At 34.2% G+C, this 72,089-nt stretch overlaps 4 protein-coding genes across 6 annotated transcripts in view; 2 read left to right on the top strand and 2 right to left on the bottom strand.

Moving 5' to 3' along the window:
* Positions 1-1,028, top strand: part of LOC127812925 (J protein JJJ2) — an 8,163-nt gene extending 7,135 nt beyond the window's left edge. For both annotated transcript variants that reach the window (XM_052353517.1, XM_052353518.1), the window contains exon 2: positions 643-1,028. The gene's annotated coding sequence lies outside the window, so the exon portion shown is untranslated. The remainder of the gene's footprint in view (positions 1-642) is intronic.
* Positions 1,029-2,482: 1,454 nt separating this feature from the next.
* On the top strand, positions 2,483-12,469 carry LOC127812926 (protein IWS1 homolog 1-like). Its single transcript, XM_052353519.1, has 11 exons — positions 2,483-2,767; positions 2,850-3,336; positions 4,079-4,198; positions 4,312-4,520; positions 4,610-4,739; positions 4,867-4,929; positions 5,017-5,094; positions 5,643-5,734; positions 5,909-5,974; positions 6,103-6,256; positions 11,881-12,469. The coding sequence occupies exons 1-11, from the start codon at positions 2,748-2,750 to the stop codon at positions 11,977-11,979; spliced, it is 1,518 nt and encodes a 505-aa protein (XP_052209479.1). The 5' UTR covers positions 2,483-2,747; the 3' UTR covers positions 11,980-12,469.
* Positions 12,470-20,943: 8,474 nt separating this feature from the next.
* LOC127812791 (uncharacterized) lies at positions 20,944-22,312 on the bottom strand. The gene is made up of 4 exons (XM_052353320.1): positions 21,911-22,312; positions 21,440-21,733; positions 21,144-21,285; positions 20,944-21,056 (listed from the first exon to the last, which is right to left on the bottom strand). Exons 1-4 carry the CDS (start codon positions 22,310-22,312, stop codon positions 20,944-20,946), a joined length of 951 nt encoding a protein of 316 aa, XP_052209280.1.
* Positions 22,313-33,024: 10,712 nt separating this feature from the next.
* On the bottom strand, positions 33,025-40,387 carry LOC127813696 (disease resistance protein Roq1-like). 2 transcript variants are annotated; one of them, XM_052354810.1, is made up of 5 exons: positions 39,503-40,387; positions 35,515-35,674; positions 35,020-35,418; positions 33,989-34,906; positions 33,071-33,860 (listed from the first exon to the last, which is right to left on the bottom strand). In XM_052354810.1, the coding sequence occupies exons 1-5, from the start codon at positions 40,030-40,032 to the stop codon at positions 33,192-33,194; spliced, it is 2,676 nt and encodes an 891-aa protein (XP_052210770.1). In that variant the 5' UTR covers positions 40,033-40,387; the 3' UTR covers positions 33,071-33,191. The 2 variants fall into 2 exon arrangements, with proteins under 2 accessions (XP_052210769.1, XP_052210770.1); XM_052354809.1 differs by lacking the exon at positions 39,503-40,387 and having other exon boundaries at positions 33,025-33,860; positions 35,515-39,494.
* Between the last annotated feature and the right edge of the window lie 31,702 nt (positions 40,388-72,089).

Below are 72,089 nucleotides of genomic sequence, written 5' to 3' on the forward strand. Positions count from 1 at the left end.
AATAATGTCAATGTATAAAAGCTCTGTTCTTAGGTTGGCGGGCTCATCACTCTTATTTTGGAGATGTTTTTTGGGGTTCTTTTTGCCTTGTAATTTATTTACTGTATTAAAAAAAAAGGAAAAGGAGAGAAAAATATTGAAATTCTGATACATAATAAGTCCAACTGTTGCATGACAAAAGCTTAGTTGCATTATCTGAAATGGCCATCTGCTGCAACTTGGTTCTGTTCTCCTTATCTCGTGTCAATTTTTAGCCGGTTTGATAAAGCATCTGTTCTCTCTCCCCCTCATCCCCTCTCTGTGTGTGTGTGACTTGATAATTATGTGAGCATCATAACACTTCCATCTTGTTACCCTTTTTCTCTCTCTTTTTTCTTCTATTAACTTGACCAGTGCTTTGTTGCTTGGCTTATCCTATAAGCAAGCTCACAAAAGAAAGGTTGTAGCCCTGGTTCTCTCTGCTAGCGTTCTATTTGTGATTGCCTACTTATTGATATGACCCCTATGCAACATAAAATGGGATTTCAGGAAAATTGGCCCCTATTTACCATATGCTATTAAGAATTCATCAAAGAGCTGAATCTGAAAATGTACCTTATATTTTGTGATTCATTATCTGATGACATATGCTATCACATGCAGGTGTTGATAATTCTAGGGATGCTAGCTGCCCCTTTGTTGCATTGATGGGAGGGTTCTAACTCATCAAAACAGATGTTTTTTGGAGGGCTCTTGTATATATTCGCATCCATTGTGCAAGTTGGATGTTCGTTCATTGTACTTCTGCCCAGCATGTTCATGTTTGCTTTTGGAGCGTAGATAAATATGTTTCCAGGTTGTCAATGGAGGAGTGATTTAGATGGTCGACACTTGACATGCAATAGAACTCTTTTCCACCTGCAGCAGGTACCTTTATGTACCTTGGCTTTTTGCTGATAAGGAATTGTAATTTAGAACAAGAAATTAGAAGGATTCAACTATGGGGTGTTTGGCTTACTACGTTTATAAATTATTGAATTAGATTATAAGTTAGGAAGTTTATTTTTTTACGTGTTTAATAATATTTAAGAGCTTAAATACTATTCAATTTTTAAACTATTTTAACAACATTTGAGATAACCCCCCTCCTTCCCCCTCCAACTTTTCTAAATAAGTTCTCACGAGTTTTTTGAGTTAATCAAGTAAATTATTGATTTATTTTTAAATAAAATATATTTTTTATCCTTTATCATTTTTCATCTCTTTGCTTTCTCTGATCTTGTTGCTACTAAACCTATTTATGGTCACTGCTAGTAACCTTTATCATCATCGCCTTCATGTCCGTTGCTGTCGTTTGCCTCCTCTATGTTTGTAACCGTCGTCCATCACTATCGTCATCGTCGTTTGTCATCCAACGCTATCCTCCATTTGCCTCCATCGTTATCTCTCTGCCTCTTGCTGTTATTGTTGCTTTCATCTTTTTTATTGACTATATATATAAATATATTTAATATATATTTTAATATATATTAAATTAATATATTTAATATTTGAAGTATTTAATAACATGTCTATCATCCGTCAAATTTTAATAGATTATTAGTTTGATTATTAATTTTTTTTAAAATAAACACATAATTATATAACTCATATATTTATTTAAACACATTATCGATTTAAGTATTATTTAATTTTTAATCTTTATATAATTTAAAAGTTATATAACTTAAAAATTGCTTTTAAAAAGGGTAACCAAACACTCTTTGAATATGGAGAATAGCAATCTAATTCTTTTACTATTGTCGAAAGTTTTAATAATAGTATATAACATGACAATAGATTTTAAAAATTTTGGATCTTTTTTTGTTATTTATGCTCATGATTTAGATCTTTCACTTTTAGTCACAGAAGAACCAAGTAAGAGCAAGCAGTTACATAAGCTATCTTAGTTGAAAAATAAAAATTAATTAATTTGATAATACTATTATTTTGTAAATTGATAATATTATCTTTTAAACATGTGAGAGCAAGACGATTATTTTTTTAAATAATAATTTTATTATTTATTTAAATTGGTGGTGGGTTGAGATCTCACAATTCACTAAACACTTAATTCTTCTTTATTTATTTACCCCCCCAAAAAAAGAGATGGCCACCTATTTTCTTTTTTAATTCCATCAACAAAGCTTAATTGAGTTAGCCAACCACCTAAATATTATATGTGAGCCTAATTAAAATTGGCCTTTTTTTTCTTTTACTAATTTATTATTAAATATATATTCTATTGCTATTAAATGAATGATTGTTAGTCACATATATAAAAAGAAATACATTTGACACTATTAAAAACAAATATTATTTCTTTTTTAAAATCTTTTTTATCGATATATCTAATTTTCCTTGCTTCTGGTTGTTATTTTTTATTTTCTGTAATGTTAAAAAATGCATCTTTTTGTTGGCCCTTTAATACGTTGGAAAGGCGGGTGTCAGGTGTGCGTCGAGCTAGCTAAGCGAGTAACGCCATCTCATAAACTGTTTGATCGAAACTGGAAACTAGAAACCACATTGCTAGCAGAATCCGCTGCGGAGAAGAAGAGAATCCAAAAACCATTTCTCCTCTCTCTCTCTCTCTCTCCCCCTTTCTCTCCCTCTCGCTGCATATACATTCAATCCTGCAATCACATTCACGTTCCCATTCACGTAGATACAACCTTTTCTCTCGCTCTATATATATTGCTGCGTGAATTCTATTGCAGATTCTAGCAACAATGGGCTACGAAAACGATCCGTAAGTTTATTCTTTCTCTCTTTGTACAAGTCTGGGGTTAGGGTAAGGTTTCTGATATTCGGTCGGTTTTGGCGATCTTCAGGTACCGCGATGAAGAAGGAGAGCCGCTGATGGACTTCGACGAGGATTTCCAGTCCGATCCCGAACCCGGAGGAGTCTCCGATCACAATCACCACCTCCTCGATGACGACGAAGACGACAATTGGCGCCGCCGGCAGCGTTCTCCGACGCCTGTCTACAATGATCTCGGCTCCAAATCGAAGCCGCGGAAGCGGCTAATCAAGAAGAGCGGGGTGGCGGAGGAGACTCCGGATTTCGGCATTGGGGATCGGGTCCAGGACGATAGGATGTCGTCGGGTGGTGGGAAGAGGAAAATGGTTTCGAAGGATGGTAGCAGTGGTATGAAGAGGGAGAAGCAGTCAAAGTTAGAGAGGAGGGATAGGCATGGGAGTGATAAGGGTGGGAAGACAAGGAAGGGGGGTGGGCACTCGGGAGGGCGGTTGAGAGGTCACAACGGTGATGAGGAGGTCAAGGAGATGTGGGAAACCATTGCTGGTGGTGACTCTGAGGTATTATTGCTTTCAGTTCCCAATTTTATGTTATGGATTGATGTTCAGTTTGTAATTTCCTTATCTTGGTCGTCTTTTTCGGGCTTGCTTGTTTAACTAGCTCCATCCTTTGTGTTTCTGTAGATACCAGGTGCATAATGGCTTTGACTGGATAGTCTTTTTGATGACTAATCTCTGACTTTAGTGACAGGGAGCTATTGTTTCTGTCAGTGATTTAGATTAATAGTCTAATCGCATATATGTATATTGTTTTTTGACAAGTGACTACTATAATTTTATCAGTAAGGGTTTTGTTGTCACCATGCTGCTGAGAATTTGTTGATGTAGTGGTTATGCTGCTGATTGTTCACTTTCTGTTGTTTCCATTTCTGGCTATATATGCAAATTCGTGTGTATTACTTTGATTATATCTTTTAAAATTGGGGCTTGGTAGGCATAAATATTGCCTGTTGGTTCTATGGGGATTCCTGGCGCTCCAGCGACATTCTCCCAATAGAAAGACTCTACTTTGAGTCTCATTAATACATCTGATTATGATTAATGCCATATTGATGCTTTTTGCCCATGTGGCTTAGATAGTTTAATTGCTAAGATTATCATGCTGCTTTTTTTTTTTAATCTTATGATTGAAGACAAAGGGCACCCAGACCCATTTATGATTTCTGAAGGTTTTCTTCTGCAATGATATATATATATATATATATTGTCATTTTGCTCTTTATAAGTTCTTTAAATGGTATAGGAGGATCAAGAAGGTGCTAGAACCATTGATGATGATAACTTCATAGATGATAGCGGTGTAGATCCTGCTGATCGGTATGGAAATGACAATGAACCAAGGTCTCCTAGTGATGCGCCACAGGTTAGACTATCACCCTTCTTCAAAATTTCAATGTTACCTTATCCAATTGTATTAGTTTGTTTCACGTTGAAAGTTTTTGTAAGACTTGAAAGATTTGGCTACAATATTTCTAGGCTGAAGAGGATGAAGAAATCAAACAACTCTTTAAGGGAAAGAAAAAGAAGAAAGGCGAGAAAAGTGCTGCAGAGATAGCATTACTAGTTGAAAATGTAATGGCTGAGCTTGAAGTTGTGGCTGAAGAAGATGCAGAACTCAACAGACAGTCAAAACCTGCTATAAACAAACTCAAAAAGTTGCCTCTTCTTACTGAAGTTCTCTCAAAGTGAGATAGTTTTTTAATTTGTTTCACATGGTCATTTTTCCATTTCAAAATTATGCGTCGTTTCCAATTTTGCCTGTTAACTGGTACAGGAAACAGCTTCAACTAGAATTTTTGGATCATGGAGTGTTAACTCTTCTGAAAAATTGGCTTGAACCCCTTCCAGATGGAAGCTTACCAAACATAAACATCCGTGAAGCAATATTGAAGATCTTAACTGATGTATAGACACACTGTTCTTCCATTTCCTTCATATAAGTAGCAATGCTCTTGTCTGTCTCTCTCTCTCTGAGCTTTTCTTTTTCATATGAAATTATGTTGATACCAATCTGCTGTTCCTTTCATGCAGTTTCCAATTGATCTTGATCAGTACGATAGAAGGGAACAACTGAAGAAGAGTGGCCTTGGCAAGGTTGGGGTCTAATGTAATGGTCAATATAAATAATGTTTACTGTTTGGTCATAGGAGCAACTCCTACTGATTTTTTTATGCAAAGCAGGTTATCATGTTTTTGTCAAAGTCTGATGAGGAGACGATAGCCAACAGAAAGCTTGCAAAAGATTTGGTTGATAAATGGGTAATATGATGTATTTTTTCTTGTCAGCATCCATACATGTTTAGGTCAGTCTTTATGGTTCCAAATTAGATGGGATTTCTGTCCCAGATCATGCAGTATACTAGTGGCAGATGTAGAGAGATCTTTTCCCTCCTTAGAAATAAAATGAACGTCCATTCTCTGATATATTCAGCAAATTTTATGGGTTAAAAAAAGAAAAAGAAAAAGAAAAAAAGATGTTTATCAACATTTGTCTTTGAATAGGCAGACTCTTCCATTTCTTTTTATTCTGCATTTAGCTATCTGCACAAGATTTGATCATGTGGGATTCTTCTCGAATAGCCAAAACTGTTCCCATTTCATTTTATCATTAACTCAGCTATCTTCACTGATGCTTGATCTTATGTATCTATTTTAAATTTTTAATTGAGAAAACTTCTAACTTCTGTAGATGTGATGCCAAACTTTCCTGTTTATATTTTTATCCCCAAGAATGTTTAATTTTGTGCATGGACCTTCTCTTTTGGAAACTTCTATGACTTTTTCTAATCATTTGAGAAAAAATGCAGAGTCGTCCAATATTCAATAAGAGCACCAGGTTTGAGGACATGAGAAACTTTGATGATGAGAGGCTCCCATTTCGGAGGCCACCTGGGAAAAGGTGCACATTATATTACTCCAAATTTTACACATGAATCTTTTGTGACTTAGCCATCTTCATTTTGTTTTTTCATTAAGACCCTCCCTCGACCCTCGCAAACTGTGGAGTCTTGTGTATTGGGGACACCCTTTATCTAGTCTTACTTGTGTGGAACTTGTTGGTGTTTCTGAATAGGCCCATGAATAAAGCTCCAGGAATGGAATCTAGAGATGATGATCTGGACTTGGCTGGATTTTCAAAGTAAGACTTGATCATAATTGTCTGATGGTTCCTAGTGGGGCAGTCAAATTCAATTTGTTACTCGTATGCTCTGTTCTATGCTTTGAATAATTATTTTCAGACCCCTAAAAGGTATAAGGGACCTGCAGGGAATCAAAGTCTGGCCTGTCATCTTCCAGGCAACAAACATCCAGGCCTGAGGCAATGCCGCTGGATTTTGTGGTCCGTCCTCAATCTAAGATTGACCCAGATGAAGTTAGGGCCCGTGCTAAGCAGATTGTACAAGATCAGCGCCGTTTGAAGGTTGGCCCACTTAACTTGAATGATTTGTTTTTATGTTGAAATAGTATTGGGATGCCACTCAATATACCATGTGAACAAGGGTTCTGGTGTGGGAATAAACGCTCCTGCCAAAAGCGTTTATGCCTCTAAATTGTAAAGGCTCTTGGTAAGAGAGTTTATACGGTAAAGCAAAAAATGCTCTTTGTTTATAAGTTGAGCTGTAGGATTCTTGTAATCACTCTTGGCAAGAGTGTTTATGGACCTGCTCTATGTTTGTTGCTCATCACAACTGGTGCCATTTTTTGTTGGTGTTAGAGGTCTCATTATTGTATGAAAAAAAGAAGTGAATAGGTGGTAGTGGGTATGTATTGCTTTAGTTTTGTATATGGTTGTATTGGTATGAAAAGGCTGCCATTTTTGAAGAGATTTGGAATTTGAACAAAAGAAAAGTGGAAGGATGGTGGAGAGGTGGAAAGAGTTTGCTAGTCAGGTTACTTTAAGATAGTGCAAGAGGTTGGTTTAGATAAATAATGAGAGAGAAAGAGAGTTGTTGAAATCTTAAGTTTCTTTCACATTTGGCTAGAGGTGTCAATCTTCATTACCTTTCTATTCCAAGACGAAAGTTGCACCACCTTCTTACTGAGCGGCCTCTACAAATCCATTGATAATGTCCTCTGTTGATTGAGATTCAGACGAAAAAGATGGAGATATAAGAACTTGTTGTCGTTCCCAACTAACCAAGATGCACAACTCAAGGGCTTACAGACTATTAGAGGGAGGGAGGCTAATCAATTTGTGGGGAGTGGATGATACGATACTAGTGTATGAACAATGGCAAGTGAATCCCTTGCTTTGGGTCCTTTGCTTTGTAAACACTCTTGGCAAGAGTGTTCATAGAGCGAAATCTTGAAACGCTCTAACGAAGAGCGTTTATGCTTCACCACATGCCTCGCTCCCAACCCTGCTCTTGTGGCAGTTCACATGGAATAGCCAATACTAATCCGGTAATAAGTTTGAAATTGGTAGTTGGTACTATTATGGGAGATTTTATTAAAATAATATTGTTTTGATAAAAAAAACTCTCTATATTTCTATGGAAAGGTGTATCATCGAGCAATTATCACAAACTATTTCCTTTTTGGTATGTCCCGATATTTTCTATTTTCATGTCCATCTATTTTCATTTTAATCGTTTTACCTTTCCGGAGATATATCTAAATGGGCTAAAGCAAGAGAAAGAATATCAATGGATTTAAGCCAAGTGAAGTGCTTAAAAAGCTGAAAATCAAAATACAAGGGGCGATCAAAGAGAGGTGGAAGGAATATTTCTTGAATTTATTCAATGAAGGCAAGGTTTTATGTTTGGGCATCTTAGTTATTTTGAAGAAGATAGAAATTACATGTTTCAAATACACATTTATTCAAATGAAATAAAAAAAAGCATTGAAAAACATAAAGGTAAAGCAATTAGACCAAACAATATCCTAGTGGAAGCATGAAAATGCATGGGGGAGAATAGGGAACTTTTTGGTTAAGAAAATCATTAATGTGAGCCTTAAATAAAAAAGGACATTGAATGAGTGAAGAAAAAATGCATAGTTCCTGTTCGTGAGAATAAAGATGTACAAAATTGTAAAAATTTATAGAGGGATTAGGGTAATGAGCCACGCTATGAAACTTGAGATGGGGTAATTGAAAATGAAGGTTTTTGAAAATCAATTGGATTTTATGCTTGGGAGGTCAATAGTGGAAGAAGCTATTTTCTTGTTGACACACTTTATGGAAAGGTTCAAAGTTGAAAAGAAGATTTTCATATATGGTATACATAGACTTGAAAAATGCCTATGATAGAGTCCATAGAGAAAGTCTTGTGGGAGGGTGTTGAAGAAGAAAGGAGTTTGGATTGTTACTATTGAAACACGTGTCATGAAGCTGAAAAAATGTGTTATGACGCTTGGAGGATATGGTAAGGCTTTTCCAATTACAATTGGATTGTGCTAAGGATTTGCATTGAGCCATTATATTTGTGGATGAACTCACAAGGATATTCAAGAAGTGCCTTGATGCATGTCATTTGCAAACTACATTGTCTTGATAGATGAGATGAAAGAAGGCGTGAATAATAAACTTGAATTATGGAGACACACATGAGAATCTAAAGGTTTTAAATTAAGTGGGTCAAACACTAAGTATGTGGAGTGTGAGTTCAGTAAAAATAGAAGTGTGCATGATGTTGTGAAACTTGGGGATCAAGTTAATTATAAAAAAAGGGTCAGTTTCAATATCTTGGATTAATTGTTCAAAAGCAAAGGGAGATTATGGAGGATGTTATTTATAGGACTAAGGTTGGATGGATAATGAAGTGGGGAAGTACATCTAGTCTTTTATGCTATTGTAAAATTTATTCAAAGGTGAAAGAAAAAGTTTTACTGGATGGTTATGAGACCCTCTTTGGTGTCAAAATGTTGGACAATTGAGTGCTAACATGTGCAAAGTATGAGTATAGTTGAGACGAGAATCTTACGATGAATGTGCGGATATACGAGGAAAAACAAAATAAGAAATGAGATCATACGTAATAAGTTGGAGTGACTCCTATTGAAAATAAGATGTGGGAGGACAATTAATGATTTGGACATGCAAGAAGAAGCTCTTGTGAGGTGAGTGGATAATGGAAAAAATTTGTAGCAAAAGAGGGAGGGGAAGACCAAAGAGAACTTGGTGGGATGCCCTTAGACATGGCATATGATATAGTGTCCTTAAAGAGAACATGGCCATAGATAGAGATGCATGGCTAGAATTCATGTAGCCAAGCTCACCTAGTAGGATTTAGGATTGGGATTGTGCTTTTTGCTTTACCTTTCTCTAAAAATGGTAGTCTAGCACAATTATAATAACACACTGAAGTCATACTTCTATCAACAAGTTTACCTCAGTTGTGTGTTTTTCTCTTTTTCTTCCTTCTCAATTTTTGGGGATTGAGTAGATATGCCCACATGTTTAACATATTTTAGAAGTGTTCTTTTGCTATGTTGTGTTGGTACTTAAAAGATTTTGGAATGTCTTTGCATTTTCTGTTCTTATAAGCTCCTCCAATCTATCTAGGCACCCATTTTTGACTGAGTTACAAAAATGAGTTGAGTTGAGGCGGGGTGAAGAGAGTTGGATTAGATAAAACTGTTTGGTAAATTTATCAAGTAGAGTTTCAGTTATTAATAAAATATTATTATATCATATTACAATATATTTCTATAATAATATTATTATTAATATAATGAAATTCGAAGGCTTCAACTCACCTCAACTTGAGTTGAAAAAGTTTGATCTGCACGAAACACCTTGACAACTGAGTTTGGCTTCAAACACAACCTAAATTGGTCTTAAACTCAAACACACACGGGGTGTATCATCTCCTCAGGATGTGTTGCTATCACCACCTTGCAGCATACTATGTTTCTAAGAATTTCTAGTGTGTTCACAAAAACTACATTCTTTCTGCCCTCCTTCCTCCTCCTCCTCCTCCTTAAGGAGAGGGCAGTATATTTATACTAGCATCCTATCTAGAAGTAAACATGTGTCGGCTTTAAATGATAAATTGAATTTTATCACTTGATTCCACGTATAAACCATTGGTATTAAATTTGATTAAGCAAACAAGTACTTTTTGCTAAAGAACTGTTTAGTAACACCCACAAATGAGGACGTGGATATTATGCCATCACTAAGTCATTTATGCTCAGTATTTTCTTGTGCACGAGTCAATTTTGGCATGAGCATTGGGGACCTCTCACGCCTACATATTACTGTATATAGCATAGGTGGATATGCTTCCAAAGGTGACTTGATTGTTTTAGCTATTAAAGGCCTGAACTTTTCTTGCTGCTACAAACAGGTAAACAATGTTAGATTTGGATTGGGTAAAATCTGAGCAATATGATTTGAAGCCATTCACCAAATAGAGCTAGCTTATGAATGGGGCTGCCTTATTATTGAATGGGTAAGTGCCTGACTGAGGAAGACGGACACTTCTAAAAGGGTGCAGCATTTCAAACACCAAAACTTTTTGGATGCTTTTGGACAAGTATACCTGTACAATTTGTCCTGTTGTTTGTTATTTATTTATTTTTTTAAACACAACAAAATGAATTCTAGACAAATGAACAATGATATGTGAGTTATAATATATATAGCTGACCCCAAATAGTGGGATTAAGGTTTGATATGCCGTCATCATCTGTTTCTAGAAGCAAACACTCGCCGAAGATTTAGGGGACACTTCTTATAGTGGATCATGCGTTTGTCTAACTAAAACAAGTTAGAATCACATTAAAAGTTTTAAAAAAGTAAGTTTAAAATAAAACAAATTGCAGCTCGGTGCATGATGCCCTTGTTATTGGAATGATCTAGTAATAGTCCTAAACCTGTTGGGAAGATGGTGTTTGTTTGGTTTGACTTTGAACTCATCAACCTTGGGTTGAGAAATTTACTCAATATGTGGAATGTGAATAAGAGTTTCTTGCTATTTTGTGTTAGGGAATGAATCAAGCCATAAAAAAACTTGGAACAAATCGCATACACATAAGACAAAATTTATGTGGTTCGGCAAAGATTGCCTACATTCACGGCCGCACTAGTGTTTTTCACTATTTAGAAGGGTTACAATTACAAGAATTATGCCCACATATTTATAGACGAAAACTAGGGAAAATAAACTCCTAATTTGAATAGGATTCCTAATCTATTTAGGTTTTGGAAGCAATTTCCTATTTAGGGTCTGGGGGCTGGTGTAGGTGTCATAAATTGAATCAGGCTTCACATCTCCAACATGTTGCATTATCAAAGTACAAATATATTTGTAATGGGAAACAATAAAGGATATTTATTGTTTTCATACATGTCCTCAAAATATACATCATTGATTGATGTGTCCTGATTGTATTATTTTAAAGTTGATGAGTCAGGTTGGCTAACTGTATCAAAACAATTGAAGTCATCCAGGGAAAAATTGTTTGCTTTGGGACAGGTACCTTATGTGTGGTTTCTGCAAGTTCTACTGCTCATGAGGAAGTTTTGAAAATTGGGTTGAAGTTGTGCTGGGTTCCTGGTTTGATATGAATCAACTTAACCTGCTAAAGAATATGTTTTTGCATAATGGATGTTACTACTATCATCTAGGTTACAACTAGGGATATAAATGGGGCCCCAATTAACCCCATTTACACGTTTGTTTTTGATAAATTTCTAAATGAGCGATGTACTTATATACCCCATTTTTGTATTTGTTTGTACTTTAAATGGGGTTAATTGGGACCCACTAGGAACCTCTTTACACCCCTAGTTACAACAATGAAGCAACGGGCAGTGGTACATACTTGAATTATGAGTACAAAGAGATGCAATAATAACTAAATAATAGGTATTCTCATGCTTGTTTAATAGTTTTAGCAAATAACTTGGGGGAATCTGTTTTGCACATACTTGGGGCAAAATAGTTTCTAACGAGTGGTAGATGTGGTGGCACTGGCTTGCTTTTCTTGGCTTGTCACTTGTCGTGCTTTCTTAATTTAGGCCATGTGTGACCTGTGTTTTGTATATCAGGATGATGTGCTCTTTCTGAAGTGCCTGTGTCCATTGTTTATTGGCAGATGCAGAAGAAGCTGCAACAGTTGAAAGCACCAAAGAAGAAGCAGCTTCAAGCTACAAAACTTAGTGTTGAGGGTCGCAGCATGGTCAAATACTTGTAGTCAGCTTGTTTGTTGAGTTAACAAGCAGAAGAATGCGTTGCATGTATTCAATAATCTGAAGGGCTCCGGTAATTTCTCTCTGGGATCTGAGGCTTTGTGCCATAAATGAGCTGGAATTGCATATTTTCCTGGCTTCTTGATGGATTGCAAAATTGTCAGAAGCTGACTCCTTGATTGGTGGAGACTTTTTCATGGTTTAAGAACTCTCCTCGGGTTCTTTTGATATCGCTCTATATATTATCCCCCCTCCCCCCTCTGATGGTAATATTGCGGAATATCATTAAGCTGCTGTCAGTGATGGTTATGGTGGAACAAAAAGGTTTCTTTTCCAATAAAGTGTGATACTTTTTTTTTAAATATATAGTGTATTTTGAGGCCTTTTATGGCATGTTGACTGGCAGATGGGCCTTCTTAGGTACTGTAAAAGGAAAACAATTATGGGCTTGCTGATGAAAATAAGGAAGTTTATTTATTGTATCTAATTGCTAAATATTGGTGCAGCTGCAGCTTCCATTCTGATTACTTTTATCTTTTCTAGATGATTGGATAATTCCAATTCTCTTTCTTTTCTTCTATAGTATACTGTAGCCTCAGATCTTTCACGGACTGACTTTGTGGAGGTTAAGATCTATTTTTTTTGGTCTGAACAGGGGGTTGAGATGATGTGTATTCCTAGCATCACCGACCATTAGTCAAATGAAACTGTGAGGACTTTGTTTAGCTTTATCTTGTGGGCTATGGTCAGGAATTGAAGCCAGAATTCAAACAAATTTAATACACAGATTTGCTCAATTTTTTTTTTTAATTTTTTGGCACCATCTAAGACCTGTGATTGTTGTTATTATATTTCTCTATTTGTTTGTCATCAAGATTTACTTGTTTCTATAGCTCACAACATAGGTGCACCCTGTTATGTGGCATTTGACAAAAGACAGCTCTGGACTAGGATTAGAAACTGATTCTATATACACAGATGCGCATTGAGATGGTGAAGCCGAAAATGAAAAAGTTCAGTCCGAAATTAAAAAAAAAGGGGGTAAAATTCTAAATTTGCCACCTACTATTAAAATTCAAAATATATGTAGGAACCTATGTAGATGACTAAATTATATATGCCAGAAGATTAGTGGTCTTGAGAAATTGCATTTCCTAATACAATTTAGACTAATAATTTTAGTTTTTTTTATCATAATTAAGTACAATATACATCTCAAAAGTACAATAAAATTTAATAGTAAAATATTAAAATACAACTATTGAAATATAATAATACAAATCAACTACCAATAAAAAGTTGGAGAGAAAATTCTAAAGAAAACTTGTCCACAAAAACATTGTGATTTATTTAGTTAGTGGCACCATCACCGTATATCAACTGCCTCAAAATCTTTTACTGTACGGTGATGTCTTCATCCTCCCCCACCTCCACTCCACCCCCACTGGTGCATCTCATGGTGCCATACCCTATAGCCGCTAGGACAATATGTGCAAGGTGTAGCGTGAAAGCCAAGGTGAATGATTCTTACCGAGTTTGCATGCACCGACCCATAGAAATCCTCAATCCCACAATTACCTAAAATTGCCTCCCAGAGCATATAGTTCTGGCAATTATCCTTACTTGGATGACAAGGAGGAGGAGTTGCCTTTATCCCATTACAGAACTCGCATTCCCCACTGGAACAAGGAAGAACTGCCATTCCATTACACTTATCGCAATCCAAACTGCAATAAGTAGGAATTTCGTTTCCATATTCATTGGGATGGATTTGTTGGGATTGACCGTTGCCCTTCTTTTCTTCTTCCTCCTCCTTGTATACAAGGCGAGCGCCAACGTCGTCATTCACTTGAAAAGCTTGACTTGTAATGTAACAACTCGAATGTTCAGCTCATCGCCACATTCCAACTGATGGCGCTCAAACTTCCAATAAATTAACCACATCAAGTACTCATCAGCTCCTGGAATGCCTCAAACTTGTGGGCAGTAGCTCTGTTTCAAATGCTTTGTTGTATTACTAAAAATTGTGCGTAGTCCCCCATCATATGTGTGATTAATGAGATTAAAATCCTCTCTATGTATATATGTATGTATGTATGTATGTATGCATACATGTGTATGTATCAACAAAAAGAAGAATAAAAATACGATAAAACCCATAACTCCACCAATACCAAAATGCTCTCGAAGGGCAAACTAAGTGTTTATCACACCAATCAAGTCCAAGGAATGTTCGAACGTGCTGCAAGGAAAAAGACTTGGTCAACATGTTAGTTGGGTTATCTTTAGTACAAATTTTTTTCACAATGATGTTTGCTTGAGCAATAACATCTCTTACAAAATGATACTAAATCTTGATGTGCTTTATCTTTCCATGGAACATCTGATCCTTAATCAAGTGAATAGCACTTTGATTATCAAACATGCACCTTTTGATCCCAATTGAGCTCACCACACAAGCTTCTAAGCTAAATAGCTTCTTTGATAGTCTCAGTTATTGCTATATATTTTGCTTTTGTAGTGGACAAAGTAACTATGGATTGCAAAGTTGACTTCCAACTGATAGGCAAACAAAACACATAACTTGTGAGTAACCTTTTTTTTTTTATTAAGATTACCAGCAAAGTCTAAGTCAACATAGCCAACCAAATTGCTATCATAAGTCCCAAACACCAAACAAGTATCAATAGCTTCAAGTATTTTAAAACCCATTTTACTACTTGCTAGTAAACTTTCTAAGGGTTTTCCATGTACTTACTAACAAGATTGACCGCATTTGAAAATTCAAGACTGAAACATGAACCATGTAATTTCTATCTCCATCAGTCAATGATGATAGAGATGTTGAAAGTCGAAAATAAGTAGCAAGGGCATACTGACAAGTTTGGGGCATCTTCATGCCAAAACGATTTAATCCTCTCAACATATTTCAGTTGCGTCAATAACAACTTACTTGCTTTCTTGTCCTCATGAATCTCCATCCTAAGTATTTTCTTAGTTGCTCCTAAATCTTTAATTTCAAATTCGAGATTCAACTGTGCTTTGAGCTTCTAAACTTTAGACATATCTTTAGCAGCAATTAGTATATCATCCACATATAGTAGCAAGTATATAGATGATCTAATTGTACCCCTTAGCAATAAGCCTTGCCTTGAATATGAAATTTTCAACACCAAGAGTTCCTTCTTTCCTCTTAAAGACCCATTTGCAACCAACTATCATTTTTGTAATACCCCATGTTTAGATACGGGTACCACGTAATTTTAATAAGTTAGAATACCGAAAAATTGGCTTGATAGCAATTATAAGTACCGAATCAACTGTAGGGAATGCCTCGGAGTGAAAATGTCTAAGAAAAATGATATGGTCTCGATGTGCGTTCCGAGTTAGGATTTATGGTATCAAAAGAAATAGGATCGGGAACAGTTTTCGGTACAACTAAAATACAGTTGCCATTTAGGCTGTAAAACCGAATTGTCGTAAGGGACTCTCGAAAAATCAACGGAACCCTAGGGGGGCTTCGGTTTTGCGTGATGAGCAACCCTTCAGTAGTTTCGAGACGAAACAAAGGTCCTGAGAAGACGCAAAGGCAAAATCGTCTATATCGAGTAAAATTTAAGTTATTAATTGTGAATTTTTGGTATTGTAATGCAAATTAAATTGAGGTTTAAGAGTATAGTTGCAATAAAGAAATTTCCTAAGTGATATTAATAAAATTGAGGATTAATGTGTAATTTTCTATATCTATTAATGTAATATATAATATATATTAGTATATATATATATATATATAGGCGTGCAGTGTGTGCGTGTGCAATGGCCGCCCACCCCTCTGCAAATCTAAACCCATTCCCTGCAAAAAAAAAAATCTAAATCTCCATGCCTCTGCAAGATTTTTGCAACGCCGCTCTGCAAAATTTGGAAAGCTTCGCACGCAATAGGTGATGGCGAGATGATACTGACAGTGAGATGGGGGAGCATTCGGTTGCCTATAAATAGACAGTGAGCTTGATCGAAGAAAGGCAGCAAAGTGAATGAGGGTCGAGAGCAATGCGAAAGGGAGATCGAGAGAGAGGGAGAGAGCGAGAGCTGAAGCCAAATGGTGGCTGAAGGAAGCAACAGCAAACGGCCATGGCCGTGAACAGCAAGCCACAGCCATGGCAACTCGGTTGAAGGCGAGCAGGGGGGCACGACAGCATCCAGCAAGGTCGGTAGGGTCATTGGAGGCTCGGGAAGCGGCCGGAAGCTGCAAGCCGCGGCCATGGCAGCGAGCTCCAGCTGCAGCAGGGCCGCACCAACGGTGGCCAACAGCGGTCGCGAATGACTGCCAGCGGCGGCGCAGCAGCAGGGGAAGTCGGCGGAGGCCAGTGAGGGCGATTGCGACGGCCGGCGGAGCTCGGCCATGCGCCTATGGCAGCAACCGCGTGCAGGAAGGAGAAGAAGAAGAAGAAGAAGAAGAAGAAGAAGAAGAGAAGGAAGAAGAAAAAGAGAAGAAGAAGAAAGAAAGAAAAGAATGAGGAAGAAAAGAAGAAGCTACAGGCGCATGGCAGGGGCGGGAGGAGGAAGAAGATGGTGGAGAAGAAGAGAAGAAATAAAAGAAAAAGAAGAAAGAAAAAGAAAAGAAAGAAAAGAAAAGAAAAGAAAGAAAAAGAAAAAAAAGAGAGGAAAAATTCTCGGAAAAATACCAAAAAATAGGATTTGGTGATTTACTAATATTCTGGAGATTTTGGGAGAAAGAATGGTTCGAGCACGTATTTCAAGGATATGACACGCATACAGAGGAAGCCGAAGAAGCTAAGTTAAGGTAAGTAAAATGTTTTAGAAAATTTAAAAAATTCAAGAATATTATTTTATGAATTTTCGTAGTGAAATATTTGAGAAAATATTTTAGAAATATTTAGTTTGGATTTATTGAGGAAAATTAGGAAGAAATAGAAAAAAAATTAAAGAAAATGCTAGAAATTATGAAAAAATAGGTTTTAATATTTATTTAAATAATTATGATGATTAGGATGCTTTGAGGAATAAGTTGAAGTGACATGTGCAAATTTTGATGTTGGCACGCAAATCGAGGCGATGCACGAGGTAAGGCACGGATATCGAGATAGTCCGATAAGCTTGAGAAGGTAAGTGGTACTCCCCAATTAAAGTTAGTTTTATGGAAAATGGTTGGGTTGTAAGTGATTTATGTTCCTCGAAAATATTTTCATCATATTGACATGCCCTGATATGTATCCATCACGTAGACTGCATCCATAACATGATTATGAAATGCATAAATACACGTTAATATCATTGATCACACGCATTAGAGGCCGTAGGGAGTACGAACTGGGACCGCTGCTTTACCAAGGGTGCACCCATACACCCTGGCTTCGAAAGAGGTGGCCATAAAAATGGTAGGTAGCATGAGGGGTGCAGTTGACACCTACGAGGTAAGACATTGCATACACACATGATATAGCATTATGTACCCTTACTTAGATGATTCATCATCTAACTTGGGCTTTGCCCCTTGAATATTCAATCGTTCCAGGTGGAGATTGTAGCAGATATGAGGATGAATGAGGCATGAAATGGCACTTAGTAGAGTGCATGAAGAATGAAATGTATGTTATGTAGCCCCTGTATTTAAGTTCTGCTACTTTAGATTTTGAACGTTTTGAGGAATGTTGAAGATATAAGAATTTATTTATGATTAATGTTAAGATATCAGGTTTCGATATTTGCTTCCGCATTTGATGTGTATAGTGATTCTCTTTCGAGAAAAATGATTGAGAATTCTGGGACGGATTCGAGGTATGATGTGATTTAGAATTAAGTTTGAAGAGAAAAATTTTATTGTCCCGGAATTGTCCCAATTTATAACGCGCCCGGGAAAGCGGGGCGTTACAATTTTCCCTTCAAGCCGTGGAATTAACTCCCAAATGCCATTCTTGGGCAGAGATTCCATTTCTTTATCCATAGCTACTAGGCACTTCCTTGAACTACAAGATTTGTGAAGTGTGAAAATCTTAAAGGGGGAAAATATAGTGTTTAGTTTGCCCAAAGCTAATCTACCTAGCAAGATTTGTTAAGTGTATATCATGGGAAAATAACAAAGAAAGTCTTTCTCGAGTAAAGGTTCAAGGAGAGAATTTAGTTGCCGAAAGCTAGTATACTCAAATGTTTGTAGACCTATCAATCTCACTATAGTAGAAGGTAACAAATACATGTTCACATTTACTGATGATTTGAGTAGCAAAACTTGAGCTTATTTGTTGTTGAAAAACAGAGTAGCAGTAATTGAAACAAGGAGGACGCAAAGTGATTAAAAAACTAACATACTTTTTTCATTGATTGCAGTCTTTATATACAAGGAAAATAACCAACTTTCCTAAAGACTTGCCACTAAACATAGTGGGTAAAACTGATGAGAAAATGCTGCCATTATCTGAGTCATACGCAGCCACTAACTTCAAAAAAATAGCAACTAAACTTTGACAAAGTCAAAAAGAGAAAATGAAGGGAACATAAATTGAAAAAATTGATAAAAAACAATAAAGCAATATGCTGAAATTAAAATGCCAACTTTCTAACACTCCTCCTTGGCATTTTGATGACAAACTCCAATTCTTTTTCTTAAAGCTTCAAACCTTTCTTTAGGCAGTGGCTTGGTAAAAATGTCTGCAAGCTGTTTTTTAGATGAACAGTGAACAAGCACCACTTCATTTGATTGTTGGGCTTCTCTAATAAAGTGAAACTTAATCTTGATATGCTTGGTTCGTCCATGAAAAACTGGATTCTTTGAAATTGAGACTGTAGAAATGTTATCACACATAATCCTGGTTGCTTTAGCTTGCTCATGTTCCAAATCCTTCAACATCTTCTTCAACCAGATAGCTTGGTTGACAGTCGAGGCAACAACAATGTACTCAACTTTTGTAGTAGACTGAGCTGTTGTCTCCTGCTTCTTTGAGCTCCAAGTGAAAAAACTAGAACTTAGAGAAAATAAGTACCCTAATGTGCTTCTTGAATCATCAACACAGCCTCCCCAATCACTGTTAGTGTAGCTAATCAATTTCAAAGCTTCTCCTAGTGTTTTTGGAAAGAAAATACCAAGAGCAATGGGACCTTTGATGTACCTAAGTACATGTTTTGCAGCTGCGAAGTGAGTCTCCTTTGGTAAATGCATGAATCTTGAAAGAACACTCACAACAAATAGTATATCAGGTCTGCTTGCTATGAGATATTGAAGGCTGCCAATTAAGCTTCTATAGATGCTTTCATCCACATTCTCAGAGTCATCATCCTTGCTCAGCTTGATACTTATTGTCATAGGTGTTCCCACTGGTTTACAATCCTCCATCTTAAATCTCTTTAGGATATTAGAAGCGTATTTTTGTTGACATGTGAAAATGCCATGACTGGATTGCAACACTTCCATTCCAAGTGATATGCCCTGCCAAAAGACCCGTGGAAGCAAGCTGCAACCTATTAATTCCAAGCCACCATTGAGAGATCATTTAGCCAATGAGTAAATTAAGATGATATGAAGCCTTACAGTTGGAGCATTTAATCAATTAAACTATTGTTGGAGTCTAAAACTTAACAATTGAAGTTGAAGCCCAAGCTGCCCTACACGTGATGACCCACTTGGTTCCTTTGAACCGAGTGGGTCTTGGTTATTATTAAGAGGAACCGAGACCCACTTGGTTCCTTTGAACCAAGTGGCTCTCAGTTATTATTAAGGGGCCTCTCGGCCTCCCTCTCTCGATTCATGGTGGTCATTCTTTAGTGGCCAAAATGGCCACAACCGAGACCCACTCGGTTCTTTTAAACCGTGTGCATCTCGGTTCTATTGAACCAAGTGGGTCCAACTCGGTTCTTAGCCTATGTTTCTTCAAAATCTCGAGGCTGAATACATTGAGAATATGCCATTCAGGAAGCTCCCAATGGTTGCCACTTGTCCCTCACTCTCTCCTCTATAAATAGGAGACCTGCCTCTTCATTAGGGGGACTCATCTTTCGGAGAAGACAAAGACTTTATTTTGCTCTCAAGCATTCAAAGGGTCAGTCGGTTCTTAGGCCACTCGGTTCTTATGAAGACTCAATCGTTACTCAAGGCCACTCGGTTCTAATGAAGACCTAGTTGGTTCTTATGAAGACCCAATCATTACTCAAGGCCACTCGGTTCTAATGAAGACCCAGTCGGTTCTTATGAAGATCCAATCGTTACTCAAGGCCAATCGGTTCTAAGGAAGACCCAGTTGGTTCTTATGAAGATCCAACCGTTGCTCAAGGCCAGTTGGTTATAATCAGTTGCCAATTGGTTCTTCAGCCAATTGGTTATAATCAACACTCAATTTAGTCAGTCGGTTATAATTAGCAGCCAGCTGGTTATAATCAGCAGCCAGTCGGTTCTTCAGCCAATTGGTTATAATCAGCACTCAATTCAGTGAGTAATCAGCAGCCAGTCGGTTCTTCAACCAATCGGCTATAATCAACACCCAATCGATTATTTGAACAATACTATTCATGAAAGAGCAATTATTCACCCGCAATTATTCATTAGCATAAACATGAACATTTATGCTCATATCAATAATGTCATGCATAATATCTGCGACATGCATTGGACATATTTCGCAGAATATTGTCTGACTTGGCCGTCGGAGGGCCCGCGTGGGGAATTCCCCTTCATGGCCTTCTAACTGTTGTTGTGCCTGCAGGCTAAATTCTGGACGACTTTACCCTAGTCTTGGAAAACCAATCTATTAAAGGCCCTATCAGGGTCCCATATCACTTGTCACACGAAAACCCCTTCGGGTACCTCGCGTAGAAGATTCTAAAGACTATTCCAGGCCCAAGCCTTGTTGAATTCTAGCTTCGACCCCATCTAGACCAGTTGAAGCCTCGCGAATGACACCCTAGACTCTTACATTGACGGATACTTTTGCTCGGGTTGATCCCTAGATAAATAAATATTATTATTGTAAGTTGGCCACAACACCAAGAAAATAATTCATAATTCCAAGGTCAGTCATCTCAACCACTTTTTGCATTTCTTCCTTGAACTCTTGGATCAGTCCAAGTAAACTTCCTGTGATAAGCATATCATCAACATAAATAGAGACAATTAAGAGATGATTACCATAGGATTTCACATACAAGGTTGCTTCATTTTTACTTCTGTTGAATCCAAGCTGCATAAGGTGGCTGTCCATCTTGTCGTACCAAGCCCGAGGGGCTTGCTTTAAACCATATAAGGCCTTCTTAAGAAGATACACACGATCCTCTTTCCCTTGAACAACATAACTTCTGTTCTTCATCTTCACACAAAATAATTGTTCTCCAAAAGGATCAAAGATAGTACATTTATGATCCTTGAAGTGAAGAGAGTAATTTTTCTCTAGCATTTGACCAACACTCAATAGATTTTGACTGATTTCAGGTATAAGCAAACATCAGGTATAGTTTTGATACCTGAACTTGTTTGAACATTACTGGACCTCTGCCTTTGACTTCCAGAAATTCTCCATTGCCTACTTTCACTTTGGACTTGTAAGTCTCATTAAGATTTTTGAACATCTCAGGATCATTGCACAAATGATGTGTGCACCCACTGTCAATGAGCCAAGCATCAGATGAATCATTTGTTGAGAAGCAAGAAATTGCGAATAGTTGCTCCTCCTGTGCATTAGCTGCATCTGCTAAACGAGTTTGTTGAGATTTTGAGTCTTTAGTTTTGAATTTACAGACCTTTGTAATATGCCCTAACTGCTTGCAATTCCCACAAGTTGCATCAGGCCTCTACCAGCAGTATTTCTTAGCATGTGTGGTCTTCTTACAGTGTGTGCAGGGGGGAAAATTTTTCTGTTTTGAACCTTCATTGCTGCTACCACCTTCATTTCTGCGTTTGTTCTTCTAGTTGAATTGCTTCTTGCCTTTACTAACTTGTTGTTTTTGCACATGGAAAGCACCTTCAGCGAATTTTTCCTGCCTAATAGTCCTTCTTTGCTCTTGTGCTTGAAGAGCACTCATTAGTTCACCTAATGAGATCTTGCTTAAGTCCTTGGATTCTTCAAAGGAGGAGATCTTTGATTCAAACCTCTCAAGAAGGGTTACAAGCACTTTCTCCACAATCATTTTTTCTACAAATTCCTCACCAAGTAATCTAATATTATTAACAATGAAAGAGATTCGATCAGCATACTTACCGATTGTTTCATCCTCTTGCATATTCAGAGACTCAAATTCTCTTTTCAGATTCAACACTTGCATTTGCTTTGTTCTATCACTACCTTGGTATTCTTCTTTCAACCTATCCCAAGCCACTTTAGCAGAATCACACACCATAATCCTATAGAAAACACAATCTGCCACTGAGTTCTGAATGAGTGATTAGCCTTGGATTTCTTTGCCTTTTCTTCACTATTGAATTTGATTTGAGCCATGGTAGGATTTGTTGGTAGAGGAGCAATTGGTTTATCTTCAGTCACAGTTTCCTAGAGGTCATACGCTTTAAGATAAGCTTGCATCTTCACTGACTAAATGTGGTAGTTTCCACCAGTGAGGATGATATGAGGGTTTAAAGTTAATTAGGCTGCTGGATGCCATCTGTATTTTGGGTTGAAATTGGTGTTCTGGTCCTATAAGATCAACTTGGCTCTAATACCACTGTTGAAAAACAGAGTAGCAGTAATTGAAACAAGGAGGACACAAAGTGATTAAAAAACCATCATACTTCTTTCATTGATTGCAGTCTTTATATACAAGGAAAATAACCAACTTTCCTAAAGACTTTCCACTAAACATAGTGGGTAAAATTGATGAGAAAATCCTGCCACTATCTGAGCCATATGCAGCCACTAACTTTAGAAAAATAGCAACTAACTTTGACAAAGTCAAAAGAGAAAATGAAGGGAACATAAACTGGAAAAACTGATAAAAAACAATAAAGCAATATGCTAAAATTAAAATGCCAACTGTCTAACATTTGTCAAATAAGAAAATGGAGAAATCTTTGTTAAGTTTAAGGAGTTCAAGAACTTGGTCAAAAAACATAGTGGCTACTATCTGAAATACTTGAGGATTGACAATGGAGGGAAATATACCTTACTTGAGTTTGAAGGTTTTTGCAAACAAAATAACATAGTTCATCAGTGGACTATGCCCTATACCCCTCAACAAAATGGAGTCTTCGTTAGGAAAAATAGAACTATACTCAAAATAGTGTGATGCATGTTAAAGAAGAGTAGGATGACAAAATAATTTCATGGAGATGTAGTAGTGTGTGAAACATACCTACTGAATAGATTTCCCACAAGAGGATTGGAAATGTTACACCCGAGGAGGCATGGAGTTTAAGGAAACTAAGAGTTGATCATCTCAAAATCCTTAGCAACATTACTTATGGCAAAGTACCTAAAGAGAAAAGGATAAAGCTAGAAGACAAGAGCCAAAAATGCATATTCTTAGGTTATGGTGAGTACTCAAGTGGCTACAAGCTTTAAAACTCAATCACTAAGAAAGTTGTATGGTCTAGAGATATTGAGTTTAATGAAAAACAGTTTTGGGATTGGAAAGATGACAAACAAAATCAAGTTATTATAGAAGAAAAGAAAGAGGAAAAGTCACTATCCCAAGTCTGATCATCTTGAAGTTGGAGAATCCAATAGCCCAACCACAAAAAGAACGAGAAGTATTCAAGATATATACAACACTCAAAGAATCGAGTTGGATGATGAACTTTCCATATTCTGCTTATGTGTAGACTATGATTCGTTAACCTTTGAAGACACTTGTTAAAAAATAAAAAAGAAAAGAAAAGCTATGGAGGAAGAAATGCATGCTATGAACAAGAACAAACCTAGGAAATTGTCACCCTTCCTAGTGATCATAAGGTCATTGAAGTCAATGGAAAAGAGTTTGAGATGATTGATTTTGGGTTTATGGCTTAATTATTGGGAATTAAAGTGAAGCAAGATGCCAATGGGATATTTGTTTTATAGTCCAAATATGTCCAAGAGATTATGAAAAAGTTCTCAATGAAAAATTGTTATCTGGTTGATATTTCAGTTGAATGCATTGTCAAAACTAACCAAGGAAGGTGAAGAAAAGTTCAAAAAGGTCACATTTGATGGTTGTAGAGAGGATTTTGCTTTACATTAAAGGAACGGCCTAGTATGGGTTATACTTGTTATTTTGCTCTTGTTTTTGGTTTGATTATGAAATTTGGTTTTGATGATGAAAAAGGTTATTTTTTTGTTTATTTTTTATCTCTATGCCCTAAATCATTTTATAAGATGATTTGGCTTCAAAATGAAAATCAATTTCAAATTGTCAATCCTATGTCAAACATCTTGAGGGCACTTGAAAAATTAAGTTTTTATATCAAAAGATTCATTTGAAATTGTTTTATCAAATTGAGTTTTAAAGTGTTGGGAAAATGAAGCAAAAATATTTTAAAAGTAAAGGACAAATTGTTGACCAGATCCAAGGAAGAGTCGACCGTTTTTCCTTCTGTCGACGAGTCTTCATAGGCTGTCCAGCAGTCAAATGTTAGCTTTCAGCCAAGTGTGGTCGACAGTTACTGCATAAAAATTGGTCGACCATTTTTAAGCATGTCGACCAATTTTGATCCTCATGTTGACCTTTTTTCAAATTTATACACTAACTTGTCAACCATTTTTCTCGCAGACTTTCTAACGGCTAGTTTGGTAGTTCATTAAATGCTTCCAACAACCATATTTTCGGAAGTACTCGTTAAGCACTATAAATAGAGAGTTAGTGGATCATTTAAGAAGGTTAGAGAATTTATTACAAACATTTATTATTTCATCTACTCTAAAATGCTCAAAAGTGTTCAATTTTTTTTTCTCTTTTAAGGTTTTGATCTTCCATTGTATTTATTGTTTTCAAGCCTTGTAATTTTGAGAGAATTTGTAATTGAGAGATTCATCTCTCGCATCCTCTATTATTGTATTCATATTGTATTTTTTCCTAACAGGTGTGCTAGAGGGGCTACTTTGATAGCAGGAGATTGTATTTCCTAGTCTTGGGAACTAGAGGGCCTATTTCTTGGGAATTAGAGAGTCTAGTTTTGATCAAGTAGGAGGATTTAGTGAAATGTTTGAAATTATTAGTGAGGAGCTAAGGGAATGGATTAAACCATTTGGCTGAACCACTATAAATCTTGCTTGTGTCTCCATTGCTTTTATTTTGTTAAGAAATCCTATCAATCACCATCTTTTGCACAAAATCGTCAATTTTTAGTAAAAAGATTTTAAGTTCAATCAAAAGTTTAAATATCCCAATTCACTCCCCCTTCTTGGGTTGTGGTACTATTGCTATACAATTATATCAATACTATTTCGCGTAGAACCTTAAACTTATTGAATACAATGATAGTGATTGGGTTGGAAGACCTAACGATAGAAAAAGCACTATGGAATACATGTATTTTAAAGGAACTTCTTTCACATGGTCTTCAAAGAAGTAGTCTATAGTTGTTTTATCTACATGTAAAGTTGAATACATTGCAGTCGACTCATGTGCATATCATGTAGCTTGACTACAAAGGTTGTTAAAGAAGTTGAAATTGGAGCATGAAAATAAAGGAATCTACGGATCATAAGCACAGTGAAAAAATAAAAAAATCTAACCATAAATTCTTTTAGGATCTCTCCAAGTGAATAGATTACAGAGGAATGGTAAATGATTGCCTCTTAATGTGCATATCCAAACCCCAAAGGCAGTAATCACCAAGCCGATCAAGTGCCTGGCCTCTAATAGTATTCATGCGAGCGTGCAATTTAAGAACCTGGAAGGACGACTTTCTTAAGGAAAAAAGAGTGCTAGCACAATAGGGTGGGGTGAAAGCTTTCTCACATGCACATCACACGACATCAATGGCTTAGAGGCACACAAAAAAGAACCACATAGGGGCTATTTATAACCCTTAGGCGCAAACTCTAATTAATGAAGTTTGGGCCGCATGGTATTTTAAGCCCATGGTTTAAACACTTTAAAACATAGTATTGAACCTTTCTTTTCATTTTCCTTTTGGGATTTATGTTTTAAACATTTTAAAATAACCCATTTGGTCCTTAATTTTAAACGCTTTAAAACAACCCATTAAGCTCCTTAACTCATCTAATGTACTTAGGTAGGGTTGTGCAAATAGTTGGTTCAGTAACACTAACTGAAGTAATTAAACCACATGTAATAATCGAATTAAACTGATTGACTAACCCCAACTAATCAAACTAACTGAAATCAAACTAATCAAAACCTAAATTGTGGTAACGAACCAAACTCCACAAAATAATCGAAGAGACCGAACATTAGTTCGACCTTATTGTTGCCGCCATTTGGTGATTCATATATCCAAAAATGAGTTTGATCCAATGGTTGATTTTTTGATCTAAAAATTAATTTTATGGTCAAAAAACTCAAAACACATTTATGAAAAGACGTCACCGTCATCATCCACGATGGATTTCGACAATCGGAATCGACATCAGATTTTCTTTGGCTCAGTGACCCATGTACCCAAAAATAAAAATCCTCTAATAATTGGATTTTAATAGATCTAGGTTTCAATATAAAATAAAAGTTTCCATAAAACTTACTAAAAGGGTTATCGACGTCGAGGGGTGAGCATGATGGTTTAAATAAAAAGAAAAGAGAGATGATGGGTCGGCGTCAGCATCGGAAGGAGACGAAGGGCCGAGTGAATTGAAGATGAAGACAAAAGGGCCAGCCCTTTGACTTTGGCCCTTTGTCTTTGTCTCTAGTCGATAAGCTAGCTTGGAGACAAGGGATAGTGGTGGGGGGTGGTTGGGTTGAACGTCAGAGAAAAAAAGATAAAAGGGCAGGCAGAACTCAGGAGGGACCGAATAGGTGAATCGGTTCGATCCTTCCCTGTCTGTTGTTTTCCTTTTATAATGCACTCAAAATGATATCATTTTGCATATCAGTCAATTTGGTTAGTTTGGTTAAACAGACAGTGAAAATCAATTCGCTAACCAAAATTTCTACAAAAACTATCTGAATTGCTAACCGACTACTAAAAAACTAAACTGAAACCCTTAGTTTAATGAATAAGCCCATAGCTTAATTAAGTAACAATCCATCAAGGCTAAAACCCTTAATTTGGGTAGCCTAGTCCAATTAGGATTTCAGGTGAATTATGACAAACTTAATTAAAAGACTAATTTATTTTAAGTTCTAAAATATTAACTATTAATATTTAAGAACTCTAGCTCATCATTAAGATTCCTTAATCCTAATCTAGCCCGCCATTCCCTTGTATTTGCAAACTCCTATTGTGTGTGATCGATAGGCTTTTACATATGTTGGCCATGACTTTATCGAATAAAATCATAGACCATATTGAATAAAACCATAGACCATGAGTGACGTCTAGCAACCCATCATGGCCTTTAATTGATAGAATGATCAATTTATGATCACTGTCTTTCAGTGATAGTCTTCTCATATAATTCAATCCCTTCATCGATTTAAAATGTCTCAATCAAGTGGGGACATAACTTGTGTGTCAATCCCCATTCAGTGCTTGATTATAATGTTTCTTTAGTTCCCGAAAAGTATAGCTTCCATAGGATCACTATCATGTTATGCTCAGAGACTAACAAGCTATATTTCTCCAAATGTCCCATGAAACATATCTCCGCAAATTAAGGGTCAATGAATCCTGTCTTGGCTCACACGCAGCCTTCACATGCTTCATGGTATACCCAATCATTGTCGTACTCACACCTCTTATTGAGATATTTTTTTAACAGTGTCAAAGCATACGAATCCATATGTAAGACATAATGGTGACCTCAAGTCGAAGGATCACTTGTACAACTACCACTAAAGGTTTTCTTTGACACTCTTGCAAGATCCATAAGGAATCCTTTTTGTTGGATTACACTCTAGTGAACTTGTAATCACCAACAAGCACCCGTGTACTAGGTTAGGTATCCCACACCTATAGTCAGTAAGATCAACTATTACTTTTCCTAAAGGTAACAATATAACAAACATCGGTTTCTTTGTGTCATTGATGTTCAATCTCGATGACACTTTTGACTAAGGATAGATTTAAAGTTGTACTCTTAGGTGTATCAAGGACCTTACAATTAAAGTCACACATCAATTCCTTTCTATACAGACTAAACCTAGGGACTTTGTCTTTAGGCATGTTATATTTAATTAATTGTTGAATGAATAAATAAATATAAAAGAATAAACTTGCCAATAAATAACATGAACATGAAACAACTAGATATATTACTCAATAAATATATCACATCTTAATGTATTATGTACAACTTAACACTTAAGTTGTAGGTCGTACACTAATAATATCAATTCTTAATATATCAAGTACAAGTAATTAACACTCAAGGTGTAGAGCATACATTAATAGAAAGTCCAACTACGTTATATGTTGATAACAAGACAACCATATTTTAGCTAAGAATCTAGTTCATCATGAGATATCGAAACATATTGATACTTAGTTCTATTTTATTTGAGTAGATCAAGACTGAAAAAATTGAGTTGGTGCATGTAAAGACAATTGACCAAGTTGGAGATATATTCACTAAACCATTGAAGATTGAAGCATTCTGGAATTTTCATGGTAAGCTTGAAATTGAAAGTGAAAGTTTAAGGGTGAGAATGTCGAATATTAAACTTGCACGGATTTTCAAGAGACAAAGGGAAGAATTTGGTGTATGGAAGAAGTTAAGGAAGTGATAAAAATGGATTTAATGAAAGATGAAAAATAAGAATGTCTCTTGGAATCTCAATGGGATTTTTGTTGATTTTCAAGACTTCTACAATTCTCTATAAAGCTTTTGGATTCTCAAGGTAGAATTTAAGGGCTTGTTCTCTTTGTTGTTTTCGGACTGTTTTCTGTTTTCAAAACATAAAAAATGTGTCCGCTTACCCATTTTTAAAAATGCATTTTTCAAAAAAAAAAAAAAAAATTACACACAAAACCCAAAACATCAAAAATGTGTTTTGGCTATTTTCATCCAAAACACGTTGTTGAAACCAAAACACGAAAAACGCCCCTGTTTTGAATTCTCTTCTATATTCTCTTTTCTTTTTGTATTCTCTTCTCTCCCAACAAGCAACTGAGATCAGCCCTCTTTGATCGCCGTCGTTCGTCCTTCTCTAGCCACCATTGTCGTTTGTCTTCCACACCCACCATCGTCGTTCGTCTTCCACACCCGCTATCGCTATCACCACCACCGACTGCCGCCGTTGTCCTCATCTAGCCACCATTGTCATTCGTCCTCCATATCCGCCACTGTCACCACCTACCATGCCCAGACCCACCATCACGCCCATCACTACCGGTTGTTTCTTCCTTCTATCCTTTTGTCATTTCTTCCTCTATCTTTCTGTCATTTTTTCCTTCTGTCATTTCTTCATTTCTCCACTGCCCTCCCTCCACGTCTAAAGAAGCTTATGTACTATAGTTTTTATATTAATAATATTTTTAATGATATAGCTTCTATAATATAGTTTTTTTAATGATTTTTTTAAAATTTTGGATAAATTAATATTTTGCTATTTTATAATTTATAATTTTTTAATATTTATATTGTGGGTAATCTAAATCTCACAGTTAATTTCAGATTTCAATTTGTAGTTAAAAATAAATTTATCATGAAGTTAATAGTTGAGTCAAATTAAAAATGATTTTAGAAAGCATTTTGTAATTTTAATGTATTATATACGGTTAGATTATCAGTTATCTCTTGTATTATATATATTTTAAATTATTTGAATTAAATTTATAATTTATTAATAAATGTTTACAACTTTGAATCAAATTTATTGAATAAAATATTATAAAATAAATTTTCTTAAAATTTCAAAATAAACAAGTTTTTTCAATTTTTTATTTTAAGAAATAATTTTTTAGAATGACAGAAAGAACGGGTTTTTAATAATCTCAAAATAGACATTCAAAATACAAAATTAAAAATAAATTCAAAACATAAAATTAAAAATTGAAATACGAAAAAAACACCACCTAATTTTCTGTGATCAATAATGTCTATCTTTTGCCTATAAAAGGGTCTTGTACTCAATCATTCTATAAGGTGAAGAAATACGAGAAGTTCTTTTTCTCTACAAGTTATTCTCTATACATTATACTCATATATAAGTGAGAGTGAGATTGAGAGAAAATAGTTACAATATACTCCAACAATTTTAACAATTATTTCATACATAAAGGAAAAGTCCTCCCCACCTAACAAGAACCAAATCAAATATTTTAATTAAACATTATGGTTTGCCGTGTTCAATCACAAGAGGTTAACACGCTCTCATGCTCAATAGACTTTTTTTCATTCGTATAATTTTACTTTTTGAGGATGAAGTAATAAAAGGGGGATGGCTAGATACACAGTTTCTCATCATGATGAGTTTGGGGTTAAATGTGAATCCCTAGGATGAGCATAGGCTATTCAACTTTAGTTATTTTAATTATTTTTAATAAAAAAAATCAAGCAATTTAAAACTATAAATATATCAATTCAAAATTTTCTATATTTCTCGAACCTTCTCATGCCTTAAAGTGTGAATATTTACAATTTTTTTTTTATAAATTCAGGGGACTAGGTTCAACTTGTGTTGCTTGCCGATTTGCATATTTGTAAAAGGGTACATAGTTTTTTATATATTCTTATTTTTGTTGTAAACGAATCAGAGAAATTAAATGACAAGATAAGAAAGAATTTTTTTCCAAGTATTATTTAAACTACATAAAAATAAAATAAATTAAAAATAATAATTTTATTATTTTTCGTTTTACAAACTTATCGATGTGAGTATTGAAAAAGTATCATTATTCAATGGGGATGATGACATCAAAAAGTTAAACAAAACACTCTACTGCCATGGAAACGGGTTTAGGGATGAATGCAAGGGAGCGGGAGTGGGGTCCCTGAGTCCAAACCTCCCCCATTAGTGACAATTCTTTTTGGGTAATAGAATGATTTTCTTCATGCATCTAGAAAATTTTTTATTTTAAGGGATAACTCGCATATTCATTATAGAAGATAAGTGGATTTATTATAGAAGATAAGTGGATTGACCAAAATTACAAGTGTGTTGTAGTAATCAAAAGATTTATTTAGACAAATTATTGGATTCAAGCCTTTTTAATTCTTGTTAAGAGAATTTGTAACTAAGAGTGTTAACTCTTAAATCTTCTCTTTCAATTTATATTGTATTCTTTTCTAGCTTGTGAGATAAAGGGTCTACTTGTGTATAAATAGGAGATTTGTAATTGCCTAGTCTTGGACTATAGGGCTACTTGGGATCAAATAGGAGGTTTTAGTAAAATGGTTTAAAATATTTAGTGAGAGTTAAGATAGTGGATTATGTTTGATTTAAACTGAAACTATAATTCTATTGTGTTCATTACCTTTCTTGTTTCATATTCTTTAAACTTTACATTCATCATTTTATATGTTCTATGATTTAACTCACTAAAACCATATTTGCATCAAAAAGATTTTAAGTTTTAAGTTCTATAATAATAATAAATTTTTATATACCCAATTCATCTTCCCTCTTGAGTGTGTGCCAAAGCATTTCATATCAAGTCGGTTCTCTAGGGATAGTCGGTTATTTGGGGTCTTTTGGTTATTTTTGCCTTCCCATTCATTAGCAAGCAGCTAGCTGCTCATCAGCATTAGCAAGTCATCATCTTTTTGGGTCACCTGATTATTTTTGGTCTCCTGATCATCCTTGTATGTGGACATCAAGACGTTCTTTCTCATATTACAAATTTATTGTTGTAATTTGATAACAATAATTGGCGTCGTTTGTGAGAAACACAACGAAAAGTCAAACAAAGAACATTATTGATGGCAAGCACCGACAATCAACGGACTTTCTCTCAGGGTGTTGAAATTCGTCATCCTTCACAAGACTCACAAAATCCAACAGGAGGGCATCAACCTCTACCCAATTCTCAACAACGAGGGAGACTTTAGTCAAATATAGCGAGCCAAACATAAATTTCCACCTCCAATGATACTTGCCATCGCCAAAATCACTCGCAAAAAATTTAGCGAAACTCAAAACCATCGCTAGATGTGGCGATTGAATATGCCAAGCCATCATTGCCATCTCTCCCCCACAATGGCCATCAATGCTAGAAGAGGCCTGACTAAACGCGACAAAGACGAAATTGATCGGAGAAGAGAAGTTATAAAAGCAGCAACCTGCAGATCTAGAGAAGACAAGTTGCAAGCATGACAAAAGGCAAAATCGAGACGACAACCACTAGATATGGTGGCAACGACGACTAACGGAAGCAGCAACGGTGACCACGACAACTAACAAAATGAGCGATAGTGGGTGCTTGCGTGGCTTGCTATTCATCGTCTTGCATATATTTGGGTTTGTAATTTTGTAGAATTTTGTATTTATTTGTATATTGGATGAGTGATATTGTACATTTTTGTATTTGATTATCGATTTTGTATATGTGCGTATTTGATTATTGATTTTGTGTATGTGTGTATTTGATTATTTTGTATATTTGATTATTGATTTGTGTATTTGATTATTAATTCTGTATATGCGTGTATTTGATTGTTGATTATATGTATGTATGTATCTAATTTTTTTGTGTATTTGATTATTCATTTTATGTATGTGTATATTTTATTATTTTATGTATTAAGTGTTCAAGGATAATCCCACGACTAGATAAATGAATTATCAAACAAAATATGAAAATTATAAGTAAGGTAAAATAAATAGAATTGAAGTTTATTAATAAATAAATAAAACAGAAAGTCAAATAGAGAGAGAATGGGGAGTGTAGTTGGAATAACTACAATTTTTGAGAAAAAATCAAAATAGAGAGTAAATTATTTATATTATAATAGGGAGCAGAATAGGAGCAGAGTTGGAGATAGCCTAAGTATCAAAATCAATTTATGAGTGTTTATAATTCAGTTTGCTTCTAAATTTAGCAATGTTTGTACCAGACGAAGAGCAGATATTTATGTGTGTTGGATGAAGAACGAAGGAGATCTAGTTATAATATAGCTGCACACAGATAAAATTTACAGCACTAATCCCATTAGATATTGTTGGTTTCTCTTGGAAATAAATGAGCATGAAACAAACAAAAGATAAAATCCAATCCATCACAAGCAACTAACTTCCTCCAAATGTTTTAACCTACCCTGAGAGTACCGTGCTCTACCAAATAACCGTCAGGACAACCTGTGCAATTCAAAGGATGAGTGCCGATAATAATGACTCTAGTGCTTGCCGCATTTGTAGGCACGGGATAGTTCTTACACTTCTCGCAATCCTCATTGCAACAACCAGGAACTGCCTTTCCATAGGGATGGATTGGCTGGACGTCATCTAAATTGGTAACCTGGTTGCACTTCTTGTCTTTTGCCTCCTCCCTATACACAACACGAACGCCAACCTCCTTCACTTGGAAAGCTTCAATTGTAGAAACTGTAATATTTAGCACATCGCCACCTTCTAGCTGATGATCCTCAAACTTCCAATAACTTAACCATAACAAGTCCTCGTCAACTCCTGGAATGCCAAAGACTTGCGGGCAGTAGCTCCATTTCAAATACTTGGTTTCATTACTAATAACAGTGTGTAAGCCCCAGTTGTCCCCATAGAAAGATGGAGCTAGTAGAGCATCAGGAGTATTAGAAAATGAATAAATAGAACATACCGACAAGCCTTGAATTCTTAAATAAACATTAGAGGGCTTAGTAGTAAAAGAAATTGAGGATCCTATGTTCTTGTGATTGAAACTCGTAGGAATCTTGCTTCCCCGCATAAAAGTGGATAGCATACGACTTTCGTGCAATACCTATGCCACAAAAAATTATAATTTAAATGTTAAAAAAGTCAACACACACATGAAGATAAGACACACACACACACATATAAAGGGGAGAGGTGGGGGTGTTTGGGGGGGAGGGAAGAAGGAGGGAGTACCTGGGGACAAAGCATCCTCTTTTTTCTAGCTACAACGTTTGAGAGAAGCTCTATAGGTGATTTCTCCACAGCTTTAGAGTCGCATAAGCCCAAGTTGTTAATTAGCTCTGCATCAACACTTTCTAAGGGTTCCAACTTGAATTGGCCCGCAATCTCAATTAGACTCAAACAACTTTCGTAGCCTAACCTTAACCCAGGAGTGATGCCCTGTGATTCAAAGCTTATTTTTTCCAGCAACTTACTTCCATCAGCCATCAGTAATTCTATATTTTGCGGCAAACAATCAATATTCTTAAGCCTTGGGCATGATAGAAAATACAAGTACTGTAGTCTAGAAAGACACCTGATGCTATTCGGGAGGCCATACATTGCATTATTGCTCAAATTTAATGAGCGCAACGAAGATAGGTTGCCAAATTCAAGAGGGAAACTGTCATCAGATAAATTGCAATTTTCTAGACTTAAATTTACCAATGACTGTGGAAAAGAAACCCGTGAAGTTTCTGGACAACTTCTTAGACTTGATTGCCAAGGCCATACAGACAAAGGCCATGCTTTGACCTCCTGAGTGATACAGAGAAATTGACTTATTCTAGTTCCATCTACATGGAGCACTGTCAAAGAATCCATATTGCCCAACTCTGCTGAAATATTTTCAAGATTTATGCAACCAGAAATGTCAAGTGTTGCTAGAGATTTCAGCTTATAAATGATTTCAGGAAGCTTCCTCAAGTTCTGACAATTCCTCAAGCTTAAGAAAATAAGACTTTCTAGGTGTCCGATAGATTCATGAACTTTAACCAACCTTGCACAGTTTTCAAGTATAAGTTTCTCGAGATTGGGCAGCATCAAGAAATTAGGAGTCTCATAAAGGTTATTGGAATGACTTAAATTAAGGAGTTTCAATAATACAAGGTACTGCAAAACAACAAAAGAGAGACGACGTTAATAATTTAATTAAAAATATTAAAGTATAGCCAAAAAAAAAAAAAAAAACCAAAAAAATAGGGGGATGGAAATAAGAGACAAACCTTCGCTCCATTCCAAACCTTTTTCAAGCAACTATAAGGCATTTCAAGAGCAACTAGCCTGTCCAAAGGGAAATCATCAGGTATCATTTGTAATGGGAAACCTGACCAACACAGCCATCTCAATCCCTTGGGAAATTTTTCATAGTTTCCACATGGTTGTACATTGCTAATTTGTAGAAGTTGTAGGTTGGACATCCCAGCAAAAGCATTAACTTCCAGTACTACTTCATTTGAAGTTTTTGTAGCAATGCCTACAGAGAGACTAGAGAAGAAGGCAAACGGATATCTCTTACGCTTGTTAGACCAACTTTCTTCATGGGGCCCAAAGTCATTCCCTTTAGCTCTATCTTCCTTTAAGAAATGGGTATCAAGAATGAGGCCCCTGATTTTTCTTGTGCCCTGAAAAAGAAGGGAGGAGAGGAAGCATTGATGCATAATTAGAAAGTATACATTCACAAATATGTACAAATATAAATGAGTACGATTAATTCTTACAATTTTTTCTCTCAAGACATTAAGGGAATCCTCGTGATTCCAAAGCCTGCTGCGTTCTCCTAATGCTTTGGGTGATTCTTGTCGAACAATTTCCCTTCCCATTTCTTGAATTATTTGATGCATTACCAACTTGTTATGTGTGTCAACTGCTAACAGATTTCTGTCAATGAGGTTGTGAATTCCAATTAATGAGCAATAATCACATCCATCTAGGATTGTAATTGTATAGTCCTTGTTTTTTCCCACAAGGAAGCAAGCAATATCAAGAAATAAATCTTTGTCATGATCATCTTGTAAAGAGTCGTAACTTAGTCTTAGTTTTGTAAGAATTTCACTATCAGGAACTGCTTTCAATTTTTGAAGTTGACTTTTCCACACATCTAAACTTTTCCCAGACATTGAAGAACCCAAAGTTTTAAGAGCAAGCGGGAGCCCATTACAATACTCTACTGCCATCTTTGACTGCACCAAATAACCATCAATAGGATGGTTTTGTCCAAAGGTATACCAACTAAAAAGCTCTAAGGATTCATGAGGATTCAACTGGTCTACCTTGTGTATTTTGCAATGTTCATGAGTTCTTAGTAAATGTTGTCGTCTAGTGGTTATGATCATTTTACTACCTGGAGAAAGCGAATCTTGCATTCCAATAACTGCATCTAATTGTTCTCGTTTATCCACGTCATCAAGAACTATAAGAACTTTTTTGGAACCTACAACTTGTTTAATCTTAACAAGCCCTTCATCAACATTGTTTATTTTTTTCTCCTTTCTTCCCCTTAGGATATCTGAAAGAAGTTTTCTTTGCAAACGAATAAAGCCATTTTGTTGTCCTGAAACTTCTCTTATATTTGCTATGAAACTGCTACCTTCAAATTTGAAGAAATTTAAGTTGTACACAAATTTTGCTATGGTTGTCTTGCCAATTCCACCAATCCCACATATGACAACAATTCCAACATCACTTTCTCTACCTTCTAACCATGAATTAATCATTCTAGCACGAGAATATAGTCCAACGAGGTATGGGGCAACATTCAAGATTGTTGGCCTGAGCTTGTCATCAATTGCTTTGACAATTTGTTGAATAAACTTTGACTCGTGCCTATGATTTGCAATCAAGACAAACTGTGATATTTGTATATTCACTAAGCGTGTCATAACTTGAATGTTAGAAATTTATTTACACATAACAGACAAAAAATCAAAGTTATTATCATAGCACCTGAATACTTGTATCAATTGAAAGTTAAAATTAATAGCATTGAGAGTTAAAAAATAAAAAAGTAAAATGAAAAATAACATAAATCTTAAAAAAATATGATGGTATGACAACAATGTCTAAAGAGACAGAATCTGATTTTTCAAAAAATAAGATTCATTCTTCATACTAGAATAAGTTAAAAAATAAGACTCATTCTTCATACCCATCCTAAACGAGATTTACAATCTTCTTACTAGATAATGCAGATGCAGGGCCATTAATGAGTTGAATTTAATTCGAGTTTATATTTAGTTTTGGCTTCAGATCTAATATGGATAGAAGAATAACCGCTAATTATTTGCAAAAAAATAAAAATAAAGGCTCAATTGTCTAAATCCTAATCTAATAGTCAATTTCACATATTAATTTTAGAAGATTTTATTCTCATTTATTAATAACAGTTAACATATTCATCCCATTATTGCCCAGGTAGTGAGTTGAGACATTGTTCCGTTGCTCTCTTTTGAAAACAATATTTCCACGCATATGGTTAAATATAAAATTCACAAAAATATTATAACAATAGCATTTTTTCAATATAGTTTAATTCAGTGAGTTTTCATTGTGAATGTATGGATATGAATGTCATATCATTTTAAATAAAGATATTGTCTATGTAGTAGCACAAATTTTCTAGTAAAATGCTACGCTTACATCTCAGTATGCAAAATTTTGGTATACGCAAGATTTATTCATGTATCTTGATTAAAAAATAAAAATTAATTAAATTAACAAGATTTAAACTCATAATTTTTAAACAATAACTATTTTTAAATAATTTTATCACTATATTACGTATTTGTTATGTAATTTTTAAACAAATTAGTTAAATGTCACCAACTTTGTTAACAGGGCTGAAGTAGTCCAATGTTTTAATTGTTTTTTTTTAATATTTAGTAAACTGGGCAGGACATTGATCTAGAAAGAAGAGAAGTTCATAATTTTGGCCCCATTTTCGCTTTCAGTTTGGATGTTACTTAAGTTTGAGTTGATGATCGAACATATATAATAAATAAGGTATTTGGTGAACTTCAAATTTAATTAAATTCGACTCACTTTAGGTGTGTCAGAGCTTAGAAGACCCAAATTCAACTGGAATATTTTGATGTATTTAATAAATTCAAATATTTTATCAAATAATCATAATTAAAACTTAACTAAAGTTAATCAATTTACTAAACATTTTTATACATTTAAACTCACCTTGCCTCACCCACCTAACCTCAATCACAAACGTCTATTCTCAATGTGTTTTTATAAAATAAATAGTTATATTAATTAAAAATATATATAAAAGTAAAATTGAAATTTTATCACATCATCAAAATATAAACAATAAATAAAAAAACCTCATCTTTCTATATATTTAAAAGTTCTATATAAAATAATAAAATATTCAAATATGTTTAAAAACTCCATCAATGGCACTGTGCATGCTGTTACGTGTTTCTTTAATATAAAGTTATAAATTATATGTAGGATAATAATAATGGTTACAAAATGGGATGCTCAATGCATGTTGCGAGACAAGATATTCTCTCTTTTGTCTCATCTTGCTCGTGCATAATACTATTTAATCTTATTTTATAGTTTAGGTAGCAATTTTATTATCTAAAATATTTAAAATACTCTTGTATTAATTTTAATCACTAAAAGTATTTAGACATTTCATATAATCAATAAAATTATTATTTAAGTTAGTTATCTGTAAGATTTAAAATAAATTTATTTAAAAGACAGAAAAATAAATTTATCTAAAAATATCCTCTTATCATGAAATCTCAAATATATGTCCAAAATTTCTGCATAAAAAATAAACACTTTTCAAGGTTCTGCCCCTTTTCCACTTCTTCCTTCTCTACCACTCTATCTCTTGAAGCTTGTAATTTTTTTTATTGAGAGTAAAAATAATAATATATAAAAATAAAATTAATTTTTTATTTAATAATTTAGACTTTTGAATGCTTCTGTTCTCTTGGCCTCCATCCCTCTAGGTCATTCTAATTCTCTTGCTTTTGATTTATTTTTCTATCAAAATTTTTATTTTATTCTTCTTTAATCGGCGAACATAAAGATCCTAAAAATTAAGATTTTATGACATCATGGATTAACCAACAATTATCAAAGCCCCAGTTTGAAATAACCCTATTGGCCTCTGTTGAATCAAATTATATGGATCCATCTTAAAAACATTTGAAGATAAAGACGACCTTTGTCTATATGATTGGGTATTTGGGTCAGTGAAACTAAAGCCAAATGCTAAGCAAAGACCTAACTCCACAAGGTTCTAACCCAATGCAAGAGCCGAAACCTCATTGACAATTTGACATGGTGAATTTTTTTTAAAATTAAATTTAAGCTTGTTTTGTGATTTTAATCAAATTTAGATTAATGCTTGTGATATTATGAGATTATTGTCCAGATTAGATGAAGAAAGCCAGTTGATTGAAGAAGGTTTGTTCATAAATTGGTTTCGACCATAGATTGTGTGACGTAAGACTTACAGACTTACTATTATACATCTCTTAAGAGAGCCCCACAATCCTTTATTAGAAGGTAATACTTGTCACAGCTCCACTTAAGAATAGATTTCAAAGCAAGTTAAAAATTGATTTCAAAGCTAAAAGCACGTTCATGACTAAAAAGCATGCTAAGAATGGATTTCAAAGCTATGAACTATGAACTATGAACTATGATAAGGAGTGGAAGAGAGAGTTAATTTACCCATCTGCTTGATTATGTAAGGCCATCCCTGCCAAATTAGCTACTTCCTCTAGTGCTTCTCTCCACCTTTTCAATTTCTCCATCCATTTCCTTGCTTCACACTTTTCTCCTTTGAATTGCACTTCGTGTCTCATGAATGCCTCAGCATAATCCCCCTTTTGTTTCCTAACCTCTGATGGATCCACGCCATAGAACACAGGCAAAACCATGTGACGAAAATCCCCCCTTTTTCGTCTTGCAAGGATCATCACCAGCTCATCAAGGCACCAACTAGAAGATGCATAGTTTTTGGAGAAGACAATTATTGAAATCTTAGACTCGTTAATTGCCCTCTTCAACTCAAGCTTGATGCTTTTTCCTATCTCTATCCCATCGTCGCCTCTGAAAGTACGAAATCCGGCATTCACCAAAGCTGTGTACAAGTGATCTGCGAATGTCCAACGAGTGTCCTCGCCTCTAAAGCTCAAAAACACATCATAGCTAGTCCGAGAAGTAGAAGAATAGGTTTCGTGGACTCCTGTTATAGTCATTTAGTAGAATTGAAAATTGAAAGACTAACTAATAATCAACCTTATAACGAATTGTGGAGAAAACTTGAGACAAGTGTTCCTCTTTTGATTCCACAATGTTGGGTAGAGTATCATCAACTCTAAAAGAAATTTTGAAGGATGGAAGAAAGGATAAATAGGTAGGAAAACTTATTTATCGAGAGAGAGACCACAAAAGTCAATATTTATAGCAGAATGGGAACTGATTGATATTGCCAGGAGAGAAGGAAGAAGAGGACGCGCACCACAAAAATCAATACTTATAGCAGAATGGGAACTGATTGATAGTCAAGAGAGAGGGAAGCAGAGGACGCGCACCACGCGGTGTTGTTGGGTTGGAATGATCTCAATCAATACCCATGCATAGAGTTATAGACTTGAGATCCTATTCTTGATTGGGTTGGGATGGATGGTAATCACATTCCTAATTAGTTTTGGTGTTCTTCTACTGTAAAATAACGATCATGCAGCGAGTAATATTTATGATTATTTTATTTAAAATTACATAAATGCTATGTAGCGAAAAAAATTACTAAATAGATATACATTTAGCAAAATGCCTATTTATAAATAAAATTAAACTAATTTAAACTAATTAAATTTAGATTGACTCTTGATTCTAAAGTCTTCAAAATTATAACAAAATAACTTAAATAGAAGTTACACAAAATAAACATATTTGACCAAATAGAAGTTTAAAAACAAAGCCAATTTGGAGAGATAAAGCCCTTAATTATGTTAGTAGGATCAGGTCAAATTTATAGACGAAATGATCTTATTTGATCTAAAATTGAATTAAATTAAAAAAATCAATATGAAAAAAAAAATTCAATTACACTAATTTGATATAATTTTCTAATTTATTCAAAAAATAAACACTACCAAAAAGGACAGATAACCACATGAAAAATGGTGTATTTATTGTTATCTTGTCTAATCCAAAGCACTAGCACATGCCATTGCGTAAGAGATAGGCAAGAAGACAAAAAGACCAAAACCGAGAGGCTTTGGAAGAGCTTGCACACGAATGAGTTGTTCTCTTCACGTTTATTTTTAATTTTGAGTTTTAAATTTATTTTTAATTTTAATTTTTAAATTTATTTTTAATTTTATATTTTGATTATCTATTTTGATATTACTGAGAATGCATTCTTTTTATCAATAATATTTTTTAAATTTTAAAAATTTTAAGTGTATTTATGATGAAAATAGCTAAAATGACTTTTTATTATTTTTGATTTTTCTTTATAAAATTTTTATTTATTTTTAAAAATATGTGTCGACGTTCAGAATTAATCAACCGTGATTCGTAGACCCGCAATGAGAATACAAATCCAAAATGTAAGGAGGATGAATGGAATAGAACGTACACGAGAAATTTTACATGATTCGGCCAGAACGATACTTGTTCCACAACTACCTCTGGTTATTTTGACAGAGTAACAGTATAGTATTATGGTTGTCCTCTTTCTTTATAATGGTATTTTTGACCCCTATTTATAATGAGAAGTGTTTATAATTATATTAAAATATAAAAATATAAAGATGATATTACGGGGTATCATCTCCAACTTTTAAACTACATATCTTAAAAGCTCTTATCAGTATTATTATTTTATAAAAGTTATCATATCCTAACTTTTTTTATTTTGAAACTTATATACGTGACACGTCACGGATAAATCGTTGAAGTTAATTAAGTAAAAGAGCAACACACCCCCAGAACAAATCTGAACATTCCAACAAATACTCCTCTCTCCTTCTTTCACCAAACCATAATTGTGAATCATAATTGTCACCAAGCCATAATTGTGAAAATTTTATGAACATAATAATAAGATCTTATGGATGCGTGCTTAATGTTCGAATCACTTGGGGACATTAGACCCCACAAATGTCCCCTGCGGAATCCTTATTTGGCTAAGAAAAGAAGAATAAATATGAAAGAAATCAAGACTACTGGGAGCCCATTAAGCTAGTAAACGATGAACGACAACATTCACACGAAATCCAACTTTCATTGGGTAGGTCTTCACCTCTTTAATTTAATCATCGTTGGAACTTTAGGGTTATTAAACAAATCATTGAACATTTTATATTTAAAGCATCGAAATGATCACCTCCCATTATTGATGCTACAGTAATGCATTGAGAGTCGAAATCCCACCCAAACTATGATTAAGGAATCCACTCTTTAATTGTATATTTCATACAATGCTTGTTACATAATTGCAACACGAGCATGCTTGTATGATGTTCTCGAATCCATTAAGAGTTAAAAAAGTGGTTAATTGTCATTAAGAATTAATGACAGAATTGTATGCAATTGAGGAAGGACCTTGCAACAATAAACACTAAAATGTAGACCTCTTTCATGAATGGTCAATAATTTTTTAAAATTAAAAACTCTCGTGTGCTCAATGAATATTATCGATAATTATGTGTAAAAATTTCAGGAGTCAATAGATTATCTACCAATTTCCATACCACTTGTCAATCCTTGAAGCTCCATGATTTTTATGTAGCTTATATCACAATCCACTAATTAATCAACCACTTATTTTTGTTCATCCTGTTTTTCATTCTCTCAATTACTCAAGGTGTTAAGCTGACAAACTTCTACATATCTTCTGTAACTCTCAACTAACACAATGGGATACTCCAAGAGCTCCAATTATCCCAATATTGCATATCTCCTGTAACTCTCAGCTAACACTAAGGGGTACTCCAAGAGCTCCAATTATCCTAATATAATTTATAGGGATGTGTTGATAAGTCAAAATAAAATATGTAAAACTTAGGAGGTATGGGATGCTAGAAGGAAATTAGAGGTGAAATTTACAAGAAAGTGATGGGTTTGATTTAGTAATTATAACAACATGGGATGGGGTGGCTGGGAGTGAGACATGAGGATTATATTAATACCAGATAATGTTTAATTTGTAAAATAAGACTACCAACCTCAATCACAATTGAATTTGAAGAAACAAATACTCTTTCTAATGGAGTGAGTTGGTAGAGTGTCACAGTCACATTTTTTAGTCTTTTTTTGCCATGACAATATTTTTAGGAAGGCAACAAAATGTAAGCATGAAAAGGAAATGGAGCAAAATTTACATCAATTAATGCTACACCTTCATTAATTTAATGATATGATTATAATTAATACAGAATAATGTTTAATTAGTAAAATAATATTAGAAATGACAATGTTAACTAAATTCAAAAAACAAAATTAAAGAGTAGTTAGGATGTTACTCTTATCATTTATAAATCTTTTACATAGCATTTTTTATTAGTATAGTTCTAACTAGAAATTAAAAAAGACGGGAAGAACTAATCTCATATTAGCACTTTTTTATCACTTTATGATATATAAACTTAATTTTATTTAATGATTTTGGAATAATGTAAATTTTTTTAAGAAAAAATTATATATGAAAGGATGAAAATGTAAAATCACCCCATAAAACCTAGCAATTTATTTTGTAGTAACTTGAGTATGTTGTTGGAAACTATAATAGTAATAATAATATTATTACTCCCTCTAATATTTCCTTAATGTTAATTGAATTCTGTACACAAATCTTATATTAATAATGATTAATTATCCGGTAAGCAACGATGATGATTGGTAGCAATTGTTGATTTGTTGTCACCGATTTCCTATAGTAAACTTTAGTCAATTACTTTATAGTTAATTATTGTAGTCGTCGTGTTATTATCACTTTCATAGTCATTTTTTATCATTATCCAAGAGCGGATCCAGCCTATGGGCAGGGTGGGCTCTATTTTTTTAAAATGAATATTTTAATCCAAAAAATAATAATTTTTTTAGACCACCCAACCACCCCAATCCCAAACCCGAATTCATTGTCGAGCCAAACCCAAACCTTATCTCTAATTCTCAAACCCAAACCTAAACTCAAATCCTGTCTCTAGCCCCAGGGATGGCAATGTAGAAAGAAATAGAAGTAAAAATAGTTTGAAATACACCAGCATGACTACTTGCTTAAAACTGTACAAAAATTTGGCATAGCTGAGTGTAAATCTGTTAATGTTTCTTTAGCTGGACACTTTATCTTGTGTAAAACTCAATGTTCATCATCTGAATCCGAAACTCTTAAAATTGAAAATATACCATATGCCAATGTGATTGGAACTGTAATGTACTCAATGATAAGTAGTAGGCCAGATCTTGCATATTCTAAATCTCTACTCAGTAGGTTTATGTCTAACCCTGAGAAAATGCATTGAGAAGCCTTAAAAGATGTGTTAAAATATATTAATGGTTCTTTAAATGTTGATTTAAAATTTGAGAAAAGAGGTGATACACTCGAGCTAGTGAGATTTGTAGATTTAGATTTTGCAAGAGATAGAAACTCCCATAAGTCCACCACAACATTTTTTCGTTACTCTGGGATTAAAAGGCAATTGCATCAGTTGGAGGTTACAATTGCAACCTTTGGTTGCTCTGTCTTCCACTGAGGCAGAATATGTAGCTGTTATCGATGCCTTTAAAAAAGCCATTTGGCTTCAAGATCTCTTAAAGGAAATCCATCTCCTACAAGGTAAGGTTTAGGTATTTTCTGATAGCCAGAGTACTATTCACTTTTGTAAAAATCTTGTTTATTATGAAAGAACTAAACATGTGGATGTGAAGTATCATTTTGTAAGAGATTAGGTAAGTGGTGGAGCTGTTACAATTTAGAAAGTGCCAACTAAAGACAATCCAACTTGCATAGGAACTAAGGTAGTGACTACAACCAAGTTCAAGCACTACTTGGCCTTATTGCATGTCGAAGTTGGTTAATTCGAACCAATCCGAGCAATGAAGGTGAGAATCGAAGCTTGCTGCACTTATTGGGGTATGTCCACTTTTATCGTTAATGCTTCAAGGTGGAGATTATTGGTGGTGAAGCATGTAATGACACCGTTTTACTAAGGAAGTTGAGAGGCACTACAAAAAAACTGGTATTTAGCGGAGATTTTTATCCACCACTAAATTAGCCGTTGCAAAGTATTTAGCAGCGATTTTGAGCAACCATTGGAATAACCGTCGCAAATCATATTTTTTTGAAGTGGTTTTTAAACCGCCGCAAAAATTAAAAGAAAATTAAAATTTTAAATTTTAAATTGTTGCAAAAATTAAAAGAAAATTAAAAATTTAATTTCTCCCACGGTTGGCCCGCTCGCGCCTGCGCCTAGCCGCCTGGATTCGTCCAGCCACGTGGCCGCATGTCTGTGCACCACGTGGCGATGCTAAATTTCCAGCCTTTCCTTCCCCAGTTTCGAACCCGCGACCTCCCATTTGTGTGTGCGCGAGCGAAACCATCTGATCTGCCAAGCCCCCTTATTATATAACCGCATATATAAATTATATATCAAAACAACTACTATTTTTCAGAATTATATTTTATATTTTTTAATATAAATTAAAAAATTAATTAATTAATTATTTTTAAAAGAATAAAGGAATAAATTAAAAATAAATTAATTGAATTAAATTAAATAAATTAATTGATTAAAAAATGAAAAAAGATTTTATATATTTTTTAAAATTATTAAAATTTTGTTAAATTTCTTTTTCTTTTTATTTTTTCAAATTAAAATTTTTAATTAATTTTGTAATTAATTTAAATTAAAATTAAAATTTATTTTTAAGATTTTATATTTCTTTTTATTAATTTAATTTTTAATTATTTTTAAGTAAAATTCAAATTTTTAATGAATTTTTCGGTGATTTTTCAAAATCGTCACAAATATTAATTTAATTTTAATTTTAAATTATTAATTATTTTTGAAGTTAGCGGGAGTTTCTCAAAAACCGTCGCTAAATTCAATTTTTAATGAATTTTGCGACAGTTTTGAAGAATCACCGTAAATGTTAATTTAATTTTAAATTATTTAATTATTTTTTAATTTAGTGGTTGTTTCTCAAAAACCATCGCTAAATTCAATTTTTAGTCAATTTTGCGGCGGTTTTAACATACCGCCGCAAATGTATTTTAATTTAAATTATTTAATTACTTAATTATTTTTTAATTTAACGGCTATTTTTTGAAAATCGTCACAAAATTAAATATTTTAATGAACTTTGCGGCGGTTTTGAAAAACTGCCACAAAATATAAAAAAAAATGTTCACTAAAAACGTATTTTGCTACGGTTTACAAATCGTCACAAAATGCCATGTTTTGCTATGATTTTAAAAATCGTCGCAAAAAATCTATTTTTTTGTAGTGAGGGTCAGCTGCAACCATTGCCACGTGGCAGCGGAGGGTAGCTCGGCAACCGCCCGACTGTCCTGCCGATCATGCCGAACGTCTGTTGATTATTCATGTCCTTCACGTGTGCAATTTGGTCCATTGATACTGCCTTTATTTGTTGCAATCCTAGCCATCATTTTGCATTGTGCGATCCTTATTTAATGCACTATGCATCGGGACATATGAGATAAAGAGATTGAGAGAGAAGAAGCAAGGGCCTGAAGGTTTTCTCATTTGTGGTTGTTTTACACTCTCTGGCTCCTTCATGTTCTTCTTTTTGGTTTAATAGAGTAAGCCTCTGATCTCTCTTTTATATGATTTTGAGGCGATTTTGTTAGTGAACCTGTAATATCTTGAAATTTGAAGATAAATAATAATTATAAATATCAGTGTTGAGGTCATTATTGGGTATTTGGAGATTTAAGAAAAAATAATAGATTATGTTGTTTTGAGTAAATAGGAAATTAATGATAATTAATTAAATTATTTGGGAATGGTTAACCATTATTAATTATTGTAATTAATGCGATTATTAAATATTTGTAGATTTAAGGAAGACATTAATTTAATTTGTGTTGGCGGTAATTCTTGAGTGTTTAATGTTTAAAGTAAATATTAAATTATTTGTATTAAAAAAATTAAGGTAATTAATAATCTTATTTGGGAGTATTTATGAAAATAGTAAAATAAATTAATTTAGTAGAATTTCTGAAAACTTGGGGTGTTAGTGGAATAAGTGGAAATGAAAGTTCGGGTGTGTGTGCAATTAATGAAAATTGGGAGTGCTGAAATGTGAATTGCGAAAGTGACTCTGATTCACTTTAAATTTAATTGGAAGCGCAAATAAGTTAAAGGAAATTGCCTAGTGTAGGCGGTCGCGCACGTGAAGAGGCTTGCAGTAGCTCACGGGATCGTGCTGAAATGGGAGTTACGTATTTATATACGAAGTTTGTAATTTTTTTTATATTTATCTCAAATTGAAATAACAAAAAAGTTCAGGAAAAACAAATCGAACCATAAAGTAATATCAAAATGACTTCATTCTCAAAGATCTCGGCCTCCAAATTAGATCTCCATCATTCAAATACTAGAACCACGAGTTTTGAATGTACCCGTCAAATTTCAGCTAAATCGGACCACAAAACACAATCCAATCATTTGTTTGATTATAGCTGCGCAGGTAGAAACTAAAAACCACAAGTCAATACAAAAACGATTCGATTCCCAAGAATTTCTGCCTCCAAATCAGATACGTATCATTCAAATTTCAGCTCAATCATTCTACCAAATACCTTTTAATTATCTGTTTAATCACACCTCTACAGGTAAAAATAAACCTAAAATAACTTTTTGAGTTGTTCCTTAGAACATAAACATTCACAACTAATTGATATTGTAGTTAACACTAAATTTTAATTATGTTAAAGTGAGATTTATCACATAGATTTTAACTCAACAATTATTATTTTTTTATAATTATATTTTTGTAAACTATTATATTTTATGTCACAAAATATCTGGCAGATTTGTAACATTGAAAGTGGTGAAAGATTTACTTTAACTCCACGGAATTCCCAATGATCGATATTATGTATGTGTGCTTAATGTTCGAATCACTTGGGGACTTTAGACCCCACAAATGTCCCCCCGCGGAATCCTTCTTTGGCTTAGACGACTGGGAGCCCATTGAGCTGGTTTGATTGCAAACGATGAAGGACAATATTCACATGAAATCCAACTTTCACTGGGTAGGTCTTCACCTCTTTAATTTAATCGTCGTTGGAACTTTAGGGCTATTAAACAAATCATTGAACATTTTATATTTAAAGCATCGAAATGATCACCTCTCATTATTGATGCTACAATAATGCATTGAGAGCCTAAATCCCACCCAAACTATGATTAAGGAATCCACTCTTTAATTGTATATTTCATACAATGCTTGTTACATAATTGCAACACGAGCATGCTTGTATGATGTTCTTGAATCCATTAAGAGTTAAAAAGAAGTGTTTAATTGTCAATAAGAATTAATGACAGAATTGTATGCAATTAAGGAAGGATCTTATAATAACAAACACTAAAATGTAGACCCCTTTCATGGTCAATAATTTTTCAAAATTAAGAACTATCAATTGTTCGATGAATACTATCAACAATTTTTGTTTGACAATTGTGTGTAGAAGTTTCAAGAGTCATTAGATTATCTATCAATTTCCATGCCACTTGTAAATCCTTGAAGCTCCATGATTTTGAGGTAGATTATATCACAATCCACTAATTAATCATCCACTTATTTTTGTTTATCCTGTTTTTCTTCTCTCAATTGCTCAAGATGTTAAGCTGACAAACCTCTCCATATCTCATGCTAACACAAAGGGGTATTTTAAGAGCTATAATTATCTCAATATAATTTATAGGGATGCGTTGATAAGTCAAAAGAAAATATGTAAAACCTATGACGTACGAGATGCTACAAGGAAATTAGAGGTGAAATTTACAAGAAAGTGATGGGTTTGATTTAGTAATTATAGCAACATGGGATGGGATGGGAGTGAGACGTGAGGATTATATTAATATTAGTTAATGTTTAATTTGTAAAATAAGATTACCAACGTCAATGACAATTGAATTTGAAGAAACAAATAATCTTTCTAATGAAGTGAGTAGGTAGGGTGTCACAATCATCATTTTTTAGTCTTTTTTTTTGTGATGACAATATTTTTAAGAAGGCAACAAAATGTAAGCATGAAAAGGATATGGAGCAAAATTTACAGCAATTAATCCCGCACCTTCATTAATTTAATGTTATGATTATAATTAAGAAAAAATAATGTTTAATTAGTAAAATAATATTAGAAGGGACAATGTAAATCTTTTACATAGTATTTTTGATTAGTATAGTTCTTACTAGAAATTAAAAAGGACGAGGAGAACTAATCTCATATTAGCACTTGTTTATCACTTTATGATATATAAACTTAATTTTATATAATGATTTTGGAATAATATAATTTTTTTAAAGAAAAAATTATATATGAAAGGATTAAAATGTAAAATCACCCCATAAAACCTAGCAATTTATCTTATAGTAACTTGAGTATGTTGTTGGAAACTATAATAGTAATAATAATATTATTACTCCCTCTAATATGTCCTTAATGTTAATCGAATTCTGTACACAAATCTTATACTAATAATGATTAATTAACCGGTAAGCAACGATGATGATTGGTAGCAATTGTTGATTTGTTGTCACTTGTTTCTTATAGTAAACTTTAGTCAATTACTGGTAGCAATTGTTGATTTGTTGTCACTTGTTTCCTATAGTAAACTTTAGTCAATTACTTTATAGTTAATTATTGTATTCGTTATTTTATTATTACTTTCAGTCATTTTTTATCATTATCAATGAGCGGATCCAGTCCATCGGCAGACTGGGCTCTTTTTTTTTAAAATGAATTTTTTAACCCAAAAAATAATAAATTTTTTAGCCCACCCACCCAACCAGCCCAAACCCAAACCCAAATCCATTGCCGGGCCGAACCTAAACCTAATCTCTAATCTCTAATTCTCAAACCCAAACCTAAACCTAAACTCAAATCCTGTCTCTGGCCCCGACGATGGCAATGTGGCTTCTTCTTCTTGTCTCAACTCTCTTTTGTCTTCACCTCTTCCTCAGCAATGACAGTAAATGTACATAGTAACTAGTAAGCCATCTCTTCTCTCTACCTCTTCCATCTATCTTGTATTCTTGTTCAAAATCTGGGTCTCCGCCAGTGGAAACGGATTTGGCAGGGGATCTGATGGCAATAACGGCAGTCACGGTGGCGGCAATTCAAAGAGGTAGATTGCGGGGAGGACCATGTTGGGGGCATCGAAGACGATCTAGACCGTCTGGACCGAGACGAAGATGGGTGTTTTAACCTCCAAAAAATTTGTAGATAAATAATAATTATTAATTTCAGTATTTGAGAATATTTTGGAGTATTTAGAGATTTTGAAAAAAATATTTATTTTTGATATTTTGAGAAAATAGAAAATTAAGGTAGCTAATTATTTTATTCGGGAACATTTATGGAAATAAGAAAAGATTAAAATAAATTAAATTGGGAGATTTCTAAAAATTTTGGAGTGAAAGTGAAATAAATGGAAATTATAAAGCAGGGGAAAAATGAGTTGCAGGGGTGTTTGTGTGAATTTTGGAAGCTTTTGGGGTGCTGGTGTAATTTTGGGAAATTGCAGTGGGATCTCTTTATAATTAATTGGGGGCGTTTATAGAGTGAGGAGGCGGCCAACCCAGCTGGTCGCGTGTGCGCGGGAGATGGCGGGGAGCGTGGGTTTGATTCTGCGCGGAGGCAGCGTGTGCGAAAGGAGATGGCCAATTATTTTGGCCAAGAGGCAAGGCTGAAACGACGTCGCTTCGGCCCTAAGGCGATGCCTCCCTGCGTGGCCCAACAGCTGCCACGTGGCCGCGTCTCCTACCTTCCCTTTTTGCTAATTTAAGGCCAAATTTGGCCTTCTTCAAGCCATCAAACAGAGAGAAAATAAGAAGGTGAATAGGGAGGCTCGGCCAATAGCGTGCGGGGAAGAAAATTGAAGGAAAAGTGGGGAAAAATCTTGTTGATCCGCGTTTTAAGTAGCCAAGGTAAGTTAAATAAATTATTAGAATAGTATACACATAGAGATATTAATTTTATACGATCAAAATTAATTAATTAGGGCCCGAGAACTTATTATTTATTTTAAATGTATTACTTCGAAGCGGGAGTGTAAGAGAAACTAGGATCAACTATTTGCAGGCAAGCTCTTAACCTTTCCCTTGTGTTCTTCATTTCCTGCGAGAGTCTTCATTATTTTTCATATTTTAACCTCTCCCTCATAGTGACTCGGTTCCACGCATTAATAATGATAATCCGCGTGGCAATCATTTCATAACTTGTTTGTTAATAATGAGTCTATTAATGATTAAATAGGTTAAGTAAATGATGTTTTGGTGTTGTTCATCTATTTGTCAAGGAGCTTCGTATCGCTCCGCTTTCCTTGGGAATGATGTCGAACCCATTGGGGTTAGGTTCTTAAAAAATGGATGTGGTCAAGATTATGGGGTTATGTTAATAATTTATTATGAATGTGGAGATAGTTTCCTGTGTATGAGAAGAGATGAGAACGTGAATGACATAATGATGTCTATGTTGTCATGAATAAAGTGTGCGAAATGATGGGTTTAAGTGACTAAATTTAATGTGTGTCTTAAGGGTATGGGATACAAAGCCACTGACTGTCGACCGTGGGTCGTGGCAATGGATGGCTGGATGTATGGGCGTCAGTCATCGACTGTTACGATAAGCGTTAGACGGGATAGAAAAGCTGGTACTACCGAATTTTCGCCTTAGTTTGTGCATATCATAATGTGTGTGCTGCATAGGGAATGAGTTGCATTCACTGATGGGACATGTTTTGTGTGTGACTGGATGTGTGAGCATTTGCATGACCCGGCTGATCTAAGAGCCAACTTGGGTACTCTAGGTGAACCGATGCATTTAGAGCATATCGTATGTGTGTATTCTTATGTGGGCATAGCATAACCTGATGCTTGGTTTATGAGGGTTTTGTCATTACGTTTATGATGCAAAATCCATTGTATTTTCTAATTGTTGCATTGCATGGTAAGGATGTGTGGCTATAGGTGTTGAGAATGGGTGATGTAACGCCCTACTTTCTCGTGTGCGTTATAACTTAGGACAATTTCGGGACAATAATTTTTTTTTTCTTTCAAACATTAAACTAAATCAAATCATTCATCGGATTCGTTCCAGAATTCTCATTCATTTTTCTCGAAAGAGAATCATTATACACATCAAATGCGCAAGCAATGATCAAACATGAGATCTTAACATTGATCATTAAATCATCGTTCCTTAACATAACTTAATACAAACATAAGTTTTCAACTATTATTAACCTCAAATAGGATTATACATCCTCATGTTTTTAAAACGTCCAGAATTCAAAGTAGTAGAACTTAAATACATGGGCTATATAACATACATTTTATTTCTCATGCACTCTACTAAGTGCCATTTCATGCCTTATTTATCCTCGTATCTGCTACAATTTCCATCTGGAACGTTTAAATATTCCAAGTGCAAAACTGAAGTTAGATGATGAATCATCTAAGTAAGGGTACAGAAAATATTTTTCATGCATGAATGCAATGTTTTACTCATCGTAAGGGTCAACTGCACCCTTCATGCTACTCATCATTTTTGCTGCCACCTCTTTCGAAGCCAGGGTGTATGGATGCACCATTGGTAAAGCAACGGTGTCAGTTCGTACTCCTTACGGCCACAATGAGTATGATCAATGATATAACCGTGTACATATGCATTTTATAGCATGTCATGTCATGTATGCAGTCTACATGATGGATATATATCAAAGCATGTGAATATGATGAAAGCATCCCCGAAGATCGGAGTTTGAAATATAAATCACCTACAACCAATCATTTTCCATATAACTAAATCTAGTTGGGAAGTATCACTTACCTTCTCAAGTTTATCAAGCTACCTCGATATTTGCGCCTGTCTTAAAATTCGTTCATCGCCTCGATTTGCGTACCAACCTCAAAATTTGCGCAAATCATTTCAACTTAAGTCTCAAAGCATCATAATCACCATAATTATTTAAATAAGCATCCAAAATCTATTTTCCATAATTTCTTACATTTTCTTTATTTTTCCCTCTATTTTTCCTATTTTTTCTCAATAAATCCAAAATTAAACATTTCTAAAATATTTTCTCAAATATTTCACTACGACATTCATAAAATAATATTATTGAATTTTTAAAATTTTTTAAAAAAATTTACTCACCTTGATTTAGCCCCTCAAGTTTCCTCAATATGCGTGTCATATCCTCGAAATGCGTGTCCAAACCATTTTCTTGCCCAAAATATTCGAAGTATTAATAAATATCTATTTCCTATTTTTCTAAAATTTTCTAGAATTTTTCAACATTTTTTCCCTTCTTTTTTTTTTTTTTTCCTTTCTTTTTCTTTTCCTTTTCCTTTTCCTTTCTCTTTCTCTTTCTTCCTTCTCCTTCTCCTTCTCCTTCTTCTTCCTCCTTCCTCCCTCTTCCTTCCTTCTCTCTGCGCACGAACAGAACTCCTATATTTCTTTTTCTCCTTTTCTTCTTCTTTTCTTTTCTTTCTTCCTTTTGTTCTTCTCCTTCCTTCCTTCCTTCCTTCCTTCTTCTTCTTCTTCTTCTTCTTCTTCTTCTTCTTCTTCTTCTTCTTCTTCTTCTTTCCTCCCCTGCCTTCCTCTGCAACGTGAACCAGCACACCAGCCATGCGGCCGCCGCCGACCGCCAGTCGGTCTTCGTCGGCTGCCTCGAGGTTGCCGGACCCCTCAGCCGCCGCCCCTATTGCTTCGCTGCCCGCCACCTGTTCCGCTTTGCTCGGCCATGGCCGCCCAGCTGCTGGAAGCTTGCGGCCATGGCTGCCGCAAGCTGTTGCGGCCCATTCCGGTCGCCTTCGGCCACCCTCGCGGCTGCCTTTGGCCACCATCATCGGCTCCCACTTTCTCTGGCATTTTCCCGGCCCAAGCTCGCTGCCATTTCCTTCACTTCTCTCCCATTCCAATTCTCTAAATCTCTCCCTATTTATAGCCAAGCCAGTGCCCCAAACCTACCATGGCCATAACCTATTGCGTGCAAATCCTTCCTTTCTGCCAGCCATCACGTTTGCAGGGTATGGCTTGAATTGCAGGGCATAGGATGATTTGTAGAGGCATGGCCTTATGCCCCCACACTGCTACGAAGATACATAAATATATATATATATATATTACATATATATTACACATTAAATTAAAAAAAAATATACATTAAATCTCAATTTTTATCTTAGTATCACTTGGACAATTTTTTTATTGCAACCATGCTCTCAAATCCTAAATTAATTTGCATTTTAATATCAAAAACGCAAAATTAATAACTTCAAAATTACTCGATAATGACGATTATGCTCCAGTGTCATCACCGGGTCATCGTTTAATCCCGAAACTACTGAAGGGTTGATCCTTACCCAAAACCGGAGCCCCTTAGAGTTCTATTGATTTTTCGGGAGTCTTCTACAACAATTCGATTTTGCAGCCTAAATGGCAGCTGCATTTTAGCTCTACTGAAAACTGTTCCCGATCCGATTTCTTTCGATACCATAAATCCTATCTCGGAACGCTCATCGAAACCATATCATTTTCCTTAGACAATTTCACTCCGAGGCATTTCCTGTAGTCGATTCGGTACTTATAATTATTATCAAACTCAATTTTCTATATTCTAAACTTATCGAAATTACGTGGCAAGCTCATATAAACATGGGGTATTACAGGTGATGGGTGACGCCCACCATGGAACATGGGCCGTGAAAGTGGGCCACGGAAAGACCTTGGAAGTGAGACCCATGACGGCATAAAGACCTTGAGAGTGAGACCCACGATAACAGTAAAACCTTGGGAGTGAGACCCACGGCAACAGTAAGACCTTGGGGTGAGACCTACGGCAACAGATTATGTTGAAAGTGACAGGAAGCGACATGTAAGGAAAATGGTATTTGGACTTGGGTGCCAATGTGTGTTGATGTGGGCCCCAATGACCGTTTATGTGAAGTTTATTATATGTTTACGCATATAGAAATAAGACAAATATTGGGCATGGCATGGTATGATGTTGCATTGACATGAATTGCATGGGATGTTAGGGAGAGAGTTATGTTTGTAACTTACAGCCTTTCTTTCTAAAGCTTGCTGAGTCTTGTGACTCATCTTTCGCTTGAAATCATTCCAGGTTCAAGGTTCGCCTAAGTTGGCAGGTGCGTTCGGTAGAGTTAGGTTGGGTCTCGATCGTCGAGTCGTGATAGTAAGTACGGAGCCCTCCCGAAACTAGGTCCTGGGTGTCATTGTGTCTATGTTAAGGTTAATGTTTATGTTTTTGAGATTGACGTATGTTATGTAAGCCCAGGTGGGCTCAAGTTGAGAATGATTATGTAAAGATGGTTATGAAATGATATGCAATGTAAAACGTTATGATTTTTAAAAGGGTTGTGTGTGAGTTGTAGTTGCGTCATTGTTCAATATCATTCAAATAATGACCATCTCATGGATCCTCTATGTGCTGTAAGGGCTCCGAGAGGCGGGCCGTTACAGGTGTGGTGGTGGACAGGGCTGACCCTATGCCTAAAGCCCCCAAAATAGAGGTCCCCAAAATATTTATACCAGCCGACAATTAGGTAGCCCATTCTTTCTATGTTGCTGTCAGCCCTTCCCTTCCTTGTTGCTGCCAACATTTCATAGTGACTTTACTTCATAAAAGGTGAAATTCCTCACCTTAAGGGCCCGCATCTCAGCTCCACAATTACTGTGGAAGAGGTAAATCACGGAACCCAACGACCAAGAATCGAATACAAGACCAACACTGTCTATATAACAGCTACAATTCAAGACCCTTCAAAGGTATGCTCTCCCCAACTTATGGGCTATGTCTTGAGTGACATGAAAGAGAGAGAGAGAAGCATAGATCAATAGAAAATTAGCAATAGGAGACACAGATGACGAGGCTCACCTGTTGCTGTTGCTGACAATTATTTTTTAGAAATTCAATTGTGACTAATGAGCAATCTTTACTTGAAATTAAAATTAACGGGAAGAAATCATTCACCGTTGGAATTGTATTATATATTTAGTGATAATGTTAATTTTTTTAAAAATAGATTTAAATAATTTACAATTTATAAAAATAATTTTGATTTCTTGTAAAAAATTAAAATTAATTGATTATGATAATATGCTCTCTACTATATATTAATGGTTTAGATTTATTTTTAAAATTAAAAATTTAAAAAAAAAATTATAACTATAGAAATAAAAACACCACTTGAGATATTAAATTTTATAAAAAAAAAGAGTAAATTCTTTTTCAAATGCATGGATAAATTATAAAATATTATTAACCATTCTTGTTATTGTAGTTTTAGTAGAAATAAGTTTTTCAAAATTAAAATTAATAAAATCTTAGTTACGTTTAACTATGTTATGAGAAAAATTAAGTAATTTGACTATATTATTAATTAAAAAATATTTACTTTCTAAACTAAAATACAAAATTTTAATTAATGATTTTATATTTCAAAAATAAAAAAATATTTTTTTAATCATTTTTATTATTTTTTAAAAAAACCCCTAAATTAATAATCGCCTGGAGCCCAACCCCTTGAGCCGGCCCTGGCGGTGGGAGAGGTTTGAGAAGGGGGGAGGGGGGTTGGAGTTGCAGAAGGACAGGTGAGAGAATTTGGTGAAAGAAGAAAGACACGCGGTAGCGGCAGTTTGAATTTTAGATGGGGCACGGATCTATCTGGATTGAGACGGAAATGGGTGTGGCAGTGGGAGACGGGGCCGGAAAAAAATTTCTATTTTTAAATTAATAAATTATTTTAAAATATGTATATAGAATACATTAAATTTTTATTTTTATCTTTATATCTTTTTTATTAGTAAACTCATGGTAAGGAAAAAAATTTTGAAGCCTCCCAAAATAAAAAATCCTAGATCCACCCTTACCATTATCACAAATAAAAAGGAAAAAAAATTCTAGATCCGCCCCTCTTTATCGCAAATGAAAAGGAGGATGATTGGATTAATTGATAGTCTTCCTTTTAGTCTATTCATTCGCTTGTTAATTAATTTGTTTAACAAATTATCTATTTATATATGGATTTTGTAAATTTTTTTATATATTTAAAAATTAATAATACATTTATAAGAAATTAGTGATTTTTTTACAAAATAAACAACTAATTTTTGAAAATTATATATATTTCTATGGCATAAAAGTATTTATAACTTTTTAAATATATATATATATATATATGAACACTTTACATGATAGAAATAATTGTAACAACCGTTAGTGAGTCTAAGAATTTATTAATTTTTTTAATTATGAGAATTGAAAATTTTGCCCTATTAAATTAAATGTTAAGAAATATTTTTATGTGGTAAAATTTATATAAGTAAATTATGTGTTTAATTTAATGGATTGGGTTGCCCATTTGGGCCTAAGCCCATATATTAGTGGATTGTGTTTTAATTAAGTGAGAATTATTTTGACTAGGGCCGAGGCCACTTTGAATTGGGCTAGTGAGTGGGCTTGAGCTCGTATATTTAAGTGAATTGAGTGAAATAAATGGGAAAAGAAAGGAAAATGGCCAAAGACAAAAATGGGCATGCTTTATGAATAAAGGTGAGGGTAAAAAAGGGATTTACAGAATTGGTTTAATAAAGAAAATTAGAAAGAAATAAGAAAATGCAAAATGACCAAATGGGCTTAGATATTAAGTGGAGTGTGTGTTGTGTAGAGGGTCAAAATGGGAAAAGAAAAGTTGGGGAGTAGTTAGAGGTGGCATGAAAGCCACTCATCTCCCATTCCTCAATTCTTCTTCTTCTTGCTTCTTCTCTCCCTCTCTCCCAAATGTTCTTCTTCTTGATTGGAACTTCAAGAGGTGAGGGTTTAAGCTTCTAGTGGATTGTTTCTTCTTCCAAGCATCTTCAAAGGCAAGTTCTCTTACACTCTTTCTTTTTAATGGTTTGTGCAAGTATTCTTCTCTTGGCAAACTTATTCCTTGTTTTCCTCTTTGATGCAAAAACTTAAATCTTCTTATTGCCATTAATTTGGAGTGGTCGTCAAAACTCTTGGAGTTATTTTCTTAAAATAAGTACGTTTTGTTTATATTCTTAATTTTTTTTTGTGGGTTTTCATTTTATTGTCATTGGGTGTCTTGAAAATGGTTTCGTTGGGGTTTGTTCACCCCATTTTTCTATCATGGAATGGCATTTGTGAGTTAGGAAGCTAGATTGAAATTTTTGGGGTGTTTGGTGTCCATTTCGTGTGTTCAGCTGGGTATGTTGAGTCAACTCATTTTGGGTTAAGTTGACTTGACAGAGGCCAGTTTTTGGCCGTTTTTCCTAGTTCTTTGTCAAGTCAACTTATTTTGTAAAAAGTCGATTTATTTTTAGGCAAGTTGACTAAGCCTCAGTCGACTTATTTTCCCTCAAGTCGACTTAGCGTTTTTTTGATAACACTGTGTATATTTCACTATTTTGGTCATAACTATTTATGTAGAAGTCGGAATTAAGATCCATTTGAAGCGTCATAATCTAGACGTTGAGGGATTCGATTTGATATATAACATATACTTTGGTTACAATTTGAGTTGCTTAAGGCTTTCCTCAATCTAGATTAGGTATGATTGTTAAAATAAGTTGCTATTAAATGTTTCCTTTGATATCACTCAATCCTCTAAAATGATAAGATGTGGTTGAAGATATATATATGTATGTACATGGGTTTCATGTGATAAAAAATTGTAATTGAGTTGCGTGAGGATGCATGATGATAATCATTTGGGAAGTTGTTGAGAAATGTTCTTGGTTGGCATGTCCATGGCATCTCTGTTAATTCCAAATGATGGCAAATATATCCCAAGAGGGGGGTGAATTGGGATTAGGGTAAATTCTTCGATATATTAAAGATTTATTGATTACATAGCACTATGTTTCAAAATATCAAGGAGTTTGTTTCGAAATCTTCCTTTCTGTTAAGTATGTTTCGAAACATAAAAGAGTATGTTTCAAAACTAACCTTTATGTTATGTATGTTTCGAAACCTAAGAGAGTATGTTTCGAAACCTTCTTCTCCGTTTTACTTATTTTGAAAATTTTAGCTTTTGAAAACATTTCTTTTGAAAGCATGAACAATGAGAATAAGCAAGCAAATTAGTGAAGCAATTGCACATGAGATTTATAGTGGTTTGTCACCCTGCCTAGTCCATTATCTTCAAGCTTACCCACTTGAAGGATTTTCAAACAAAATCACTTTCACTAATGATCAACCACAATAAGGGTTTTACCACGGTTCACCGTAAAACCTTGTACACAATGAGTTTTTATGGCTGAACTCAAATCTTACACCACAATGAGTTTTAAGGCTAAACTCAAAACCTTACAACCAATAACAAGATAAATAAAACTTTATCTTTTACAATCCAACATATTTAATATAATGAAATACCTTATCAAATGGTTGTACAAACCTATTGGTATGAGGTGAGGAGAGCTTAGAAGGATAAGATGTCGGTTTCAGTTTGCTTCTCTTTTTCACACCACAATGCACACCAAGGATTGATTAAATGAATCTTCTTTGAGAGCTTGTCAAAAGGATTTTGTTCACTTGTGCATGAGAATGTGGCAATGTCTCTTGTTGTTGTATACTCGTGTATGTGCTTGTGAGAGGTACTTGTCTTCAAAGAATTGATATACATACTAAGAAGTAGAGTTTTAGCTAATTATAACTGTTAGAGACAAGATGATAAAGTAGGTTTCGAAAGACACCTTATAGGTTTCGAAACAACATTCTTTTACACTGATCTTTCAAAACATACATCACATGTTTTGAAACATCCAACTTTTATAGCTAGTTATTTACTTAGAGACAGAATGAGTAAGAGACAATGCTTTAAAAACAAAATAACTTTGTTTTATTCTCCACTTTCAAAATATTTGAAATTGAAACATCAAGGTACGGAGATTAAATATAACTTTTAAATAGCTTTTGAATTAAAATGCAAAAGCATGTCAGTTTTTCAAATATTCTGTTAACAAAGTCAAATGTTTCGAAACATATTTCAAAAACATATTTCAAAACATATGCAACATAGTTTTTATAGGTTTCGAAATGGTAGAGGTTTCGAAACATACTATATAGGTTTCGAAACATATGCTTAGATTTCAAACAGGTTTCGAAATATAATATAGAAATTTAGCAAACATTGAAACCTTATCAAAAGAAATTTTGAAACATGTATAGAAACATGGCATAATGATGTTTCGAAACATGGGAACTTAGTTTCGAAACATGATACATGAATTTTAGGTTTTTGAAACATTTGAACATTCGCGCCAAAACACTAATCATGTTTGTTTCGAAATATGAAAAACTTATTTCAAAATATGAGATTCTCATAAAAAATTTTCATTCTAAGATTGGTTTTTTTTCATCAAACATATTTTCTCATATATCAAAAAATATGATACAACAATCTCATGTATGATGCATTGCTATCATCGTATAAATAATTTCCCTTAATTGACGTGAAGAAACCTATTTAAAGGTTGAATTGGGTGAAATAGCCAACAACCTTAATAGGAAAAAATTAAGGGTGTGTGAATGTTACTTGTTATAATTGTGCTTGTGGCTGCGTTGCATTGCATTGTGTTTCTATGTTGTTTCACATTATAATGTTGGGTCATGGGTTGCATTCATTGGCATTGTTGTTAAAATCCCGATTTTACACGTACGATTTTACTATTTTACGATTCGAAGATCCCCAAACGATTCAAATCCCATGTAAAATCTAATTTGGGATAAAATCCTATAAAATCTCGATTTTACATGTATGATTTTACGATTTTACGCTTCAGAGATCCCCAAACGATTTTACGATTCAAAGACCTCCATTGATTTAAGTTGTAATTTAGAGGATGCTTCCAACGTCTCAATGTCACATAGCATCTGACATTGGAACTTATGCAATGAATTGTTATATTTTGCCTCTAAATTGGAACTTGATTTAACATTGATTACATAAGTTCCAATGTCACATAGTATCTAACATTAATTGCATAAGTTCCAATTTACTTGATTTAAATTATAATTTTTACTTGATTTAACATTGATTGCATAAGTAAATCAAGACAAATAAGTAATTAATTAATGGACCACCCAACCCCAAATCGGGATATTACTTGATTTAATCAATGTAAATCAAGAAAAAATTGCAATCTAAATCTAATGGAAGACGTTGGAAGCATCCTCTAAAGAATTTTAAACTATATTTTACCTCTAAATTACCTATATTTTGCCTCTAAATTGCCTATACCAACCTGCTAGTTTTTGAGCTATATTTTGAAAGTATCATCTTTTGAATTATAATAAGGAATAATCAGGTTATTAAATGATATTAATTCATTTTCTACAAAATTATGTTATTATAAACATATATTTACAAAAATTAAAGGATATTTTTAATTATCTCTAAAACCTTACGATTTTACGATTCGATTTTACGATTCGATTTTATGGACCCTTTATCGATCCCACTTAAAATCTCGATTTTAACAACCTTGTTCATTGGGGGGGTCATGCTTTGTATGTGTTGGGAGCATGAGCATTGGCATGACACGGTTGGCCTGCGAGTGCTAACTTGTGTATGTAGGCGAGCATATGCATTAGAGCATTTATGTGTGTGAATTCCTACGTAGGCGTAGCATGGCTTGATGCTTGGTTTATGGGGGCCTTGTCATCACGTTAATGCTGTAAGAGCCATTGCATTCCTTATATGTTACATTGCATGGTGGTGAAAATTGGCTTGTGATTGTGATGCATAAGACTGTGAGTAGAGGCTCACAACAACTAGATCCTGTGATGCGTAAGACTGTGGGTGGAGGTCCAAAACAACTCGATCTTGTGATGCGTAAGACTGTGGGTGAGGCCCACAACAGCTAGATCCTGTGATGTGTACGACTGTGGGTGAAGGCCCACATCAGCTAGATCTTGTGATGTATAAGACTGTGGGTGAAGGCTTACAACAGCTTGAGACCTTGATGAGATTGTGGGTGTTATGGCACATGATGACGATGGTGATGGATATGATATCTATGGATGTGGTATGGAAGCCTTGGGCTCATGTGGATGATTTGGTATCCTGTCCTCGATTGTTGGCAAGTTTGTATTCAGGGTGTTAGGCGTTAGTGTATGCATTTTATGTGGGCCCCAAGGACCATATGTGTGCATCTATGCATTTATGTTATGGTTGGATATTTATGTAATCACATGGCATGGAATTATGTGTCACTTATGTATATGAGACTGGTATGTGTTTCCATATGTGGCATGATATGAATGATGTTCAGGGAAAGTCTGGTCAAATCCAGTTTTCGTTGTTTTTATACACTTGCCAAGCCTTATGGCTTACTTTGAAAAATATGTTTTGATGAAACATAATAAATTATATTTTCTTGGGAAATAATGTTGTCAAGCGTAGAAGGCATGAACTCAAGTGAGATTTAGTTATCGAGTAGTGATTTTTCCTTAGCTCTATGTTATGTATGCCTTCGTATATTGTAACACCCCACTCTCTAGGCGTGTTATAACTTGGGACAATTCTAGGATAATAATTTTTTTTTCTTTCAAACTTAAAGCTAAATCATATCATTTCTCATATCTATCCCAAAATTTCCATATATTTTCTCAAAAGAGAATCATTATACACATCAAATGCAGAAGCAAAGATCGAACCTAACATCTTAACATTAATATAATTCAATTCTTACATCATTGTTCCTCAACATAACTTAATATAAAGCATAAGTTCTCAACTAACATTAACCCTAAATAGGGTTATACATCATCATTCTTTCAAAATGTCCAGAATTCAAAGTAGCAGAACTTAAATACATGGGTTACATTACATATATTACATTCATCGTTCAATTTATCACACACTTTGCTAAATGCCATTTCATACCTCATTCATTCTCGTTTTTGCTACAATCTCCATCTAGAATGTTTGAATATTCCAGGAGCAAAACCCAAGTTAGATGATGAATCATCTAAGTAAGGGGATAATAAACATATTTTGTGCATGAATGCAAAATGCAAAATATCATTTTTCATATCATTTCAATTTGAGTCGACCACACCCAATTGTTACAGCCTCTTTACCAGGCCAAGGTGTATGGGTGCACCCTTGGTAGAGCAGCGGTGCCAGTCCATAATCTTAAACCCTTATGCGATACATGATTAATAATATCATCGTGAACATATACACATTTCATCATCAATACATGTAAATGCAATCTATATGATATATTCACATCAAGGCATGATAAAATCATTTACTTAAAATTAGGTTTTGGGTTGAACCACTTACAAACCAAGCATTTTCTATAAAACTAAATCTAGTTGGAAAGTACCACTTACCTTCTCAAGCTTATCGAGCTACCTTGATATTCGCGTCTTGTCTCAAAATTTGTGCATATTCTCGATTTGCATGCCAACCTCAAAATTTGCGCAAGTCACTTCAATTTTAAGACTTAAAGCATCCTAATCACCATATTTGATTAAATAAGTATTAAAACATATTTTTTCATAATTTCTTGCATTTTCTTTATTTTTTCCTCTATTTATTTCTATTTTTCTTCAATAACTTCAAACTAAATATTTTTCAAATATTTTCTCAAATATTTCACTATGATAATTCATAAAATAATATTCATGAATTTCTAAAATTTTTTAAGAAATTTTACTTACCTTAACTTAGCCTCTTAGGCTTCCTCGGAATGCGAGCCATAACCTCAAAATGCGTGCCCGATCAATTTTTTGGCTCCGAGAATGTTCCTCTATACCCAAATTAGTTCCTAGAATTTTTTGGGATTTTTCGACAACTTTTCCCCTATTTTCCCTATTTTTCTTCATTTTTCCTATTTTTTTTTTCTTTCTTTTTTTCTTCTCATTCCTTCTTTCTTTTTCTTCTTCCTTCCCTGCTCCTCCTTCCAGCGCATGAACAACCACCCCATGCGCGCGCCTGCCGTCGGTCATCTCCACCGTTGTAGTTCACCGCGACCCACCGTCAACCTCCACCGACCTTATCGGACCATCGCCGCACCCCTGTACAGCCGCCCTTGCTCACCGTCCAGCCCACTGCCACACTGCCATGGCCACTAGAAGCTTGCGGCCATGGTTGCCGCAAGCTATTGGGTCCGTTCCAACTATTTTCGGCCACCCTTTTGGCTGCCTCTGACCATCACTTGCTCGCCAAGCTTGCTGCCTTCGCCCAGCTTTTTTTCTTAGCCACACTATTTTTTGCATCTCGTTGCTGCCTCTGGCCATGACTCTTCCCATTTGCTTGCCCTCCTTCTTAATTCTTCATCCTATTTATAGCCAACCCAGCACCCCAAACCTGCCATGGCCATCACCTATTGCGTGACAATCCACCCCATATCTTGTAGCGCATGGCTCTAAGTTGCAGGGCATGGAATTTACAGAGGCATGGCCTCACGCATGCCCATACCTATATATATATATATAATTATATATTGTATTATAAAAATTAAAAAATTATACATTTAAATCCCACTTTTCATCCCTATTTCACTTGTCCATTCCGTAATTACAATTATACCCTCAAATATCAAATTAATTTACATTACAATACTGAAAATTCACAATTAATAATTCGAAGTTTACTCGATAAGGACGATTTCGTCCCTGCGCCCTCATCGGACCTTTGCTTCATCTCGAAACGACTGAAGGGTTGCTCATTACGAAAAATCGAAGCCCCCTTAAGCTTTCGTTGACTTTCCGGGAGTCCCTTATAATAATTCAATTTTGCAGCCTAAATAGCAGTTGCATTTTAACTATACTGAAAATCGCTCTCGATCCGATTTCTTTCGATACCATAAATCCTATCTTGGGATGCTCATTAATATCGTATCATTTTCCTTAGACAATTTCACTTGGAGGTATTCCCTGCAGTCAATTCGGTACTTATAACTATTATCAAGCCAATTTTTCAGTATTCTAAAATTGCTTAAATTATGTGGCAACCTCACAAAAATATGAGTTCTTACACATATTAAGCTTGTTGTTGTTTCCCTTTGCTATACACTTGTTAAGCCTTGTGGCTCACCCTTATTTCTTTGTCATTCCAGAAAAATGAGAAGGTAGTTTTGGAGGGCGAGTTCCAGTTAGATGTGTACAAAGATGTCTCGACCACAAAGATCCATGGGTGTAGTTTGAGGGCATGATTAAAGGGTTTCATTTTGTATTTAAAGTCTTGATACCCTTTTATTTTGAAAATGTATGGGTGGTAAGCCCTATATGATAATGTAAAGAATGGTGTAATATTTATTACGGTTTCTATTGTTAGTGTGCAAATATAGAAATGAAAAGATATTTCTAACAAATTTTGAGTGAGTTTGTATTTGTATCCATTTTGAATTGACATTCTCTCAGACTTCATATGTAAGGGTCCACTCTCGAATATTCTCGCTAGCATAGAATATTCGAGAGGAGGTCATCACATAGATAATATAAAATAAACCATAAATAAATAGACAACTCATTCCATTACTAGCAGAGAAAACTAAATTAAAGCTCAGTTACACTTCTATATCTCATGAGTTTGGGCTCAAGGGCCGTACAAAATAGATAAGAGACTCTAATGTTAACTAACAAAATAAAATCAATTCATCTCAAACCTCACCAAAATACAAATCAGGATCTTCAAGTTAGGACGCACCTCCGTACACTGGTTGCACTCTCACCCTGCAATTAAAACACAATAAAACTTTTATTTATTTTTTATTTAGATGAGAGGTTTATACTCGTCAGTGTACGAATGTAGTTGTAGTTCAAATTTAAATTTATATTTTCTAAATGAGTCCAGGTTGTCCACTAAGAGATTTATTTATGGCAAAAGAAAAAGAATGTCACATACACGCACACGTATTTAGATGAATTGGTAACAAGATTTTTTTATGATTTTTTAGATAACAGATACTTCGAAATAAAGTAAGGCAAAAGTTGAAATAAATACTGAATGTGAGAATATGAAATTGGATAGCACTTGAGTTAAGACAATTTCAGCACCAACTCGTTGATTCCCAAATTTTAACAGAAAAGATTAGCAACATTAATTTAATTTCAGATATGAGGGTTTGTTATTAAATGTAATTAGAGATGATTATAGTTCTAGTTTAAGCAATTCTCATACATGATATCCGAGATTCTAATTTAAGTAACCACCATAAATCTAATTACAATTAATACACAAAATAACTAAATTAATCATTCGGGTTTGGGTATGATAGCGTTTCCAGTTCTAGTAACTCCCATACATGGCATGAAAGCTCTAAGTTAGGCTTACGCTCCAATCCAAACCTAGTGATTTCTCAATAATTACTACACACCCATATTAAAATTTAAATTAATGTCACTTATTTAAACCGCAGCTTTCTTTGAGAATCATTGGCATTGGACACTGTTCTTGCTTTAACTCAAGATTGGATTTAGCTACTCATCTCTATTTAAAAGTTAATTGACAGGAATTTAAATTACGTAATTTAAATAACGGAATTTAAATGACAGGAATTAAAATAGCAGAAATTAACCGGCCATTTAGGCGGTGAAAAATAAAATGATAAGAATTAAAATTACAGAAATTTAAAGGCAGAAATTAACCAGCCATTTGTTGTTATACTTTTTGTACATTAGTTTTAATGATGAAAAACATATATTGGTTTAATCCCTAAGTCATGAGTCAAGGCTATGGTTTTCAACATACATCAATTTCAATATCATGTATTTCTTTGAGAAAATGAAAACCAAGAGCATTTCAAGTATCAAGATTTCAAAACCCTATTTTTGACTAAGTCTGGAAGGTTAGCACCTTATAAGGAGGCATATATGAAAATGTTTTCATTTTGGAAAACTATCTCCCGATAATTTGATATCTAACATTCATTAGTGCTAAAACGATTTTTAATAAATTTTTCATCAAATAGAAAGTATATATTTTGGAGGTTGTTAAATCGCAAAATCATAAGTTTGTACTAAAATCCAAAATCTACTTTCTTATTGTTTTGGATTTTGATTTTCTAGATATTTTTATTGAATCCAAATAGGGAGTACTTCGTTATTTATATTTATGTATTAAAGTAAATGGAAGGTAAAATATAAATAAAATAAAATGAGAACATTTACTTGTGATGTATACGTGCTGTGGATTGTGCTTTGATACAAATGTTTCTGAATAATCTGTCATGTTTTCATGCATGTTTCGAAACCCCTTTGAAAAGGTTTTCAATGTTTTCAAGTGCATATGCTATTTCGAAACATCTATGTATTAGCATTTGTTTCAGGTTTTGAACTATGTTTCGAAACCTCATTTCCAGAGAGGTGTATTTCGAAACCTATGATGGTATGTTTTGAAACTTCATTTCCAGAGAGGTATGTTTCGAAACTTGTGATAATATGTTTCGAAACCTATGTCTCTGTCAGCAGAGATCCGAAATGCTTTTTGCTTTGTATTTTTAATATTTATCTAAAAGTTTCTCAAATCATTTGTTTAATGCATTCTCCATGCTATGAGATTCAAATTCAAATTTGAATATGAGTGCTTTTAATTATTCAAAGTGGGAATAGATTATGTCTCCCACTCAATGCTATCTCTAAGTGCAAGTATAGCTAGAAAGGCTGTATGTTTCGAAACATGATGAGTATGTTTCGAAACCTATGCGTAAAATTGTGATGTTTCAAAACTATTATGTATGTTTCGAAATTTACTTTTCTGTCTTGTCTCTAACGGCTATAAAATGGCCATATTTCTATCTTTTGGTATAAATAGCAAGTATTTGAAGACAAGAAGAGATTGATTGAGAGACAACAAGCAAGAACAAAGTGAGCACACACTAGAGACACACAGCACAAGAGGTGATTAAAATGTTTGATTGAGCTTTCAAGAAGATCTACACACATCCTATTCTCGTGCATTGCAAGTGTGAAAAGGAGAAGCAAGTTGAAATCTGAAGTCTCATCCTTCTAACTCTCCTCACCTCAAGTTAAGAGGTTTGTACAACCATGTGGTAAGGCATTTATTGCTCATTGGGTTGTAAAAGATAAAACGTTTGTTATCTTATAAATGTTGTAAGGTTTGAGTTTAGCCTAAAACTCATTATGGTGTAAAGGTTTGAGTTTAGCCTTAAAACTCACTTGGTGTTAGGTTTGAGTTGAGCTCGTAAAAACTCATATTATAAGGTTTTAGGGTAAACCGTGGTAAAACCCTTGTTGTGGTTGATCACTAGTAAAAGTGATTGGGATTGCAAATCCTTTAAGTAGGTAAGCTTGAAGGTAGTGGAGTAGGTGGGTGCTGAACCACTATATATCTTGTGTGCAATTGTTCTTTAGCTTTTGCTTATCATTATTGCCTATTACACATGTTTTCATAAGTTTAGTTATCAAATGCTAAAACAGTTTTCTTGAGTATAAGTTTATACACATTCATAGAAAACATATATTCGATATACAAACATCTTTGGTATACTCTTAAATATATAAATCATCTTTTCCAAGGATCGTTATTTTGAAATACTAGGTAAAGGATTTCGTATCAAGCAAAATAGTGAAGTAGATTTCGAAACATACATTTCATATTTCGAAACTTGTAAGACAGTGATCTATATTTCGAAACATATATAGTAGGTTTCGAAACTTACTTAACAGAAAGGTTTATTTCGAAACATATAGCCTATATTTCGAAACCTAGTATTCTACCAACAATCAAAGCTTTAAATTATCAAAAATCTATACAAGTCCCAATTCACCCCCCCTCTTGGGATATATTTTCCATCATTAGGAACCAACACCATTTAGGCGGTGGATAATAAAGTAACAATAAATGACATAAGAATTTAAGAGAATAAAGAAAGTAAGATCACAAGAGAAAACAATAGAGAAAATAAGAGAGAACAAAAGTAATTCTCAAAGAGAGAATTCTAAGAAAACAACTAAGTTTTTATTCAAGAATAATAATCACTCTTACAAATGCAATCAAGTGAATTATTTATAGCCCACAAGATGCAATACAAATCACACAATTTCAATTATTCAACTAGACATAATTATATCTAATGGGCACTCACACACTTAAAGTTAAATGGATTTTAGCTATAACACACACTTAAAATTAAATGGATTTTAGTTAAAATACACACATAATAAAGCACTCATAAAGTTAAATAGATTTTAACTATAATACACATCTAAAGTTAAATGGACTTTAGCTAAAAAACACACATAATAAAGCACTCATAAAACAAATAAAGAAAATAATAAAAATAAATTTCTACAATTAGGTTTTTGGTCTTCATTAGGATTAAAAAAGGCTTGGGCCTTCTCCGAATGATGTCTTCCATGAGCTTGCTCAAGTTGGGCTTTAAACATGTGTTGGGCCTTGAGCCTTCAATTTAATGGGCATGTGTTGGGTTTGAATTCTTTATTCTACAATCCAATTTTAGTCTCCAAGCCCACCTTCTTCGTGCCTACCAACAAGCAATTGAGTGTTATTAAATTATTTATTATGTATATATTTATATGATATATTATATACTTATATATTATATAGATGCTCCACGCATACACTCCATTGAGTACATGTATTATGTTATAATATATATTATATTTACACGTTTATTATAATATATTATATATATATATTACACATAATATTCAATTAAACCAATTTAAAATCAAAATAGGAGTTATAATTATAACAAAATTTTACAAAATTAACAACTAATCATACACAACTATCCCTGGGCCTTAGTCCCACTAGACTCGCCCCCAATAATGGCCTTTCCTTTACTTGAAATGGCAAAGAAGATCAAGTGAGTCACAAGGTTCAGCAAGTTCGAGGAATAAGAAACAATGCACAGGATCTTAGAAACATAGTGACACCAAAAAAGAGTAATCAAGGACTCAATAGTTATATACAAGATTTGTAACTTATGACTTGATCAATTCTAAGTTAAATGCATCATGTCACCATATATCACCATGTAATTGTGCATATAAATTAATGTCAATATCAAATTTCGTACGCTCGTAAGCCTTCAATCAACATATACCAAAGTGTATTATGTAAATAAAAACTCAAAAATAAATATGGAGCCAATTTGTGGAGTTATGGCCACATCGTCCTGTGCCAGGTGCTCTAGGATATCATTTTCCCTCCACGCAAAATAATAGGTGTGCAAAATTTAATAATAATGGTATATATATACATATATATATATATATCATATTTTGACGTCCCATTTATGAAATCACGCAAGGTTACCAAACCTTGATGTCGTGCTCTCAAATGCATAAATAAGTATCCATATGGTTTAATATCACATATTGATGACAAGGATATCTCCAACAAAAGTCTCAAATTTATGATTAGAGTTCCCATGTAGCTAAAAGGACCACATCAAGCACATTAGCTCTATTGATCTTTACACACAGTGACATTTAATCTACTAATGGTGAAAACCATGTGGTGAAAATCCCCCCTCTTTCGTCTTTTGAGGATCATCACCAGTTCATCAAGGCATCAACTAGAAGATGCATAGTTTTTGGAGAAGACAATTATTGAAACCTTAGACTCATTAATTGTCCTCTCAAACTCAAGCTTGATGCTTTCTCCTTTCTCTATCCCATCGTCGCCTCTGAAAGTACGAAATTCGCATTCACCAGAGCTGTGTACAAGTGGTCAACGAATGTCCAACGAGTGTCCTCACCTCTAAAGCTCAAAAACACATCATAGCTACTCCAAGAAGTAGAAAAAGAGGTTTCATGGACTCCTGTTGTAGTCATTTAGTGGAACTAAAAATCAAAAGACTAAGAATCCACCTTAGTAACGAATTGTAGAGAAAACTTGAGACCAAGTGTGCCTTTTTTGATTCCACAATGTTGGGTGCAACATCATCAACTCTAAAGAAATTTGGAAGGATGGAAGAAAGGATAAACAGGTAGGAAAACTTACATTTTAAACTCAAATCGAAGTGAAATTTGCACAACAATACCAGGGTTTCATATACTTATATAGCAGAATGGGGATTGATGCAACTATTATATTAATATCATATCATATCTAATATATTAGTAATTAAATAAGATTAGAAATGATAATGACAATTAAATTTAAAAATAAAAATCTCCAAGAATGCACAGGTTCATTAATTATTTGTGCTTATGTTAGATAATATCTAATTAGAAAAATACGATAAATGAAAATGTCAATATAATTAAAAAATAATAATTGTTATGTTGACACCTTTTTGGAATAGTTAGAATGTCACCCTGTTGTAAAAAAAAAAAAAGAGACATTTCATTTTTCAAAATTTATTGTTCGTTAGTTCTTTAATTATAAATTAATATACATTACTTCTCAAAACTATCGAAGTTTAGTCCATTCAATTTCTAGACATTACTTCTCAACACTATCGAAGTTTGTTTTAAGTTTTGATTAATTTTATTTTATTTTTAATTCAAGTAATACTGTTATTAACAAAGGAGATGTTTTAGCTATTTTAAAAAAGTTTGTTGACTTGTTGTCACTTGTTCCCATAGTAAACTCTGGTCAATTATTTATAGAAAAAAAAGACTTTGGTCAATTACTTTATAATTAATTATCATTTTAGTCTTTTTATCATCACTTTCATGATCATTTTTTAGCATTATCACAATCGCAAATGAACGAATTGTTGAGAAAACTTGATACCAAGTGTGCCTCTTTTGATTCCACAGTGTTGGGTAGAGCATCATGAACTCTAAAAAATTTTGGAAGGACAGAAGAAAGGATAAAAAGATAAGAAAACTTAGGTTGCATTTTCTTTGTTTTTTAATTTTCAGTTTTGAGTTTTGAATTAATTTTCAGTTTTTTATTTTGATAGTTTATTTTTAGAAAATTAAAAACGCATTCTTTTTGTCATTTTAAAAAATTATTTCTCAAAACAGAAAATTAGAAAATGCATTCTCTTTGAAATTTTGAAAATAATTTTTTAATGATATTTTATTTAATAAATTTGATTATTCAGTAAATTAGAAATATT

This window comes from Diospyros lotus, chromosome 11 (assembly GCF_014633365.1).
Source record: "Diospyros lotus cultivar Yz01 chromosome 11, ASM1463336v1, whole genome shotgun sequence".
NCBI lineage: Eukaryota > Viridiplantae > Streptophyta > Magnoliopsida > Ericales > Ebenaceae > Diospyros > Diospyros lotus.

What these genes read in the sequence shown, in the direction of transcription:
- LOC127812926 (XM_052353519.1), top strand. Translation starts at nt 2,748, where the DNA reads ATGGGCTACGAAAACGATCC. An exon ending in CTCCTAGTGATGCGCCACAG is followed by an intron (nt 4,199 to 4,311) that starts GTTAGACTATCA and finishes CAATATTTCTAG; the next exon opens with GCTGAAGAGGATGAAGAAAT. An exon ending in AGAAGAGTGGCCTTGGCAAG is followed by an intron (nt 4,930 to 5,016) that starts GTTGGGGTCTAA and finishes TATGCAAAGCAG; the next exon opens with GTTATCATGTTTTTGTCAAA.
- LOC127812791 (XM_052353320.1), bottom strand. Translation starts at nt 22,312, where the DNA reads ATGGTGTGTGATTCTGCTAAAGTGGCTTGGGATAGGTTGAAAGAAGAA. An exon ending in TCCATGTGCAAAAACAACAA is followed by an intron (nt 21,734 to 21,910) that starts GTTAGTAAAGGC and finishes AATTGCAAGCAG; the next exon opens with TTAGGGCATATTACAAAGGT. An exon ending in TAATGTTCAAACAAGTTCAG is followed by an intron (nt 21,286 to 21,439) that starts GTATCAAAACTA and finishes TTTTGTGTGAAG; the next exon opens with ATGAAGAACAGAAGTTATGT.
- LOC127813696 (XM_052354809.1), bottom strand. Translation starts at nt 36,675, where the DNA reads ATGACACGCTTAGTGAATATACAAATATCACAGTTTGTCTTGATTGCA. An exon ending in AGGTTTGGAATGGAGCGAAG is followed by an intron (nt 34,907 to 35,019) that starts GTTTGTCTCTTA and finishes GTTGTTTTGCAG; the next exon opens with TACCTTGTATTATTGAAACT. An exon ending in AGAGGATGCTTTGTCCCCAG is followed by an intron (nt 33,861 to 33,988) that starts GTACTCCCTCCT and finishes TTTGTGGCATAG; the next exon opens with GTATTGCACGAAAGTCGTAT.